Source organism: Nelumbo lutea, chromosome 4 (assembly GCF_056320005.1).
Source record: "Nelumbo lutea isolate HS-2025 chromosome 4, American lotus-T2T, whole genome shotgun sequence".
Lineage (NCBI taxonomy): Eukaryota > Viridiplantae > Streptophyta > Magnoliopsida > Proteales > Nelumbonaceae > Nelumbo > Nelumbo lutea.
Window position 1 is genome coordinate 44,179,048 of NC_142687.1, and position 58,316 is coordinate 44,237,363.

A 58,316-nucleotide genomic window follows, 5' to 3' on the forward strand; every position below is an offset into this window, starting at 1 on the left:
AGAATTCTATTACTTGTCCCACATCAAACCGGATGGAATTGAGGAAAATATGGTAGATTTCATGAATTGCTTTCCAAGGAGCAGCCAAAGACCTGTGAGGGGAAACTTTTGCACCCCAGCCATTTCCAACCACCCCATGAATGCTCTCAATCACTCTGTGCCACAATTTGTCACCCTCAAATGGAAACCTCCAAAGCCACTTACCTAGTAGAGTTGTGCTCCTTAAAAGGATGTTTCCAATTCCCAAGCATAGAGTGACTTCTTCAAACGACAAACAAGTTGTGGGTCTATACAATATCCAAGAGGGGACTTCATATAGATTCTCCTTCAACTCCCCATGAAAGAATGCATTCTTTACCTCCATCTGATAGATTGTCCACTGTTTGGCTATAGATATAGCCATTAGAAGTTGTACGGTCGTTATTTTTGCTACAAGAGCAAATGTCTCATCATAGTCTATCCCATATTCCTGTTTATAGCCTTGTGAAACCAACCTAGCCTTGTATCTGTCTAGGCTCCAATCAGATTTCAATTTCATAGAATAGACCCATTGGCTTCATATGAGAGGTCTCATGTGGAGCTTTGACCAAGTCCCAGGTGTCATTCTTAAGAAGGGCTCAGATCTCAAAATCTATGGCATCTTTCCAGTGTGGTTCTGCTACAGCCTACTAGTAAGATCTAGCAACTCTATGGTAGATAAAACAAAAAAAGAGCTATGGTTCAATGAAAAACCATAACAGTCAGGTGGACAAAAATTTCTAGAAGAACGACAAAGTGGGTCCAAGGGGAGGATCAAGTGCACTTAGTGGGGCAGTTGGAGTGACTAGATCAGTAGTTGATGGTGGAGCGAGGGGGCATTGAGACTAAAGAAGACTGTTGAAGTAGGTTTGAAGTTACTACGGAGGTGGCATTGGTATGCTTGAGGTACCCGTAGAGTCAAAATTGTGCAACAAAGAAGTGGAAGGAGCTGGGAATTTTACAATATGTTCAAAAAAAGACACTCTCAAGGAAAACTACATTATGGGAGACTCGAATACGTTAGGCCGAAGATCATAGCAAAGGAATCTTTTATGTTCAGAATTATACCCCATAAAGGCACACAAAGCCGCTTGTGCAGTTAACTTTGTACGTTCATGAGGTGGAAGGTGAACAAAACAAGCACAACCAAAAACCCTAAGCATAGATAAATTTACAGGTTTGTGGAATAAAGATTGGAAAGGAGAAGAATTATTTAAAATAGATAGAGGAAGACGATATATGAGATACACGACACTGTTGGCTGCCTCCACCTAAAACCAAGAGGGGTACATGGGAATCTTGTAGAAGTGTTCTGACTACACTCAAAATATGTCCATTCTTCCTTTCTACTACCCCATTTTGTTGTGGGGTGCCTAGATAAGATTTCTGGGACTGAATTCCATATTGTTTTAAGTTTGGAAATCCCTATCAAAATATTCTACCCCTGAATCCGTTCGCAAGACACATCCGAGCATCAAATTGGGTAGTAACATAAGCATAAAGTGCTTAAATACAGAGTAAACTTCATATTTCTTTCGAAGAAAATAAAGCCAAGTGAAACGGGTGCAGTCATCAATAAAGGCACACAAAGCCGCTTGTGCAACAAGGAAGTGGAAAGAGCTAGGAATTTTACAATTCAAAAAAAGACACAATCTCAAGGAAAACTATATTACGGGAGATTCGAATACATCAAACCGAAAGATCATAGCAAAGGAATCCTTTATGTTCATAATTATAGCCCATAAAGGCACACAAAGCCACTTGTGTAGTTAACTTTGTATGTTCATGAGGTGGAAGGTGAACAAAACAAGCACAACCAAAAACCCTGAGCATAAATAAATCTAGAGGTTTGTGGAATAAAGATTGAAAAGGAGAAGAATTATTTAAAATAGACAGAGGAAGATGATTTATGAAATACACTGCACTATTGACTGCCTCCACCCAAAACCAAGAGGGGTACATGGGAATCTTGTAGAAGTGTTCTGACTACACTCACTACACTCAAAATATGTCCATTCTTCCTTTCTGCTACCCCATTTTGTTGTGGGGTGCCTGGATAAGATTTCTATGACTGAATTCCATGTTTTAAGTTTGGAAATCCCCATCAAAATACTCTACCCCTGAATCCGTTCGCAGCACACATTCGAGCATCAAATTGGGTAGTAACATAAGCATAAAATGCTTAATACAGAGTAAACTTCAGATTCTTTCGAAGAAAATAAAGCCAAGTGAAACAGGTGCAGTCATTAATAAAGGTTACAAAATACTTATAACTAGGGGTGAGCAAAAAAAACCGAAAAACTGAACTGACCAAGAAAACTGACCGAAACCGAACCAAAAAATCGGCTAACTGAACCGACCGGTTCGGTTTCAGTTAACCTTATAAAATACTGGCAATTAACCGAACCGACCAGTATATATAAAATAATATATATAATTATATTATATATTATATTTTTATTTTTATTTTTTAAAATTGAATACACATGGGTGTGCGTGCCTATCGCCTGTCCCCCTTTTCAGGTTTCAACTTTCCTAGTTTCCCACTTTTCCACTTTTAAAGTTGATTTTAAATGGTCAAAATTTCCAGATTTTCCCTTTCCCAAGTCCCAATGCACACTCGCCGAGGCTAAGTGAATCTAGGTGCACACAACACACTCGCCTTTTCAGTTTTCCCCTTCTTTGCTTCTTTGAAAATCAAAACCTATTATTATCAGATATTCAGATGTAGTAGTCATTAAGCCCTCTCAATCTTCAAAAATCGAAGCTTGAAGGTCCTAAACCATTTTCCCAGTTTGGTAGTTTCCCCTTTCTCACTCTCTCGATCTTGCATCTTCATCTTCCCCAATCCGACAATCCCCAGTTATTCCTCCAACGCCGATCATCACCAGTAGTTTTTCCTTGTGTCTCTTTCTCTCTCTAAGTCTCTATTGTAGTGTTGCCTGTCATCTTCGTCTCCGCCGCACCAACATGCAACATCAGTCGCCGCCTCAACTCCGCCAGGACCGCCACCTCCCAGGCTCTATGCCTCTATCTCTGTCTCTCTCATCTCTCATCTTCGTGGCTCCACCACCTCTCAGGCTTTCACTTCAGGTGACAACAACCACCAACCAGTCCAGCACCAACAAATCATCAGCCACCACTTCGCCCTCGCCGACTCGCCCCTCTGCCATGATTTGCTTGTTCATTTTTTTTAACTATGAATGAAAAAAAACGAAAAAACAAATCGCAGTTAACCGGTCCACCAGTTAACCGATTACATCGATTCGATTTTGGTTCAAATTAAAAAAAAACGATCAAATCGGTTTGGTTCAAAAAAAAACCCATGGTTCAGTAATTGAACCGTGAGCACCCCTACTTATAACCCAGCTATGAAACAACATAAGACAACCAAACATCACTATGTATTAAATGAAAAGGACTTGTAACATGCTCAGAGTGAGAAGGAAAAGGTAAAATATGACTCTTACATAAACCATAAGCAATGCAATCTTTATTAACATTCTTAAAGGAAATAGTAGAAACAAGTAAACTACCAAAAACAAATAACTGATCAAGTTTTTTAGAAAACGGATGGCCAAGGCATTTATGCCACAAATGTCGATCATTAATACAATTAAAGGACTCAAAAACCAAAAGTAGTAGAAAGCAAACAAGAAGTAGAAACGGGTGCAACCTTATTCTTCTCAAACTCCAAAGCAAATAGTCGTCCTAGTCTATGCCCTTTCCCCTTCGCCTCCCCAGTTTGTCGGTCTTGTATCAAACAACCATCAAAAGTGAATGAGACAATGTTACCTTCCTCTACAACTTGTCCAACAGAAAGCAAATTGGTGGTGAGCTTGGGTACAAATAAAGTTTTGGATAAATGAAACGGAGATGACTTCGAAGTAGATAAATACAAATCATCACATCCAAGTATATCTAACTTTTCACCATTAGTAGTGATAATGTGTTTATTGGGAAGATGGGGTTTGGGATACTAACCGAGTGTAGCCCCTGTCATATGGTTAAAGGCTCCTGAGTCAATATACCAGAGGTGATTTGGTGAAGGACAATAGGTTGGTGAGTTACCAGACAAACCAATAGAAGAAAAGGATAAGGAGATGCCCGAGGACATGATCTGTCAAATCCGTTCTTCAGACATGTAACCAGAAGTGTCATTTTGGCCAACCACAGAAGTAATGGAGGATAAGGCATTTGATCCATCTACAGCAGTCTTATAGGCCTTGTAGCTTCATTTTCTCTGATTTGATCCATCGCTTTTCTAAGGCCGAATAAGGCATTCAATAATGATATGGCCGAACTACTTGTAATAAGTACATGTATTCTTTTTCTTGCAATGGGAGACAACATACCCAAACTCCTTACATTCATAGCACTGTACTTTAGACAAATCCTTCCCCTTTGGTTTTGTTGCCAAAAAGACTGTATCAATGTTGGAATTTTTTCTCCCATCCGGAGTAGTCTATGTAGCAAATCTGGTTTCAGCTCTCAAAATTTTCCCAAGAATAGTATCTAAGTCAGGAAGTGTCCCTCGGCCCAGGATACTAGATCTGACAACTTCAAACTCATGTCTAAGATGCATTAGAAAATGCATAATCTTCCTTCTATCAAAGTGTTCCTTCATATACTTCACACAACATTCTGATGGATCTTTTCCCATGTAAACTAACTCATACTCTGTCTAGAGGTTAATAAACCCTGCATAATATTCCTAGACCTTCCTTTTCCTTTGATAGTATGAGAAGATGTCAACATCTATCTGGTACTATCTAGAGGTGTTTGATTGCTGATATACTTTCTCAAGATACTCATACATCTCATAAGTAGTCTTGTATCCTCTCATAGGGATTGTAATGTCAGTTTCAATTGATCTTAGGATCCATGATGTGATTTTCACATTATCAATCTTCCACTGATCAAGACCCCTAATATTTAAATCATCAGGCTTAGGTATTGTTCCATCAAATATCCCCAAAGACCTTTTGCCTCAACATGAAATTGAAAATTAAACTTCCATAGTGCATAGTTCGTATGATTAAACTTAATAAGGAGAAATTCCATCTTTTCTGATGCCATTGAATCACAAGAGATAGAAAACCACACTTCCAAGCAAAAGATAGGGTTCAAATCAAAAGAAAGAGGTACCTTTCGGTCGATATCCAGAAAATGAAATTGTAAGAGTCTGGCAAACTCATAAGTGGCTCAAAACCCTTCTAAATCAAATCCAATCCAATCCAAACCAATTAGAATCAGTAGATCTGCTCTAGGTGACACTAGATCTAAAGTTTCAACCTGATGCAATGTCTCTACAAGAATATCCAATAAAAAAAAGAAATTTGATGGCACTACAGTCCAGAAATAATGTCTATAGAGTTCTGATCAAAAGCTTCCCTAGATGAGGGACTCAAGGGCACTCGAGAGCCTCCCAAATACTGTTAGGGAGTACTCTAGATAGCAGAAAAGAAAAGGGTTGAAAAGAGGTTATATGCAGATCAAATCATGACCTGCTTTGATACCATGCCAGAGTCACTTGGTGTGTCACTTGGGGACTGTCAACACCCTAAAAGAGATTTATATTAAAGAAAGTAAAAGCACAAATCTGCCCTTAGTGTACAAAAGAAAGAGTACATAAAATAAATGTACAACAAAAGAAGTAAAAGTGCAAAAATAGCCCTACAACTAGATCTTCTCACTGTCTCTGCACGATATCACATGTTTTAAACTCCCAATACTATTGATTGTAAAGTATTTCTTCATATAAACTATTAAAGTGTGCATTTCTTATGGGTTTGTACCTTAGGCTTAGTTTGGAAGGAGTACAAATACAAATCTGTATAGTGCAAATATATACAAAATAATACAAAATACAAGGTTTTGCACTCTACAAATTTGTATTTGTACTCCTTCCAAACTGAGCCTTACTCAGTAACCTCAACCTTAGGTTCAGTTTTGATGATGTATTTGTGGGATTTGCAAAAGTTTTCTCAACATATCTAAGCATATCCATACCTTTCCAAAAACATACCATGATACATATCCATGTCCAAGCTTGCCAATACAATACACAATACTAATATTTTGAACCTTGATGACCAATAAGCTAACAATTTGTTGATCAAAAAACCCATAAGAATTTAGCTCCTAACTTCCATGTAAACAGAGCCTGAACTTGTTAATTCATAATTAGTTTATGGGTGTGACTTTGAGATATAGATGTGAAGTGTATAATTTGTGCAAATCTCAACCATAAAAGTTATAAATGATTTTCATAACGCCTTAAATAAGCAATTCTCAAGTAAGAAAAAGCATTCATTTATCGAACCTATAAAACTTAGTTGAAACCTCAACTTCTAGTGGCCAGTTGTACAAGGGAGATTTTCATTGTGTTTTTGTTTGATCATTGCCCAAAAGCTCATCTACACAAAATTTATGAAGGTCTGCAAACATTTCCTTCCATTTTTGTACCATTTCCAATGATCTTTTGCAGTCAAGCTTCAATCTATCCACCTCCATTCCAGTGGCAGAAGAACTCTGTTGCTGAAGAATATACCAGGAAAGAAATGTTAGAGCCAGGATTTTATATCATCAGAGGATAAACACTAACCGTATTATAGAAAAATACCACTAGTTTATGCTAGTGATTATACAAATGAGACGATAACACAAACAATAAATGCTAGGCTTTTAGCCAAGGTATAAATTATTGGAAGAAACAGTAGATATCGGGGATAATAGAATAACAAAATATAATAAGAGTAGACAATGATCTTTGTTCAAACTTCTACAAGGCCAACTCGTGGTAGAATCAAGTGATCAGAAAAAAACGAGCATAGCATACATGATCACATTTTATGCTCATCATCAGAAACCTTTTAGTAATTCAGGATTGGTTAAACATTATTCTTGAGGGCAAAGGAAATATAGTGTAGAAAATTACATCCTTTTTTTCTGTCCTTTCTGATGTTTGGAAGAGACCAGAATAGAAGAACAATTAAAAACAAAATACAACCACTTCTACGAATATGTAGAAACATTCATACATCATTCAAAGAGTTTATAGAGATGTATAGGATGGATGTCAAAAATCACCGGGATGTGATTAATGTAATATTGATGTCACTTCATATATTTATTTGCTAGGTATCAGGGGCATCCCTCCCCAACCCGACCAACTAGATGATCTTTATGTAAGCATGCACTTCATGTACTTCTTTCCAGAACTTTTCCTGATAAAGCAGATCCCTCCTTTCATTTCTTTTGTAGTCACTTGTATTTACATAGGTTAATAAAATAACACTGTCACTTGAAGGTACCAATAAGTTTTCTGGCTGGTTCCAGTGAAGACTTGGATCAATTAATGCCCTCACCTGGATTGGGGGATTACTGGTATGGTGGTAAGCTCTATATGAGCCTCCCCTCCCCACAAGACACACAGACACACAAAGGGGAGAAAAAGCAGAAATGTTGCTACCACAAACTACTGCTTGAATTTCCAGGATAGAAGATTTTCTAAGCAGTAAGCACCATATGCTATAGTGGTCAAAGGCATCACCTAGGCAACAAGAGATCCTTGGTGTGGCACTTAGCCTGAATGCCAGAACTTGTTCCAAAAAAAGGTTTCCTTCTAGGTGACAGAGAACTTGCTTAAGCCAATAAGAAAATCACAAAGATGACATCTCATCACAATATTATTGATAGGGAAAGTCTATGATGCGGAAAAGATATGGTACGGAAAGAGTTTTGACCAATCAAAACCCACCCATGAATTTTGATAAATAACACCTGATTGGCTACCAAGTTTATAATTCCAGTTGATTGGTCAGACATTTTTTGGATATCATATCTTTTCCATATCACAGTCGACCCCTTATTGATATAATCACATCTTATTAATGTGTGTTAGTAATATCATATATTGCTCATGTTTTACTTTAGGGTTGTACCATTTAAACATATAAAATCTAGGGGTCTTCAGAAAGGAGAAAGAAAGAAAGCCTGAACTCCAATTATTATAAAACTACCTTGATCCTGACAAGATTTCTGTGTATCACTCTTGCTGTTAAAACATCGCCTAGGTGATTGACTCACCTGGATAGGATCCTAATCAGATGCATATGTACCAGTTCCTGGGTAGTCAGATTTACTAATCCCATGCATATGCTGTAAAAGTCCTTGTATGATGCAACACCAATTTATCATTATACAACAATTTTTTTTATCAATAACTCTGAAAATTATCATTAATTAAGAAGCTTTAATATACACAAGAAGTTACAAAGAAATCAGCATAGAAGCTGACCCAAGACAGAATTACTAAAGTGCCCAAAACATATCTGTTCTTTGAACCCCTTGCTTTGCTAAGCTATCAGCCAAGCTGTTGGCTGATCTCCTAACCCAACCCACCTGAATAGACATTTTTCTTGACATCCATTTGAACCTTCTGAAATCATTCTTCAGCTGCCAGGTCACTCCTTCCCCTTTTTGCAACCATTTTATCACAGTTTTTGAGTCTCCCTCGATGATCAGTTTATTAATCCCCAGCTCTTTGGCCTTCTCAACCCCATATACTGCAGCTAGAAACTCTGCCCTAGCTACATCACCCTCCTCCACAGGATCGGAGAACAAAGCAATAATGGAGCCATTTTCATTTCTAATGGCCCCCCAATACCTGAAGGGCCTGGGTTACCCACACAACTCCCATCAAAATTCAACTTCTTCCAACCCTCTGTTGGAGGGGACCAGGTTTCACAAACCTGTCGCCTCATAGTTGATGAAGCAGCAATAAGTCCCCAAACCCTAAAGAAGTCTTCAACTTTAAAATCTGAGAACTGCTTTAAACTTTTTACCCAATGTGCGCCCTCAATGTTATTGTTTCCACAAGAGCTTCCTTGCATTTTTCCTTACTTTCAAATATTCTATCATTTCTTTCCTCCCAAATGGTCCAAAAAATTGCTGCTCGTCTTACCACTGCAACCATTAGGGTTGAATAAACCTTCCAACCGGTTAGGAGAAGACACCTGCACCCAAAAAGAGAAACAAACCAATTCCAAATAAAGATGACAAAGAGGCAAGATCAAAAAAAGGTGGATAGCAGTCTCACCATTCAACTTACACAGGACACACCAGTTAGGGGACAAGCACCCATTTGGCCTTTTCCTTTGAAGTACATCAAAGGTATGAATACAACCATGAAAGACTTTCCAACAAAAAGTACTGATTTTAGGGGGAAAGGATGGCACCGAATTTCTTTGACTGGAAACTGAAGAGAAGACTGTGTGGCAACCATCGAATGAAAAAAGGATTTACAAGAAAAAAATCCATCAAGATTAGGACCCCAAATTCTAGAATTTGACCCACCTTCCCCCAAGAAAACCGAATTCAGCAAACCTAACAACTCAGAGACTGCAAGCAGTTCAGACACTCTAAGATTCCTATTAAAACCAAGGTTCCAATTCAATCTTGGCAAGTGAGAATGATGGTTTAGGAAATCAGAAATAGGCTTTCCTTTGAACCTAGACAGATCACAAAGAGAAGGAATTTCTCCCCTAAAGGAGTATCCCCAATCCACAAATCCTCCCAGAATCTGATTTTACTACCAGAATACAAATCATACCTAATAAGATTAAGGAACATAGGGAGGACATCATGAATAGCCTTCCAGAGAGCAGCCAAGTTAGCCCTACGTAGACAGCCAGCACCCCATCCGTTGCACGACCTGTCATGAATGCTTGCAACCACTTTGTGCCATGATTTCTCATTTTCATTTGAAAACCTCTAGAGCCATTTTCCCAACAAAGCCTGATTCTTCATTCTAACATTACCGATTCCCAAACCCCCTACCCTCTCAATTTACTCACCTTCTCCCATCTAACCAAATGATCCTTCTTTTTTTCCCCTGGCTCCCATAGAAAATCCCTCATGATTTTTTCAACTTTCCTCACTATCCTTTTTGGCATCCTAAACACCGACATATAGTACAATGGGAGATTTGCTAAAGTGGATTTAATTAGGGTTATTCTCCCCCCCCCAATGAAATATAATTTATTTTCCACGCCACCAATCTTTTCTCTATCCTTTCCACCACCGGAGACCAAAAAATAGCAGATCTAGGATTATCTCCAAGGGGTAAACCCAAGTATTTCATTGGCCACTCACCTTCCTCACAACCTAGAGAGCTTGCCAGAAATCTCACATCATCTTCTTCAATGTTGACTCCAACCATTAAGCTCTTTGACCAACTAATCTTCAAATTAGACATCTTCTCAAAGAGATTCACAACTACCCTCAAATTTTCCACTCCCTCCCTACTTCCTCCATCACAGAACATAAGAATATCATCTGCAAACTATAAATGACTTACTAAAACATTGTCCCTCCCCACTAACCATCCCCTGAATAACTACACCCCATTTTCTATTGAAATCAATTTACTTAATGCTTCAGCAATCAGGGTAAAATGAAAAGGAGAGAGGGGGTCACCTTGACGAAGCCCACGGAATCCTTCAAAAAAATCATACACTGCCCCATTAACTATAACTGAAAAATGACAAGTTCGTAGGCATCCCATGATCCATTTACACCACAAGTTTCCAAACCCACATCTCCTCATAATTTCAATCAAGAATTTCCAATCCATTAAGTCATAGGCCTTTTCCAGATCCAACTTAATTAAAAATCAAGAATTTCCAAACCCGCATTTTATGAGCCTCCACACATTCATTTGCAATTAATATTTGGTCAATAATCTGTCTATCCTGCACAAAAGCCCCTTGAGCTTGAAAAACTAAATGGGAGATCACCTTTTTAATCCTCAGAGACAGCACCTTTGCAATCACCTTGTAAATACTGGTGACCAAACTTATTGCTCTGAAATCCCCTGGTTGGTTGGCATTAGTCTTTTTTGGGATCAAAGCTAAAAAAGTAGAATTCACTCTTGACATATCACCCCTCTCCTATAGAACTCATTAAACACCCTGACCAAGTCTCCTTTAATTATCTCCCAACAATCTTGATAGAAAACCATTGTGTAACCGTCAGGTCCTAGAGATTTTGTTCTGTCCATAGAAAAAACTGCCTCCTTAATCTCTCCCTTTGCAAACCTTTTTTTCCAAAAATTAGACTTGATTCTCATTTAGAATCTCCCAATCAAAGCCTTCAATCCTCCACCTCTCACTTAGGGGTCTTCTATAAATTGACCTAAAATGCTCTGCAAAAGTTTTAGCAATCTCATCTTGATTTGTGATCTCATTTTCCCCCTCCATTAAAGAGTTAATCATGCACTTCCTTCTCCTTCCGTTTGCAATGGTATGGAAAAATTTTGCATTTCCATCACTTTCTTTGATCCATCTTTCTCTTGACTTCTGCTTCCAGCAAATTTCCTCTCTCAATAAGGTCTCCCCTAGTTCTTTCCTCAAATTCCACCTCAACTCCTTATCACCAACATCTAAAATTCCTTCCACCTCTTTGCTATCTATTGCCTCTATCTAACAAATCGGCTCCACCTTCTTCTCCTCAAATCTCCCAAACTTCACCCTATTCCATTCCTTGATCTCCTTTTTTAACAATTGAAGTTTCTTAAGGAACTTCTGGCCTTCCCACATTGCAGGTGTTACCAAACTATTCCACCAAACCTTAATTTTCTCTTTAAAATCTGGGTGAGTGAGCCACATATTCTCAAATCTGAAAGGGATTGGGCCACCATCACTAGTTCTCTCAAACAAATAGATGGGCCAATGGTCTGAGGTGACCCTAGGTAGATTTCTTCCGACTAAAACTAGCCAATGCCAAGCTTGGATAGGATAGGGGAACTATGAAGGTTTGACCAAGTAAAACAAGATTGCCCAAAAGTAATATCACTTAATAGAAATTGAGTATCTGCCGACCAGCTCTTCCAAACATTGAACTGTTTCTTCCCTCCACATTGTTATGATACCCCCTGAGGCACCCCAAGAGGGAGCAAAGCTCCAATTAATATTCCTCTCTCCCCACACACGTCTTATCCACTTCTTATCAACTTCTTGAATTTTAGATTCTTGTATTAGAACAAAATCAGGTCTCTCCTTCCTTAATACCCCTTTGACTACTCATTTTGTGGCACCGCCTAGCCCCCTTACATTCCAACTAATAATCTTCATGATCACAACTATTTTGAACTCAGCCCCCCTACATTCTATAGACCTCCTCTCTTCCTTCCTCCCCTAGCACTAAACTCCTTATCCCCTTCCACATCACTAATGAGTTTTTCAACTTCATTTAACTTCCTTCTCCTCTTACCCCCCTTTTCTTTTCTTGCCCCCATTTAAGATTCCTTTTCTTTGATTTGTTCCACTTTCAGCCCTATTTTTTCAGCCATAGCCACCACAGGATCCATAGCACTCTGATCACATTGACTTCTTTTACTTTCTCCTGCCTCCTTTTCTTTCTTCCCCTTAGTTAAGACTCTTCCAACCCTCCCTTCATTCTCAACATCTTGTGAATGAAACAGTTTGGCAGTTTCTTTGTCCCCCTCTGTACCCATTCCCCTATTAGTCCCTGCACCTTCCTTGTCCTTCTACCTCCTATCACCCCAATCCTCAAAAACACCCTCCCCTCCTTCCTCTCCTATTATCTCTCTCGCTTTCACTCCTAGTAGATTCATGGGCAGATCACGGCCTTGGATGGGATACGGATATACTATAGGATCAACATGACACAAGTTAGCATCAAAAATTAAACCAACAGTGTTATCGAAGTTACCAGAATGTTGAGAAGAAAGGACAAACATCTTAGACACAGGAGTTGCGGTGCCCTGTTCCTTTTGGAAATTCTCCAAACCACCGACTTCAATTCTAACTAGTTAGGAAGGCCTCGAAGGGTTATTTGACTTGGCCAAACCAGGGCTTGTACCCCCTCCCAGAGAGTCTTTTGTAGTCTCCTGGTTCTCCTGCCGTAACACCAATTTATCACCACGCCCCTGTCCCTCATCTGGGATTAATTCCTTACCCCCTTGGGCACCTCTAATCCCACCCTAAAAAATTGGACGATCCTTCACACCACTAATTGGTGACGGCCGTATGATAGTAGTCAAGAGAAGTACGTCTTCAACATGTGATTTCGCCTTATGTATTGCTACCACCTTTTCATCAAAGAGAACCTATTTGAAATTCATCCCCACTCTCTACGTCAACAGTGACCTGAACAGTATCTCCAACATCTGAGTTTCTACTACTGGAATCATCTTCAGAGGAGAAATCATCATCTAAGTTCTCACGACAAACCCAACGATCCTCTATACTGTTGTCGTCGTCCTTCTAGTCCACCTTCAACCTTTCATATCGAGGATTCGGCCTGTTGTGACATTTCAACAATAGCTGCGAGAGCTTCGAACCAGTTTGGCTGCCTTGGGACGAAGTGGACGATGATAGATCGAAAATGCCATCCCCCATTGTCCTATTAAAAGCTTCACATGTGCTCTTTAAGTTATCACGTGGCCCAAGCTTAACAGGCGGTTTGGTTTGTCGGTTAAACTGAGGTTCAGCGGGTGGACCAACTTTTTTACCCCGTCCCTCAAAATATCCACAAATGACGGTTTAGCCGTTGGCCTGACCAAACGGCGAAATTCAAAAGAATTTGAAGAGCCCATCTTTAATGACTTAAGGCCCGACGGTCCGCCTTCTATAGCAGAACCAACAAAACTCTACTGATTTTCCATAAACTCTTGTCTGCTTGGCATCACTCTGGACATGTCACCATCTTCTCCAACCTCCTTGCCTTTCTCCAAAGCATCGTTTCAACTTCCAAAGCTAGCCAGACTCTTCACCATTGTCCGCCAGAAGAAACCTCAACGAACCTCGGAACTCTCTGTGGATGAGAACCCTGAATCTTGATCTTAGCGGCTTGAAGGGATGAAAGGTTCACTGCAATGAGCGATCCTCCACAAAGATCTGCCACTCTGGAGAAGACCTCCTACTTCCAAAGATTGAACAGAAGCCCAATCAGTTTTACTTGTAAAACCTCCTCTTCCTCCATCACGAACTCATTGCAGGACGGAAACCAACTCTGTAGCAAGCCCCAACCTTCCCGTGTTTGTATCTTAGCCGCAGCCTCAAGAGGGCGATCAAGGTCCAAGATAGCAGCCTTCTTTTCAAATGGGAACAGGAAAGTGTGTTCAATCTCAGGAATTGTCTTCATGACATCGGCTAGGATTCCATTCCAGTCTATCACTTCCCCCTTGAGACTTATCACCATTTTCTTTTCCCAGTCTTCTACCGATCCTTCTAATACAAGCTTTGGGCACGCAATAGTTCCATTGATACCTCTTAGATTTTCTTTCTCCTTTTCTCCAACCTGTGAGACTGCTAGGCTCTTATCAGCAACTAATTTTTGGATAGCGAGGACCGATTTTCTTTCCAATCCCCACCTTCTTTGTACGAAGTCATTGAGAGCACCAGCATTCAAAATCCAATTTTGCTTCTTTTTTCCTTCCAGTATGCAAATCACTTGCCTCTTTCCATTTCCAAACGCTTCAGTTAGCTGAATATAGGTTCCCCTGTTATTGCTTTTCTTCTCCACCGAGAATTTCTTCCTACCTTTCACCAATTCTCCTTTCCATTCAGGCTCTGTGCCAGCAAAAATTGTTCAGGAAACCTTTAAACCAACAGACTGCTTCCCTCCCCAAGACTACAACAGATCTCTTATTTCTCTAATTTTAATTGCAGAACCTCCTCCGACTTCTTCCAGCAGAAACCTTTTCTTTTCCACAACCATTATCATCCTCCAATTTGTCACCGGCAGGAAGCTTTCCTTCGTCATCATATTCTCCCTCGTCCCCACACTAAATACATGTGTTGTTGTTAATCCATCACATACACAGACTCCTTTGTAAACAAAGAAAGTTCTTAAGTTATTAACATTACAACTTCCATCCTAGCAGGAATTGTGAATTTAAATAACCTTGCTTCGACAATACCTTCCATTTAAAATTCCTGCTTCATGCAGCATAGTTTGTTAACTCACTTCTATAAATAGGGAAGTCGTACTCTATGAAGGGGATCTGAATTCATTCCTTTCTGAGTTAAGTCCCATTTCCTTTCCTCTTGGTGACATCTTCCCAACATTAATGAATATTTTATTTCAGTATTATATCATCATCTGCAAAACTAAGAATATACTAACTACATTGTTACTAAAAATAGTTATACAAATAAAGAACTAATTAGGATTTTATAGCTAAAGGATTCCTCAAATGAGAATCCTTAACTATATGAGAGAGAGATGGAGGCTGCCACCATTAGAATTACTTGGGTTGATATAGTACTGTTTGGTATAGCTAATGTAATTAAATAGCTATTCTCACCAGGAAAAGGAAGTATTTGGTTCATCAACTTACCTAGATAGGATTCTAATCAGATGCATCATGTACAGGTGCCTGGATAGTCAGTCTTAAGAAATACAGTGCATCATATTGTGTACAAGTCCATATGACGTGCCACCAATTTATCTTTATATAACATTAGTAAATATTAAATCTCATTATCATTGGATATCATCATCATTATCATCATCTGCAAAACTAAGATAGAATATGATAAATATAATATTAGTAAAATGAAACTATTATCTTTCATGTTTATTTGTAAAATGTTACTTTTATAGCAAGGTAGTAGCAGAAGCATGATTCCATACCAGTCATCAATTTGATTGTATATGCAAAGGTATTCATAGCATGGGAATGGGCTGTGTGATGTTTGGAAAAAACAGAAACAAATAGTAACATACATACCACAACTAAATGAAATGTATAATCATTTTAGTATCTACAAATTGCATTAATGAAATGATTCAACATTTTTTTTTATGAATAACAAAGGATTCAAGAACATTATGATCAGAAAATAAAGAAAACCTGAAGTTCACTGATTTGCTTCGTCAGCACATGAGAACTGAGATATGGAGCATCCATTATGTCACTGCTGGGTGTCTGAGGTACAGTAATAGCCCCTGAATCAACAATTTCATCTGTCGAGTTTACATATTTACTCAGTGGTGGTGGCAACAGTGGAACATGCCTTCTAGATAAGGAAGCATGTGAATTTGCTGATGTCTGAAATTTTGAGTAGAGGGGTCGTCTAACAACAAGAACATTGTTGATGGGACCTGACAAATAGAGCAGACAGCATCACATATAAATTGAAATTTTGATAAATTTTTAAAATCTACAGACTAAACAAATTGATGATCACTTTGTTAGTCAACATATAATTATCAATTATGAGTACCATTGGAGAGATTCTTCAACTGAAAAACAGCATTATATCAGATGTGATTCAGACCAATAAAATTAGCAGAAATATTTAGATTAGGGCAGAAAAAATGAAGGAAAAAGAGGAAGACAGCAAGAAGAAGGAAAAATGGAGAAGAAAGGAGAAAGAAAGGAGGAGTTCGATAATCTCCTCTTTCCCCTACTCTAATCTTTTTATTAAACTTATACTGTGGATGCTTTTGTTGGAAAGGAATACAGCCGCAGACAGCAGCAGTAATGGGCGTTAGATTCAGTGTTCCTATCTTATCTTATCTCTTAGCTAGATTCAGTGTTCCTATCTTATCTCTTAGCTAGATTCAGTGTTCCTATCTTGTCTCTAAGCCAAATTCAGTGTTCCTATTAATTAGGCAGTAGCATTATTATTTCCTATGTCTTTTAGAAAGTTTCTTAATGCTGTTTTTAGAAAGTTTCCTTTTAGAAAGTTTCCTAATGTTTTTTTAGAAAGTTTCCTTAAGAAGGACTCTTGTAATTCCTATTTAAAGGAGCAGATGTTATTCAATAAAACTATCGATAATTTCAGTCAAGAAAGAGCAGAGGAGAGTTGATGATCTCTTTAACAAATCACCATAAAGACGCTAAAGATAGGTTCCTCGAGAAAATGGAGAAACAAGGGAAAACAATAAGTTTTCCCCATTAACCAACCTGTGACAAGATCCTATTCGCAGGCCCTTAACAACTTACTTAAGTTACATAATTTACAAGGAGGCCCTTAAGTAGGCATTCACATCAGTAATGCACTTAGAAAACAAAACAGAAGCTAAATGCCCATAAAGAAAGAAGGCCTAATTAGAAAACATAACAAGGAGGAACTAATAAGAATGCACTAAAGGACTAGGGCCCATTCGGCCTAGTCTCTCTACATTCCCCCTCAAGCTGAGCATAGATATCAATCATGCCCAGCTTGTTTATATAATGAACCAACTTTCCTTTAGGAACACCTTTTGTCAAAACATCAGCCAATTATTCTTCAAAAGCAACAAATGGTAGGCAAACTTCTTTGGAGGCAACTCTCTCTCGTATAAAATGCCTGTCAACTTTAATGTGCTTAGTTCTGTCATGTTGAACGGGATTATGTGCAATGTTGATAGCAACCTGGTTGTCACAATATAACATCATTGGCTTCTCAGAGTCTATACCCAGTTCTTCTAAAAGTGATCTCAACCACAAAAGCTCAGAAACTCCATGTGCCATTGCCCTGTACTCCGCTTCAGCTGAGGATCTTCCCACTATAGACTACTTCTTAATCCTCCATGATACAATGTTCCCTGCTATCATAGCACAATAACCTGAAGTGGACCTCCTATCATCAATACATCCGGCCGAGTCAGCATCAGTGTATGCTTCTAGATTCATGTGTCCATGCTTAGCAAACAAGATACCTTTCCCTAGAGTCCCTTTTAGGTAGCATAGAACCCTCTCAGTAGTTGCGGGTGAATACATAAACCGGCTAATTACATTAACTGCATAGGAAATATCTGGTCGAGTCATACAAAGGTATAATAACTTCCCAACCAGTCTCTGGAACACTCCCTTACCAGGCAACATTTGCATTCTTGGGCTTTCTAGACTGACCACCCTTTTTAAAATTGTTGTTGTTCTAAAACCTTTCTGGAAGAAGATCTAGATGAAGTTTCCAACAAGAATCCTTCGTATGTTTCGGCTTCTTGCAATATTCACATATCACCTCCTTATTTTCATTTACCCCCTTTGATTTTAATCCAACATGTTCAAAATGTTCTAGGGGAGGTGGGGTCTATAGTTGTACCTGTCTCCTACTCTCTTCACTGCTCACCATAGAATATGCCCGAGCAAGTGACACTTCATCCTTGGCCAGAATATTTTTCCTTGTAAAATCAAATTCAGGATTGAGTCCTGTAAGGAATTCAAACTCTGTTTCTTTCCACAAATTTTCTGAAAATTTCTGCATCTTTGGTGCTTTCCCTTACGAATGCTTCCATAACATCTATCTCTTGCCATAGTAACTTCAACATCAAATAGTAGACTGCCACACTCTTCTCCCCCTATTTTAAATTTTTCACATCATTCTTCAGTTTATAGGCCCTTGCAACATCAAATCTCCTTGGCTGAAGTCATTCATAGATAGTGTTGACTTATGTGGGGCTGTATAGAATTTACCAACCACCCAATAACTATGTAGTTATCCTGCATCCATTTCTCATATGTAGGATCAGTCTCTTCTAGCATCACCTTACTACCCGTGAGAAACCCTAGTTTACCTCTACTACAAACATGGATCTTAATACATTGTGTCCGAGCAAGGTAATTTGTTCCGTCAAGTTTAATTGTAGTCACTCCTGTCAAAATGAAATCTACAGGACCAACCCCCGGCACTGGGATCTGCTTCATCTCACTTCGAGATTGCTCCATTAGTTATATACCCTAAACCCAATTGTGTGAAACTATAGATGGGCATTCTTGTAATATTTACACTGTTTATTATTAGATGAGCAACTTATCATTCATATCTTTTCTATTTTGATTTACGCAAATAGTCCAAAGGATCTATATCAGGAAGATATATTCTTAAGTATGTCAAGAGCTTGAGATATGCTTCTCTTGGTACAAGATCCTTAAATAGTTCCTAGTTAGAGTATTATCAAGAGGGCTTTGATAATCCAAATAGACTAGTACATATTACACATGCATTATGGGGTGATGGATCTCAAATCACTTGTGTAGAGACATTAAAGCAAATATGTGGGTGTTTGTTAGAGAACAACTCGATTTTTTTTTTTTTTTGATCATCAAAGGAGACTTTTATGTGAAATTGGATTTAAAAGTTTAACAACTTTGTGTATAGGACTAGAAGTCCCACACTATTACATATTTCTGTCCCTTTCACAATGCAACCCAAAACAATCGTTGCCTCAAAGCCCCTTGTTTAGCAAGATAATCAACTAGCCCATTTTCACTCCTTCTAACCCATTTGAATTCTGCCTCTACCCCCCTTGCAACCTTTTCCACTTCCCTTATCACTTGTTTGAAAGTCAACGGAGTAGTTCTATTGTTGTTAGCCCAAGAAATGATCACCTTGGAATCCCCTTCAACCTTAATATGCCTCAACCCTAGTTGCTTGGCCATCTTCAATACTTGTACCATCTTCAATACTTGTAGCAATGCCATTACCTCAGCTTTTAGAGAGTTGCCCATGCCAACAGGTCCAGAGAATAATGCTAATATTTTCCTTTCAGAATTTCTGATTACTCCCCCGATACCTGATAATCCCGGATTTCCAAATGAACTTCCATCAAAATTCAGTTTAATTCTGTTACCATCTGGAGGTTTCCATTCCATCCTTACTCTCTCTTTCACTCTTGAAGATTGTGCCACTTTTGTCCAAGATCTTATAATGTCTATGACTGAGAACTCTTGGAAAATATGCAAAGAGCTTACCCAATGGGCTACTTTAACTTTGATTGTGTCAATTACCTCCTCCATGGTTCTACTCTTTTCTGAGAATATTCTGTTATTCCTTTCTTCTCATATCACCCAACAAATAGCTGCCTTTGTAGCTTTCCACATAGCATTCCCTCTTTTCTTTGATTGCCTCAAAAAGTCTCGGTTAAGAAGACCTGCCACATCTTGAGGGGAAACCCACCTGCAGCCAAAAAGAACACAAAAAGAATCCCAAACATGATGCACAAAAGAACAAGATAAAAATAGATGTGTCAAGGTCTCGTCACTTTCCTTACAAAGGGAGCACATGTGAGGAGAAAGGCAAGCAAAAGGCCTTCTTTTCTGCAGCATATCACACATATTAACCTTCCCAAGGTAAATTTCCCAACAGAAGGCTTGAATTTTTGGGGGGATAGGTTTACGCCAAATTTCTTTTACAGGGAAATCCCCACCCAAGATGCTAGGAAAAGCAAGAACGTTAATGAAAGAGGAACAAGAGAAGAGACCATTTGTAGAGCCTTTCCAAATTCTGGAATCTTCCAAGGACGAGTCCAAAAGAACTTGTCCTAGAAGATCCAGCAAGTGAATTAAAGAAGCACATTCATTTTCCCTAAGGCCCCCTTCTAAAACCCAGATTCCAATTAACCCCACTTGGGCCAGGATTACTCAAAAGACTTATTGTTTTCCCTTTGAAGTTTGACAAAGTGTATAGGTCAGGGAAGAGATCTTTGAGTGGACTATCTCCCACCCAAAGATCTTCACAGAAACGAACTTTATTGCCCTAGCACACATCAAACCAAATGGAATTGAGGAAAGTTTGGTAGATTTCATAAACTGCTTTCCAAGGAGAACAAGAGGATACATGAGGGGCGACTTTTGCATCCCAACCATTTCCATCCAAACCATGAATACTCGCAATGACTTTGTGCCACAGCCTATCTCTCTCAAAAGGAAACCTCCACAACCATTTCCCTAACAGAGCTAAGTTCCTAAGTGAAATATTTCCTATTCCCAAACCCCTTTTATCCTTGGGCTTTCTAACTTGATCCCAATTAATCAGGTGATCCTTCCTCTCCTTTCCTAGGTCACAAAGGAAATCTCTCATGTATTTTTCTAACCTCCTTGCCAGTCTACAGGGTATTCTAAAGGTTGAGAGGAAGTAAACAGAGAGGTTAGCCAACGTGGCTCTGATCAGTGTTATCCTTCCACCAAGGGAGATGTAATTCCTCCTCCACAGAGCTAGCTTCCTAGCAAATCTTTCGATGACTGGCTTCCAAAAATCTTCTGACCTAGGATTACCACCTAAAGATAACCCCAAATAGCTAGTTGGCCAACTTCTAATCTCACACCCCAAAATCTCTACAAATCTATTAAGTTCCCCTTCCTCCAAATTGATCCCTACAATGCTTGTTTTGGTCCAATTAATCCTTAAACCCGTTATCCCCACAAAGTTATCCAATAGCCTCTTTAGATTAACCACACCTTCCTCGTTACCACCCTCACAAAAGAAGATTGTGTCATTTGCAAATTGAATGTGGGTAACAACCTCTTGATTTCTGGCTATCCTCCACCCCTAAACAAACCTTGGGAGTCAGCTTTCGCCACCATTCTACTTAACACCTCAGCCACTACAGTGAAGAGAAAGGGGGATAAGGGGTCTCCTTGCCTAATTCCTTTCTCAACCAGAAAGAAATCCCTCACTACTCCGTTAATAAGAATTGAATAATGGGCAGAATTTAGACATCCTCTAATCCAAGATCTCCACTTGGTTCCAAAGCCCAACCTATCTAACATTTGAAGTAGCACTTCCAAATTAACCATATCATAATCTTTCTCTAGGTCCACCTTACACACCAACCCTTTTCCTCTACCCTTTCTTTTTTCTGCAACACACTCATTGGCTACTAAGATTTGATCCACAATCTGCCTACCTTCCACAAAGGCACCTTGGAATGGTGAGATGATCGATGGAAGCACTTTCTTGATCCTTTCTGAGAGAACCTTTGCAATAATTTTATATATGCTCCCAACAAGACTAATTGGCCTATAGTCTTTAGGGGTTCTGGCCTCCCTCCTCTTCGAGATTAAAGTGATAAAAGTGGCATTCACCCCTCGAGGCACCTCTCCTTTGAGAAAGAACTCATTGAAAACTTCCAGAATATCATTTTTCAACCAATCCCAACATTCTTGATAAAAGGCCATTGAAAATCCATCCAGTTCGGGGGCTTTTGATCTGTCCATGGAGAAGATTGCATTCTTAATTTCTTCCAAAGTGAAGTTCCTCTGCAAAGACAAAGACTGTTCTTCTGAGAGCCTATCCCCTTCCATTTCTAGTAGTTCTATTGTCACCCCACTTGAACTTCTGAAGATTTCTTTGAAGTAGTTCACAAAGATCCTTGTGATCTCCTGGCTCTCTCTTACTCGTGGGTCACTAGTTCGACCATCTGGTTTGAACGGGTCAGACCATGCCACATCAGCAATATGTAAATTCATGCATATACATGTATGTATATGTGTGTATAAGTATGCATAAACATGTATTTTATCAATAAATAGTGTATAATTATGTTCTACATGTAATAAATGTATTATTTTATATTTAATTTATGTTTTTTAATTCAGTTTTAAATTTTTTATTTGTAAAAATTTATTAAAAATTATGATTTGGGGCAAAAAAAAGGTTTTTTTGGAGAAAATAGCGGGGCAAGGCACCTATGGCCCCTTGGGATGCATAGGTCTCAAAAAGTTACCCAAAATCAAAAAATAAAAGTCACCTCAATTAGATATCGGAGTGCAAAGTTATGGCCTCCCAAAGTTTGCATACACATTTACTGTGCAACCTGTGACCCGGTCACTGGGTCGAACGGGTTAACAGTCCAACCATCCGGGTCGGATGGTTTTTGATCATCCTTTGGGTTTTACTAAAACCGGACCCAGAATCTTGATTGGGTGACAGTTCGAATGGTCAACCAATCAGGTCAGTGGCATGCTGAAAACACTAATTAATAGAACAGTTCATGGAATCTTTTGTCAATAACTGCTTTGCCATCATAGTTGTGTAAATGATCCTTAGACCTGAGGCAACATGGATGCTTTGTGTATGAGTCTCTATATTTTAATTTTGTAGTCACTTGTGCCCTAATCAAGGGATTTAAGCATGCACGCATTGGCTACGGTGACTTGTACATGGAGGCATGTGAATGCACAAAATGGAATCTATCACTCTCCATGAAAAAGGAGAATGTCCTATGCAACTAAGATTGATGTGACTCAGGAAGTCCTTGGCCAAGGTAGTATGGTTTATGGAAGGAGTTTTAAATTTATCAAAAAAAAAAAAAGAGTTCCAAGTGTCATCATATGAGTCACCATCAATTCAATATGGTTTATGACAAATTCACCATGACCCTTTGCTCTCTTTGGACATTGTGTGGTAAAAGGATCTAACTACATGGTAACTATGGGTGGAAAGGTTCAATCAATCAATTCAAATTTTTAGGGTGGTCTTGATATATTGCTAGGCGCCACTCATGATTAACAAAACCCTTGAGAGTAATGGTCGATTATTCACAAACAAGGGAGAATTAAAAGAGTTTTAATTCAACTCACCTGGAAAGGGTTCCATTTTGAATGCTGAATCAGTTTGGCATTAATTTCTACCACCTAATAGTGTTGAACCTAAGAGGCCACGCACAAAAAGGGGCAAAAGGTAATCAAAAGTAAAAGGAAGGGTGTCTTCACTAAAAGGAGTTTTAGTGGAGGGACTTAATTGCAATTATGGCCAATCTCTATATAACCTATGCATGTGGCTAAGGTTATCGCAAAAAAAAAAGAAAGTGAGACTCTAAAACCCTAAAGAGAGAAAAACTTAGGAGGAGCCACCCCATCTTTTTCTATTCTTCTTTTTTCTTTCTTCCATTTAAGAGCTTTGTCTGCTTCTTGCTTTGTGTTGACCATCTTCGAGGCCAAACACATGCGAGGCTAGAGGGAAGAAGCTCCAAGAATCAATTTACAACATTCTTCAAACCGCTCCAAAAGGTATGTTTAGTGTTTTATTTATTTTGAATTTTTGCACAACACCATGGGTGTGATCTTGGAAAATTCAAGATTCTATTATTTTATTTTTCTGTTGCAAATTATTAAAGAAACCACTAGAATTTTTCAGACCCACCCTCTGAAGCCCCATATATGCACTAATATATAAGCAGCATTTAGCAGGACTGCCACCAACTAGTTACAACTCCAAATATGCACAATAATGAACACCAAAAAATATAAATAATGCTGATAACAGAAACTTTGTGGAATAAGACAATATTCTGATGGCCTGGGTAATACCTTTGGCAAGTCTAAAAATTCGAACAATGTTACGGGTTTTAGCATCCCAAACTCGAATTGTGCCATCCTCTGATCCAGAAACTAATAGGATTCCATCCATGCTGAACGCTAAGCAAGTAACACCCTTACTGTTGCACACAACCACATGAAAAACCCATACAAATTACAAAAAAAAAAAGTTGGACCAAATTGCAGAAAAATGGCATTTTTACAATAAAAACACAATGACTTGGTGAATCTAAGCATTCCACATTTCCACTCAATAGATGTTGTAATATAACCTAATAGTCATCAGTTTACTTTCAAACTCTCTCCTGATCTGCCATAACTCATTTCATCATACCCATGCTGACTGCTGACCAAACAAGAAATAAGTGTGGTTGCTGCATTTAGGATATATGTCTAGGTATGAAACCCTTTTTGTGCACATATTCGGCATAAATTATTAGATAAATATTGCTAAAATAGAGGTTGCAAATGGTTACAATGTGCACCCAGGTCAGTCTCTTTAATTTTGTATACCACAACTAGTAGTAATTGTCTGAAAATTGCTAGAATTTGGGCTTTCTTGAAGAGGCAGAATTGGCAAACCACTTATTTTCGCATTTTAAATTTGCAAAGGATCTTCACAGGCGCTGAGTCCATTTCAGGTGCAGAGATTTTCCCTGCAGCTCTTGAGGATCTGTTATGGGGTTGCCAGGTGAAGGGTTTGAGCAGGAGAGGAAAAGTAATATAGACGGTAATTCCACAAGCAGTGGTTTGGTCAATCTGGGCTGAAAGAAAAAGCAGAATGTTTAAAAATAAAGAAAGCATAGAAGATGCTCTTGAGGATCTGTTATGGAGTTGCCAGATTAAGGGTTTGAACAGGAGAGGAAAAGTAATATATGCAGTAATTCCAGAGGCAGTGGTTTGGTCAATCTGGGCTGAAAGAAAGAGTAGAATGTTTGAAAATAAAGAAAGCATAGAAGATGCTGTAATGAAAGATAATAGGTGCACCTTGGGATGAACAATGGTTGGCTTTAATCCAGAATTTGAGTTAGGGTCTTGGGCCAGGCTGACTGGCATCCAGCAAGGATTGAGGGTACAAATTGGATGTCTGATTTAAATATTTTCAACTGAATGCTCAACCCGGGCCTAACCAATTTGCAAACCTAGCAAGGACTAGACCAATGGTTATCCCTAGCTGCAGTCTCCCTAATCCATTTCTGGCCAATGAATCGGCTAAGGCATTAACCAAACTGAGTATGCACCTTAACGAGCAGTTCAAGTGGTGGACTAAAGTCTTAGCTTCTCTAAGAGCAATCTTAGAGACAAAGGACCATATTCTGCTTAAGTCATAATCAATCACCACATGGCGGCCTCCTTCAATTGTTAAATCATTCCATACTAAAGAGTATGCAAGCTTTAGTTAGACCTGAGATGCTTAATTATATGATATCTTCACCTATGAACCTGAGAAGCTTTAGTTAAACCACCTAGCTGAGTTATCTTCACCAATGGACCTGAGAAGCTTAATTATATGATACTGTTATAGCTTCTAAAAGCTTCCCCTAACCCTGAAGCCCCTGGAGTTCCAAAATGGTTCTGCTAATTAGAATAGCACATTCTTGGGCAGTATACCTTCTATGATGTGCATATCCTACAATTACCTACCCCCTTAGTTTGCATCCATGGTTACTCCCTTTAATAAATCCACTGTGGAAAGCCATTGAGAAACTCACACTGATTCCAGAAGCTTCAAAGAAAGTATAAAAAGTAATTAGTTTCTTCTTTCTTCTTAGTATTTGATGATGAGCATGCATGCCTTGCAGGTCGACCACACCAAAGGTAAATGATAAAACAAGGGGTACATGTCATATTAATTTACACACTGTTCCACAGCATTAGGCATTAGACCATGGCGAAGGCTGAACATTAAATGAATATGCTTGCTACAAATCAAAGTAACTGTACATGAAAAAGAAAACCAACAAACCTGTTATCAGATAATGAGCCAATGATATGTTTTCCATAAATGTTGCTGGGAGTGCTTTCAGCATTAAGAGCAGCAATATATATCTTCCCATCCCTAGCACCAGCGTAGAATACATGTTCACCAGGGTCTAGTGCAACTGCATCAATTATAGAAGGGAAATCAATCGATCTCAATAATTTCCCCCTAGATAGGCTCCAAACCTGTGACATTTACACCATGGTGTTTTATAAGCAACACACTAAGGAATACTAAAAAACTCTAAAGCTTAGATAATTCCAAAAAAATGAACAATCATATAACAATATGGAGTATAAATGATGCATACAATAGAACTCATATTTCTATTAACAAGGTCAAATACAAGGGAAGAAATGTGTACAGCTCCTACACCATCCCTTAGAACATTAAGAACCAGAATTCTTATTGATACTATAACTCATAGGGAAGAAAATGAATATATGAATCGAACATTGGAACTAACTATGCAATATTTACAGACAAAATATTTGATTATTGGGGAACAATCAACCTGATGTCAAATCAGGATAAACTAAGACAGAAATAAAGCACTGGGTAGAACTCTTCTATTGATCAAAAAAAAAAAACAAACTCTTCTATCACTTAAAGGTAATAGCTATGAACAGTCATCAACTCCTGTGATAGGGGCAAGAGAGCCATCAGCTAGGGTGATTTTGTCACGTCCAGGAAGTAAATCATATGAAACAAACAAAGTAGAAAGGTTGGTCATATGATCAGAAGCACCAAAATCAATAATCCAAAGGATCCTAATGATTACTTGAAATGGTTGCATGATTGGCAGAATCCCGTATACCTGAATGAGCAAATGCAGAAGAGGTTGAATTTTCTAAAGGGTTGGAAGTAAGAAGTCACACCCTCTAGGTGACTGATCATCCTCCCAAACTTCTCATATTCTGCCTTCATACCTGCTAACTGCACACTAGTCGTCATCTCTTCAGTTTGGTATCTGTCACTATTTGGACTAGCAGCAACATTAGCACTCCCTGCCTTTTTATTATCAGACTTCTTCTGAAACCGAAGTGGTAGGAGCTCAGGCTGCAATTTCCAGCACGATTCTTTAGTGTGTTTTGGCCTCTTATAGTACTCATAGATAATCTCTTTCTTCCCTGATCTACTTAGAGTCCCTGCAACCCCCTTGGGTCTCACTCCCTTATTAGCAAAGTGATCATTTAGACCAGCCCCTTGGACCTGGACAAGTCTTCTGTTTTCTTCACTACTTACCAAGGCATATGCTTGAGATAGTGAGACACTATCCTTGGATAAAATATTTTGCTTTGTAATGTCATACTCTGGATTTAGCCCTATCAAGAACTCAAACACCCTATTTCTCTCAACTAGTTTTCTGTAGGTCTCAGCATCATTAGTGGTGTCCCAAGTTACAGCTTCTATCAAATCTATTTCTTATCATAAAGACTTCAGTGTTGAGAAGTATACAGCTAATGGTTTCTCCCCCTGTCTCAAATTCTTCACATCACTTCTCAACTTGTAAACCCTGGCCACATTTAATTTTTGGGAATAGGTTTCAGCAACACTATCCCAAATTTCCTTTGCTGAATTCATCCACAAATGGTATTGACTAATCTGTGGTTGCATTGAGTTCACAAGCCACCCAATAATAGTATAATTTTCTTGCATCCACTTTTCATATGATGGATCGTCTTTCGGAGGAGCCTTTTTGCTCCTAGAAATAAAACCCCACCTGCCTCTACTACAAATATGAGTCTTTATTGATTGTGACCAAGCCAGATAATTAGTTCCATCCAGCTTAACTGTGGGCACAGCCAGTAGAGAGTCTACAGAGGCTCCCGAAACCGATTCGGATTCAACAACATGCTTGTTTTCAAAGTCTAAGGAGTTCATCTTCTTAAACACTTCAAAAATGACTTCAAACAATTTCGAAAAACACCAAATGAAGATAGAACAAAAATTGTGTTGTGATCCAACCTCTATGTAGCCATTACCAATAATCTGCATCACACCTGGAAGTTGGGAGAAATGGAGAAAATTCAGCCGCTCCTTGTAGACTTCACGGAACACCAATCCACTTGATTCGATCTTCAAGAAGGAGAATGAGAAAGCCTTCAGTCACTGAACACCCAGGTCAAACTCCCTGTGGGGCCCGCAATCAGATTTCTCAAAAAAATTAGGGTTTTGGGCAATACACTTGAATCTGTCAAGGGGACGACAAAACCAGTCCTCTTCTCTCCAGAAACCACTAACAACTGGGCTGAAATAGGTGTCTTTAACTATTCATACGATTCAGTCCTCCATACACACTATGTATGGAAAAAAAAAGGGGAAAAACGAGTATGCTCTGATACCAAGAAGAAAAGCAGCCTTTTGAGAAAAAATGACGGTTTAGAAAGATGCAAAAGTTCAAAAGAAAGTAGCAAAAATCAAAGTTCAAGAGGAGAGAAGAAGAAGAAGAAGGTGGCGGCAACTTGGGCTCAAAGAGAGAGATTTTCGAACATAATCTCTTCTCTTACACCCTTAATTCTATTTTATTAAGTTAAGCTTTGGTAATTTACAGAGAAGCCCCTAGTTGAGCAGAAAATTAAAAAAGGCAAGAATAAGCCCAGATTAATGCCCATTACAACAAAGAACATAAAAGATAAAAAAGGATAAACAGTCTATGGGCCATGTGGCCCATCTTTTCTACAAAAGGATTCAAAATCTGTAATATGGTGCTATAGGGATGAGATAAAAAAAAAATCTTATGAATCACTAAGAATATGACCTTGAGGATATAATGGGTGAGGAAATCCGCTAATGGGTTAGTCATTAGTGCATGCTTTGCAAAGCAAGGGATGAATAGACAATCTTTGTTTTGGGCTCACTTGTAATTTTTCTGTTATGTTTACAGAGAGGTAGCAGCTTGTGTCTCTCTAAGGGATACTTGTAATGCTTATACTTTCAGATTTAATAAAATTTAAAATCAAATATCAAAAAAAAAGGCATTATGCCAAAATCTACTAGTTGCAAGATGAATTCTTAACTTAAAACTACATAAAAGCATGACCATAGAAAAAACCTCCGGAACTGAAATCCCTAATTGTACAGAGGATATCACATGCAAGTATGCAACCATTTTAGTTGTGCTGCATGACTATAGAAATTAGCACCAAAAAAACTCACAACAACTAAGAACCTACGAACCTTACACGTTCGATCCTCAGAAGCAGATACAATAATTGCATTGCATCCTCCATAACCAGAAACCACATCAGTCACACGCAGAGTGTGCTCAGAGAAACTATATTCATATAGATGTTTTGCCATTTCCATTCCGATATCATCAAAAACCCTGCATGTTAATTGAAAAGAGAAAAACATATTAAGAAAAAATAAGGGTGTACAACCCAGTAACAGGAATAAATAAACTTCGGGAATAGAAACACGAGAAAAAAGCAGGAACTAAGTACATGAAAAGGGACCACACTCTAATACACCCATCCTCTGCCCCAGAAACCAAAAGGGATTCATCATCGGACAAAAACAAGCAAGTAACAGCCCTGTAATGAGCATGCCACCTCTTAAGTAGTCTGCCACTTGCAACCTGCTTCATAGAATAATTAATAGAATAAACAAATTAAGAAAAACTCCAAGTATATCTCTACGCAATATGTTTCACAAATCCGTAAATTTTGCGTGCATAACAATAAAAGACAAAGTATGTGAGAAAATTTGACCTCCCAAAAGTAAATGGCCCCGGATGAACCTCCTCCAATGATATATGTCCCATCACTATTGGAAATAAGTGGGTGGATTGGCTCAGCAGGAAAACTTTTAACTTCAACTTGAGGCTGAAACAGAAAGGCAATAATATATTTAGATAAATAAAACCTGTTCATTTCACCCTTGCTGACAAGCAATATACATTCACTTGCATTTACATTTAAAATTTGTTCTAGTGCCCATTTCCAGAACAAAAATGAGCCAAATTACCCTTTTTCTATTAGAATTTGAATTTACATATATCGAGTCAACAAGGTATTTCACCATAACGAGCCAATTTGCAACTAAAAATAGGATTGACTGACCAATTTGGTACTCAAATCGCTCATGTTGGCTCCATTTTTTGTTTCTCTCTTCAGAGAAAGAACAAAATAAAATGATTAAATACATATCATTTGAGATGATAATGAAAGGTTAAAGAATCCCAGAAAGTAAGAACAAAGGATAGAAATAAAAACAGCTACAGACGAGGAAATAGAATTGAGAGAGAGACCTTGTTCCAGGACCAGTAAAGAATGGTGCCCGATGACGAAGAGGAGTCTCGAAGCTGGGAAGAGACAAGAAAGCGTTGGCCAACGCAAGCTAAGCCGTGAGGAGTAGAAGTGCATGATCGGTAACGCAGTTGTTCTGCGCCCGAATGCAAGTCCCAGCAACCAATCCCAGCATCAACGGGAGACGACGCTATCACCACCTCCATTTTTAATACTGACTAATAAAACAAATTAGTAGAAACCCACCTCCTTAAATGTGACGATGCCTGTTTTACAAATCGCAGCCTCGCAAGAGACCAAATCCTCCTCTTTTGTTTCTGTTGCTCTCGTCTACGACTATATACGAGCAAAAACTGAGGTCTTCTGGTACAAAATGAACAAGTGTGAGAAGCGAGGACAGAATTTTTCTACTAAGATTTAGGGGAGAATAATGTCTTATAAATTAATGAATTTCGTCCAAATACAAAGGTGCCCAGGCCCTAATGGAAAAAGGCCTCTAATTTCTAATCAGACGATTGAGGCTTCAAATTTTGCCTCTGTTTTGTCTCTTTCGTATGGACCAGCAGAGACATTTCTTTTATTTTTCGTTTAATTTTTAAAAAGTGCTTGTGACCTAATGTATAAGGGGTATGACTTCTAATCAGACCTGTTCATGGGCCGGCCCGGGCTGGGTTCGCGCCGGGTTTTTTATATGCATCAACATAATACATTCAGGCCCAAGCCCAAGCCCGGCCCGACCATCAGGCCTAAGTCTTGAGTCTGAGCCCAAGCCCAGTCAGAAATTTGAAAACAATTTTTTTTTCTTTTTCTATTCAATAAAAAAGTGTTTTATTTGTATTAAAAAACTTCAAAACTCAAAAATAATAAACATATCACTATTATTTGGAAAAAATAGAGAAGAAGAACAAAGAAAAATATTGTATATATTTTTTATTAAATAGAATACATTTTTATTATGTAATATATTGTATCAAGTCGGGCCCGAGCCCAAGCCCGTGAGTCTAAAATTATGACCAAGCCAAACTTAATAACAGGTCAGGTTGGACCAGCCTGTCAGGCTACCCGGCCTATGAACAGGTCTACTTCTATTTATGCAGTTGTGGGTTTGAGTCCCACCACGCTAATTTTTTAGTTTGTCCATGTCAACAGCCCTCTCCTTGCACAAAAGGTATTTATCTATTTTCTCCTTTTTTTATTTCCCTTATTTTCTTTTAATTTTTTTAATTCCACATCATATTCTAAATCTAACCAATCAAATGCAAGAGACGTTTAGTGGTCAAATGGTTTAGTTGTTCGAAGCCCAATCTATACACAAAATGTCTTATTTTTGTATACTTTTATAAACTAATATTATATTAATTTAGTAATAATTTAATAAAATAATAAACTAATTTATATTTCCTAATAGTAAATTGATATTTATTAATAATTTAATAAGCATATATATTATTTATTATATATAACATAAGTACTTTTTTATATATGTAATAGTATCAGGCCGAGCTTATTTGAAAAAGCCTGAGCTCGAGCCAATGAGCCTGAAATTTTGTCCAAGTCTAAAAAATAACAAGTCAAGCCGAGCCGTCAGACTACCTGGCACATGAATAGGTCTAATCGTATATATAAACAATTGTATACATAAAATGGACCTCTCATAGCATGGCCCAATCCACAGCCTGGCCTGACCCAAGACTCGATGCAAACACGACCTGATTTACACATTTACTTGAACTCGCCCAATATTGAGGACGGGACGGGGAAATTTGAGGGTTCCTTATCCTTGATGAGGAGTGGGGTGCCTTGCCCTTGAACTCGCCCAACATTGAGGAGTGGTTGCTTTGCCTTGAACTCGCCCAACACTGGGGACGGGGTGGAGATGGTGTAGAATATCTTGACTATGGGGTAGGGACAGGGATGGGGTGCCCCGCCCTAATCCCACCCCATTGGCATTCCTATATAATTGTTAATTATTAGTAAAATTAATAAAAATGTTAGCTTTTGTAATTATTTTTATTTATTTAAAGTTAATCAAAAATTCATTTAAAAATAATAAAAATAATAGCAATTATCAAAATTACTATAAATTATTAATAAAACTAAATTTATTAAAAAATATTTGTTCATATTAAATTAACAATAATTATTTTCTATAAAACAACATTAAATAAAAATACAATTATTAAAAGTTTAGATATTAACAATAACTTTGAATACTTTTAGTTAATTAACAATAAATTTTGATTATTAATTTAATATTAATTAATAATAAAAATTATTAAATCTTTCAAAATTTCCCATGCATTGCACGGATCCCCGCTAGTCTTTTTCTTATGAACTGGCAGAAGCAAGAAATCTATGAGCATTGAAAAATGGTTCACTTGGGCTGATTTGAAATCACCACCTATCAATCAAGTGAAATAGAGGTGATGGGACCTCCAAGAATCGCATCAAAAATTGTTTTGCATTTATAGTGATTCCTAGGCATCACATCAAAAATCATTTTACATTTATGGGCCTCATTTTCTTGGGTAAATAGATGGGCCTCAAACTTTGCTTCTATCTTTTTCTTATGGGCTCGCAGAAGGCAAAGAAGCTATAAGCATTGAGAAATGACTCACTTAGGCTGATTTGGAGTCACCACTTTTGGAGTTCCCACCCATCAATCAATTAAAATGGAGGTGATGGGACCTCCAAGAATTTCATAAAAAATCATATTGCATTTATAGTGACTTTTAAGCTTGAGGCACCAGCTAAGTAGTCCAAGTAAGACTCGAATGAGAGAGAGAAGTGGTTAGGAACCCCTCTCCCAAGTCCAATAGGTGGAGCCCACATGGTACATCTCAAACAAAACATGATCACAATTACATAATCAATCAAAAACATAGTAATGATAGAGAAAATAACAAGTTTAGGATAACCAATAAAGAATCTACTTTATTGTAACCTCTTTAATTTTTTTCCTTTGTTATTCACTTATTTATGTATTTATCTATTTTGACTTTATTTGATTACTTTTTTTTATTCTTTTATTTTTCTCTTTCCCTTCTTTTTACTTATTTATCTATTATTAACATTTTTTATATTTCCATTTATTTTAGCTCCATTGGGTGCATCTTTCCTCACAATCTATCGACTATTTACAAATTCGATAGACCACAATTCGATCTATTCCTATTTGATTTGCAGTAGATCTAGCTATCAAAAGCTGATGCACCAAAAAGACACAAAAAGCCCAAATGGGTGATTTTCGAGAAGCTCCAAATGGAGCTTTTGCATTTTTTTTCTATTTGTTCGCACGGAAAGGCATGCCTCAACCAAATGGGCTTCAAGCTGCTTAGATCTTAATGCAAAAGCTCAATGCATCTTTGACCGTCAGAGCAAAAGATCTTCTCAAAAACGCTTGCTAAACGGCCCCTTTATTTTCCTATTTCTTAAAATTTTCTAGTTTTTTATTTTTGTTTCATCATTGCATATATATATATATATATATATATATATATATATATATATTTTTTTTTTTAATTTCTTATTCTCTTTTTTTATTATTTATTTATTTATGTTATTTTATTATGGAACCCTAATTATTTTAATTATTATCGTTATTGTTTTTTTTATTCTTTACATATATATTTGTTCACTTCATTTTTTATTATTAGTCAATTCTCCCCCGTTTTGCTAATTCATACAGAAAAAAGATCAATTCCACTCCCTCACCTTTTTTTATCATCAATCCTTCCCCCTTTTATCATTATCTATATATACTTTTATTATAACTATTTTTTTTTATGATCGAATAGGTTTCTGGAACCGAGGGTGTTTGCCATTAACGGTCTTTCTCGGACTCGGGTATCATTGATGCCGAATAATCAAAATAAACAAAAGTTTCAAGAGGCAGAACCCAGCCAACCATTCAGTCCAATATGACAAGACAGGTAAGAAATTGACGCATTCAATCCGAAACTCATCAATTTTCCATTCCAGCATAACTAAGCTAATTGTCAGAAGAAAAAGATCAGCTAAAAACTAAGCGGTGATCATCTTTCAAAACATATTACTAACAGAATTTTTCAAATTATTAACAGAAATTTTCCATTCAAAACGAATCAATGCGATTATCCTATTTCGAAACAGACCATTACGATGATTCAGAATGCTAAGAGAAGATTACGGCGAGACGGATTAACGTTGAGGATTCGACAGAGGGCCGGTTCGGCGAAGCTTCATCACCAGCTCTGTCTACTTTCTCCCATTAGATCCCAACCGCTTCATGGCAGAGATATAGGGGAAATAAAACGAGGAAAAATATTAAAAAGATCTAAATACAGGGGAAGAGAAAACAGAGTTTACCTGGTTGGGTTTTGGCCGGAAACCACCGCTGCAACAGGGGACACGAGCTTTTTGGTTTCGGAGTGTCTTCTCAAACGACAGTGATGATGGACAGTAAGTAAAGTCCCTGAAAACGGTGAGAAATAACCGAAAATAGGAGTTGAAACCTTGTGGATTCCGTTGGTGAGAGGTGTCTTTTGTGATAGGATAATGGCGGTCCGTGAACGACGCCGACGAGAAGGAGGAGAGGAAGAAGAGAAGAAAGATGGAGGTTTCTGTTTCTACCTACGACTACACGAGCGAAAGTGCGAAATTGAGAAGCGAGGACTACTAAAGTTTTATGAATATAATTATTAATATTCTTTGCACGGAGGGGGCGCCCGTGGCCTAATGGATAAGGCGTCTGACTTCTAATCAGGCGATTGTGGGTTCGAGTCCCACCGGGCGTGTGATTCTTTTATAACTTTTTCTTTATATAGGCCAAAGTGTTTTGATTAATGACTACTTATTGTTTTTGAAAGTATAATACGGGCGCCCGTGGCCTAATGACTACTTAACCGGAGTAAAGTTTTACATCGATCATATGATTACATATTCCCTCCAAATGTTAACAAAATCGAATCGGTGTAAATGTTTTATATCATTCTTGATTTACACCAATTCCAAATGCAGCCTAAGGGAGCTGTGAACGTTGGGAAACAACTCACTTGGGCTGATTTGCATTCACCACCCATCAATCAAGTGAAATGTAGGTGATGGGACCTCCGAAAATTCACATTAGAAATCAATTTTTCATTTAATAGTGACTCTAAACCCAAAGCATTAGCTGAATCGATCTAGTTAAGATTCAAATGGGAGGGGAAGGGGTTAGGAACCCCTCTCCTGGTCCTATAGGTGTGACCTTATAGGAAAAATCCAAGTCACAAGAACAAATCCAACACAAAAGAAAAGACTCTCCAAATTATTATTATTGGTGGAGGGTGATTTGGTTGGCCAACCACGAAGAGACACGTGGCAAGCCCGAACTGTCTGGTGACACCTTGGTGCCGCATGGTGCATGTCAGTTAGATCCGAGATGACCTAAGCTGACCTGTCGGCTTACATCTCGACCTGGAGAGGACAGTAGATCGCTACTTGACAGGGCGACACACACCACCTCAGGAGTGCTTGCCGAGGACCTCGAAGGTCGACTTCACTCCTTTAGTAGCCAAGGACTTGATTAGCCAACTAACATCTAGAGTACTGATTTACTAGCCTACGTGATGCATCACCTTTATCTAGGGTAGTCCGCCCTACGATCCCAAGTTAAGCGGCGACAAGGGGTGAGCATTATTCAGTTAAAATCGGAATAGCGAACCGAATGCTCATCCCTAGCGGCGACACACTATCTACTTGGCATGAACGACCCTAGCTCCTGCATGACTTAGAGAGACTAGATGAGGATCACCACCCATGTGGTGTGAACGTGCCCTGGAAATAGCAAACTAATAAGGCTCAATGTGCCTAGATATTCGAGTCCAGGTCTTAAGCCCAAATTTTAGGATTGGGCTTGGATTGACCATATACCTAGCCCAACCCGCCCGACTTACACCCCTAATGAAAATACTAGTATAGAAAGATCAAGATAGGAGGAGCCACCCAACAATTCTATAATATAAGAGGCTCCTAACATTAAATAAGCATGTTTTTCCTCTTGGGGAGAAAGGGTAGTATTGCAAAATCCAATCTTTTGATACATAATAGAGGTATAAAGTTGAATCACATTTATTTTACTCTAAGGATAAAAATATTGATATGCCTCAAGTGTATGAATCTGATAGAGGGTGATTTGGCCTGACCTTGCAGCACGGGTACACACGGACATGACCTTGCTCAAATAGTGACTCAGCATGACATCGTAATGGACATGACCACAACTTGGAGGGAAGGTCCCACCGAATTCAGCTCGGCAACTGGGCGAATGAACTACTCGCCGAGAGCCGCCTTACTCGCACCTCCTCCCTAGGGTTAAAGCACTTAGGGGCGCCCCGAGTTTGGGGCACCCTGACCTCTCTTGATGCTCGAGCTCCTCCCAATGGACTTCGGGCCACTCTCAGACAGGAACACACCGATCCATCTCTGGACACCCCGAGGCATAGACACCTCGGGTCAGCCAACTCGGCATAACTTGTTACAGGTAGCTCGTCACTCAAGAGACATCCTGGCGCAAGGTAATTCGTAGAAGGGTAGTTCGGTACACCACAGGAAGGCCTCCTGCTTGACTGCCGTACCCGACAAATCTGGGAACAACAGCCACGTCCCTCGTCAGATAGCGTCGCGCCTATCACCTTTATAATGTGTCTCGCACCTGACAGGCACGTACCCTACAACGACAGCCCTGCGCGTGCCACCTTAGCCTTGCCTATAACGGCTGTGGAAGACTGACAGTGGCGGTTATACCTGCCCTGTCAGAAGCTAGAGGGCCTGAAGCAACGAAATTTTGTTATAAGAAGTTGACTCTCAAGGAACAAGGTACCTTCGAACCACCTGCGCAATCTGCACTCCTAGCCTTCGTTTTCCCTTTGCTTCTCACACAGAATACTGACTTAATCATCGGAGTGTTCCCGTCGGGCAAACCCCCCAGGAGTTCTTCTTCTCCCTTCTCATCTTAGGTACCCCTCAGGAGCCGCGTGAGTGCCAATTAGGAGTGACCGGATCACACTACATCAGTATCCATAATTATCAGTATCCATAATTAAGGGTATGGAGATTTATGAATACAAAAATACATATAGAAGGGATTTGAGATATTTTAAGGTTGGGATGATGGAAGGCATCCCTCTCAAGTTGCTAAAAGTATCGATCTGTATTGATACACAAGGTGTTGGTATCCATTACATCAATATTTTGATGCTTGTTTAATTTCCTCTAATTTTTCTTTGATTAGAAATGAAGGAGAGGTATTGGCTATCATTGCTGCCATAGAGGATCAAACTGCCATTAGAAAACATTTGTTTAAAAAGCCATGTTAAAAGCTTCACCAAGGCTTAATTAGTTGAAGGAGGACCGTGTTAACATGGGCTACAATTTACGTCGTTTGGACACCAAATCGAAATTGAATTTGGTTTAAACTCTCTTTCCCTCTCATTCGTCCCTCTTTTTCTTCCATCAAGTTGTCAATGAGGTTTTGTAACTTTTGTTATTTTCACAGCCCAAGAGAGAATGAGTGCATCATCTAACTTTGGGTTGTCTTTGAAAACGATGCAAATAAGTGTGAATGCAAATATGTAGAATGTGAAATGGTTTATATAAATTGTAGAGTTGGGTTCATTTTGCACCGACAAATTTACCTTTTTACTAAACAGGCTTTTAGCTGTAATAGATGGAAACATGAATTTCAATAAAGCATATACGTTTTTTTTTAATCAAAAGCCCACTTGAATGCAAATTTACTTCTTTTTTATTATCAATATAAATATGCATTGGTCTGTCATTTGTTAATGCATAAATGTAATGTTGCCAAATATGGGCATAAGTGTACCAGAGTACAAATTTACCCTAAACTGGGATTTACACTCCATTTAATTTGCACCATTTGCAAATGCAACTTTAGGCAACCACCAACCTGACAAAATTTCCGGCATAAATCATCGATGTGGTCTAAATGCCTTTTTTTTTCCCCTCCTCCCACTCTCTTTAGTCAAAGGGTTAAAGTTGGATGAATTTGAATACAGAGAATTAGCAAAAGAAGAAAATTAGTTCTTCACCCACTAAATCGATCTAGACTAGATTCTTCATGTAGCATCCCATTCTTGTGAGCTAATAAGGCATGGGTGTTCTTCATTGAAAAGTTGAGCATCTTTGAGGAAAGGATAGTAAGATCATATAACATGTCACAATTTCTAACATTCTAAACTTGAACTAGATTTGTCTTCAACCTAAAATTTTTAGATACTTGTATGAGATGCTTGGAGAAATCATGTGTATGGAATAGAATGCCTTTATATAAGCACAACTTGCTATAGGCTTACTGTAGCATGCCCGAGATCACTGGCCTGTTTGGTTTGGAGGTGGTTTCATGCCTAGAGGCAAATTCCGCATAAAGTGATAGAGTTTATCCAGTTGCCACCGAAGTGAGCGGGATGAGTGCCAGTTCCGTTGGTGTTGCGATGTGAGCCAGAAGAGTCGAAGATGATAGCTTGCTCATGAAGTTAGCTGCCTACCACGTCGTGCAGGTCGCTAAGGGCCTCAATTAGTTCGATGGAGGCAGGGCACCTCTTACGCCAATCTAACACTTTTTGGGGCATCCGCAGGATGGCCTGCCGAGGTGAAGTTGAAGAGGTTGAGATGGGTGTGACGTATCTGAAGTACTCCCGATGTCGATACTTACATGGCATTGAGGTGTCATATAACGATTCTACGATACCACGTGTCACGGTATCATTGGAGGGCCAAATCATCCCTCATCATACACGAATTCATTTCTTACAACCACCAGCTTAAGAGAAAGGGGGTTATCAGTAATAAATATCACCAAATACCAGAAAAAAAAAAAAGAAAACAGTCCTTTAAAAATAATTACAAGTTTGTTAATTTATGCACGCCTCAACCAATGAACATTGGTGTGCAGATAAGTGCACCTTGTGGTATCTCAAGTACACTATTGATTATGGTCTTTTCATTCAGCATTTCTCTATGGACCACACCTCTCTACCAACTCGAATGCTGATTATACTAATTGCCTAGCTAGATGACATCTAAATGCTCACAGGATGATTATATATTGCATTTTTTGTGGCACTAATTTGGCTTCTCATGTGAATATTAAAGTCTTATTGCTAGAACTACTTTTGAATTTCTTTGGATTCAACTTCAACCAAAAGTGTTGCAGGCCTCTTTCTCAACCCCATCTATTTTTTGATATGACTACATTAGTGCAACCTACTTGTTGGCTAACCTTATTTCATATATTCTCACCAAATATATTGAAATTGATTTTCATTTAATTTTAATTAATATTTGAACTAATTGCCAATAACATGTTCTCCCAATTTGCTACATTTCCACTAATGATCAATTGGCTTACATCACGACCAGATTCTCCATTGCTCATTTTGGTTTTTCTTGTGGCAACTTGAATGTGGTTTCCTCACTCTATTTAAATGTGCTGCATGAGTGGTTTGTAAGCCTTTGGCCATTTGAATACCTTCTGAGAAGGCGCAAGCCTCTGAGATATCCCGATCAGATAGGAAAACTAACCGCCCTACCAAATAATAACTCACCTTTGTATTCTTTTCTTCTTTATCAAATTACTTCAATTTTAATACCGCAGGAGTGCTTGGATAGAAATGAATGGTACTCCATCTTAACATTTTACTCCAAAAGATGCCATTAATACAAATAAGCATTAATTATATATTATGAAATATTAATTATAAGTGCTAAACATAATAAGTTTAACGTAGTCAATCCCATTGATAAGGATAAACAAAGAAGTCTCTAGTTTCAAATCTCAAACAGAGAATGCAGCATGAAGTGGTGGTATAAATTAAGTTTAATTGCAAGTTCCATTATTAGTTGCTTTCAGCAATTTGATGAACGACTTCCACTTCTGCAACATCCTTGAGTCCCTCCAAGACATGGACAATCTGTTAGGTTAATTTTAAGAGAATCAGTGCCAATAGGATGAACATAAAATCTCAACATAGGTCATCAGTATCCACAGATATATCCAATATTGATTTTCAAACCAATCAGAAAGGAACTGTCTTTCCATTCAGGTGGCACCTCAATGGTTCAGTCATGGATAAAACGGATGAATCCATAATGTCATAAATTCAATAATATAACTATACAAATAGATAAAAATATTAAATTATAAAAATTGCAGAAAAATTAAATATATTTCTAATATTAAATAAAAATATTAATGATAAATGCTGATCAACATTATTAATGATTAAAATGACTGGAAGCTTAAAAGAAAACAGAAAAAGAAATTAATATTAAATATCTAACTCGTAACCCACTACCAGGTCAAAAATACAACAGTTCGATGGCCGGCCCAGTTAGGGTGTTCAAAACCAATTTGAACAGACCAACAAGACCTATTGGATTGGACTATTCCGATACAAAATTAAATATTTATTAGATTGCATTTGACTTGGTCCATCCGTAATAAATTTATATTGAATTGGATTGGATTAAGTTAATATTGGGTCCATTGATATAAGATAAGAATATAGACGTCAATGAATCAGGTTTGGATTGAAACGAATATAAATTAAAACGAATTTGAACAGATTATATGATCCATACATTGAATTGGACCGGCCCAAAATATTCATTGGATTGAATTGGACCTGGTGGTCAGCTTGACCAAGGTCGGAATTAACATTGTATCCTAAACACTTACAGTGCTCATGAGTGGTCGATCATTGGGCTCACCACGCAGACAAGCATCTGCACAAGCAACCATGCGCAAAGGCCTCACCTACGATTTCAAAATAGTGAGATCGATCCTGTAAATTTAGCTAGTCTTGTACAAATTGTACGAAATAAGAGACAGCTTGTTGAAACAATTAATCTTAACATGATAGTAAAGACCCAACTGAACTTAAATTCTATTAAATTGATGAGATAAATTGTTGTAGGGATTGGAGGACAAAACGTTTGCTCAGATGAAGGACATGCATACTCACCGATCGAGCCTACTTGACGTGGGGAGCATCCTTTAATTAACTCTACCAATGTGACCCCAAATGAATAAACATCAGATTTTGTTGTTAATTCCTTAGATGATACACACTCTGGAGCAATATACCTATGGAATGTAGAAATTAAGTTATTAATTTAATGAGAAAAAAATGAAAAGAATTAGAGCAGAATAATAATCACAGCAAATACACTTGTTTGTTCAATTGCATAGAATTACTAAGCTGATATGAATCACTAGGACTGTCAAACCTTAAGAGCTAAAACCATTTAATGACTTTTTCTTTTATTTTGCATTGGCAAATTATCAATACAAAGTTATAGTAAATAAAAAATCATACCCATAATCACAACCAAAATTTGAGATTTTGTAATAAGTCAATAACTAAGGCCACGTTTATGCCCTTAAAAAATGACAACCTGCGAACATGAAGGAATATGGTCGCCAGTCGGTGTCGGTAGCCTTTCGATTAGGAAACAACTTCGACAAAGAGAAAGAGGAAGGTGGAGAGTCCCTTGACGACAAGGGCCTAAAGGCAGTCGGTGTTCTTAGCCTTTCGAGCATAAAGGAATATAGTTTTAAATAAAAGGAGTATTTTCGTACAAAATTATGTGATGTATATACGGGTGGACTTAAAAATAGTTGAAAATAAATACTGATTTATTAACTGGATTTGACATAGACTTCAGTTTTCGTACAAGGCTAATGGAAATTTTGATTTTTGCGATGGAGAGATCGATAAAAGCCCCTATATTATAATATTTATTATATATATATATATAAATTTATATAATTATATTTAAAATTATAAATATATATTTTATATATTATATTATATATGAATTTATATATAATAAATTCAGTATGTTATATTTACATTAATTTATAATATATAAGTCAAAAAGTATTTAAAATTTTTTGACATTAAAACGAAGTTAAAGTGGAATCAGATTAAATCCAAATCCGATCCAAACCCATTAGGATTTGAATTTGAACCCAAGGTCTTAAATTCTGATAAGAGTTTAGATCGGATTCTGATGCACACTTTTACTAATCAAATTGAATTCACATTTTGATGAACCCGAATTACATCCCTAATTTTGAATCGATATCTATCAAATATGCACGTAGAAATTTAAATTCCGCTACCCATGAACTAGCATATAAAACATGTAAATATATATTAGTAGATGGCAGATGGTGGCAGCCATTTTGAGCTATGATATCTAATTCCTCTCTTTTTTTCCAAAAAAAATATATTCTTTTAGATGGGTCAAGAAGTTATAACCAGTATTCAAAAACACCAATTATTGGGTTATTTCATCTAAGCATTGAATAAAAGCTGAATTTTCTTTCGGCAACAGGAATTTATAGATTATCTTTAATTTACAAGTTGTTCTAAAAAAATAATTTACAAGCAAAAAAATACCAAGTTGTAAGCCTCTGAATTATGTATAAAGAGTTTTTCATAATTGGTGTTTAGATCACTGGGTTTTGTATAAGCATTATGATCAAAGAATTAGGAAATGGCTGACATATATCACGTCTACGGAATAGAGGGGAATTGGTATTTTGGTTTTAGTTCAGGGTTTCAGCGGTTGGATATTCTACATTCACGTGTTAGGAGGTTTTCTTTTTGTGAAGGGGATTTGATGAAGGAAAATTTGGCCCGACGTCACAGTTATGCGACACGTGGCAAAGGCAACCGCTCAACACAAAAGCAAGCCTAAGGCGTGGGCACCAATGGGAGAAACCAGCGGTCCGAACTCCCTACTAGGGGCCCGAACTCACCCTTAGCCCCAAACCAGAAAGAATCCGAACTGGCCTGCATGCAACAGTTCGGGACATACTTCGCCGAACTGGCCTGCCTTGTAACACCTCGGGACATACTTCGTCGAACTGGCCTGCCTTGTAATAGTTTGGGATATACTTCGCCGAGCTGGCCTACCGTGTAACAGTTCGGGATACACCTCGCCGAACTGACCTGCCCTATACATACCTCCCAACTCAAGACTTCGCCTCGCTCACCACTCCACCACATCGCCCTCAGAGCACCAAAACCAAATAAACCGTACTATGACTGACTTGGGATCTGACGCTTGACGGCCGCACTCCAAACGGCCACCTGCCGCCGCCTCCTGACACCGCCATCTCCAGTTAGAGAGACGGTTCCGACAAAAGGCAGTGACGGTTCTGTCTCAGCAGAAAGGACGACAGCCGAACTGACAGATGTGAGGGTAATCATACCCGACCTGACAAGGGCTTCGGGGCGAGTGCGCGAAGTGATTATAAAAGGCCCCCTACCCACAACAACAAGGTATGCGAACTTTGCGCCATCTGGTCTATACTTTTCCCTTGAGAGATTACTAACTTGAGTTTCGGAAGTTATCTCACCGGGTTCCCCCCAGAGTTCCCTCATCTTTCCCGTTTCAGGCTCCCCATCGCTCCAGCTCAGAGGCGAAATCATTGACAGCTAAGACCGGCCAGATTGCGCTCCATCAATTGGCACCGTCTGTGGGAACGCTTCTAAAAGCCTCCCTCTAAATCTCTCTTACCTACCCTTCTTTCAAAAACTCCAACACCCACTCCAACACCAAAATGGCTTCTTCCAACAATGTCGGACGTGGAACAGAAACAACCACTACCGGAGAGCAACTCCATGTTCCAACGGTGTGCACTGGGCAGTTCACCATCCCCCTTTCGGTGGATGCTATCCCCAGTTTGAATGTGCCACAGGCGGTGGCACCTCTGAACACTCCTTCATTGGACATTCCTCTTCCACTCCCCATTGAAACAAACTTCGCGGAACCAATTGCTGTCCCACTGGCAGCCCGCCAAAACCAGCTAGATGATCTAATGCAATGCATGCGGGTAATGCAGGCCAAAATGCAACAATTCCAGCAGCACCAACTCCAGCAACACCAGGTGTTGCACCACCTCTCCCAACACCATTATCAGCAATAGTTCCCTCAGCTACCCTTGAACCAGCCACTGCTCCCCCCCGACACCCTGTTTCAAAGCTGGTCAAGGCCTCCCCTCAAGGTGGACAACCTCACCAAGGAGAGGCTTCCCGACCACAGAACCCCCTAATAGTCCGGCCTCATCCCCGGGCCGAAAGCAAAGAAAGATCACCCCCGCCTCGTAGCTCGTGGGTGGGTCAGGAACCTCGCCCACGAAGTCACCCCGGTGCTCCAAGCCCGAGTTCCCACTCATAGAGAACCGGTTCAACGCCTTAGCAGTAGGCCAGCATTCCGGGCCCATCGAGGTCGGCAACACGGAGGCCAGCAGCGCCAACACCAGGCCCACTCAAAGAAGGCGTCGGCGAAGTCGTCGAACTGCTACTGGTGTGCTACCCGAGCTTAGAGGCAAGGAAGAAACGAGCTCGAGCGAGGTAAAAACCGTCCCTATTCTCTCAGTTCCTTCCCCCCTTTCAATAGAACTTCTGGCAGTCCCCTTGCCTAGAGATTTCAAACTACCATCTCTGGACAAGTATGATGGGTCCTTTGACCCCAACGACCACGTCGACGCATTCCAGTCGTAAATGTACCTCGCTAGGGCCAGCGAGTCATGCATGTGCGTGGCCTTCACCACCACCTTCAGAAGGGTGGTCCGCACTTGGTACCGGAACCTTGGTTCCAGGTCAATAAGAAGCTAGGCCCAGTTCGTGCAAATCTTCACCGCGCACTTTGTTACCAACAAGAGGTGCCCCAGAACAGAGGAAAGTATCTTCGGGGTAATCCAAAGAGAGGGAGAACCCAGCCGAAGCTACATCAAGCGGTTCAATGAAGCATGCTTGCAGATCCCTTGGTTAGACCCCGCGGTACAGTTTCCCGCGGCCAAAAGAGGGGTGACGCACAAAGAATTCAAATGGCACATGGTGGCCAGCCAACCCGCAACCGTAGCCGACTTCCTCAAGCTTGCGGACAATTTTATGAGAACAGAGGAAGAGATCAACCAGAGAGCTGAAGGCGGGGTTGAAAAAGAAAAAGAGAAGGCGAGCCCTCCAACCCCGACGATAGAAGAAGCCAGAACCGAGAGGCGAAGCCAAGCCAACCATCCCGAGCTCCCTTAGCAGTTCAGATGGATTACACGCCGTTGAACACAAGGCAGACCGAGATCCTGATGACGATCAAGGACGCCCCCTACATAAAGTGGCCACCTCGCCTGAAGAGCAACCCCAACGAGAGGAACAAAAACCTATATTGTAGTTTTCATAAAGATCACGATCATAGCATTGAGCAATGTAATAATCTCCGCGATGAGATAGAGGGACTCATCTCTCGCGGGTACTTGAGAAATTTTGTACATTATGACAATAGAAATAAAGCAGGTCGGCAAGGGGAACACGGGAAGGCTTTTAATCTAGAAGCTTTGCAAATTGACCGTTTGCCATTTTCTGATAAAATAGCAAAATCATTAGTCCACAACCTTAGTTTGATTCATGTTACCTACATAGATATGGCTTTTAATCTATGTTCCATTCCCATTTGTTCATCTCTGAGATTTCCCTCCTTTCTCAGTGACGGAGACGACAAAATGTCTCTGGAAATGTGGGAAATCACATGGGGTGCGTGAAGCCAACTGTTTCAGCTGCATAACCTCACCACCTTTCTATGACGGATCATATCCACTCATCAAATGAGTTTCCCTTTGGCCTCTGTCAGACAAGGTTCAGAGCCGTTTTCAGGTAAACCTTTCTGTCCAGTGAGTGCTTACCCAACATATTCAGGTTACGCCAAGGTACCGTGAGAGAGTTCCCATTTTCTGGTGAAGCCCCTCCCACATCGGTCTATGACGCCCCTATCATCTTATGAAACACTCTAATAGATCCAACAGCAAATGGATAGCCCAATTTTATGGTGCGTTTCCTCATTACTGAAGGACCCATCATTGTGCTAATGACGGAAGGCCTTTAGAGAGTCCATCACATGGGTCTCCCTATCACAAGCATTCATATTTGCTGGAGGGAACAAAAAACGCCCTAGTTTTAATTTAGGTCAAACCAGAGTGGCTCCCACTGACTTTCATAAATTCAGATTTCTGTTGGGCCTCAATCGGCTAGGGGTTCCGTATGCATCCCTTTTCAGGGTTGTGGGGCCCACCAAGCAAAGAGGGGTCATCCAATGACCTTGAAGGACACCATGGCAATGATGTGCATTCAGCCATGGTGTGCGCAAGAGCCACTAACGAGTCTTCATGGGCCAAGTACTTATGGCCCATGGTCGCAGCACATCAAACATCCAAACATCACATGTAAAGGAAGAATTGATCCAATCAATTAACTGCTGTAAAGCCCATTGAATAGCCCATTTAAAAATCTAAGTCATTAACAATTAATGACTACTAGGTGTATGGGCTGAATCGCAGATAGCAGTTCGGCCCATACAGCTTATCTCACAGTAATGGGCCTTTTGCAGTTTTAACCCTTTAAAACTGGGCTTTACAGGTGGGCCGATTTAATCCCTATAATTGAACATCAGATTTGGAACAGCAAGTGTGAGAAATACAGACTAAAAATAGTCCCTATCAAACCCCAGATTCGGTCCAAACAGTTTTGGTCCAATCTAGTCCGAGAGGATCCAAAACTGATTTTCAATTCAAGAATTAATTCATGAAAGATCTGAAATTAATAATTTTGATTTCAAACAATTACAAATCAAACTATGGACTGTTCGCACCACCTGCAAAACAGAGGTTAATCACAAGGGTTGCAGTTTCACAAACTGCAAATCGCAGAAAGCGATTTCTCCAACTGCAAATCTCCAGCGCTGCCTTCTTCTTCCTTCTTCTTTAATCAAGAAAAAAAAAATTAACAGAAATCCTATTTCTATTAATTACATTCTTGATCAAATCCTATACATTCAGTCTAAAAATAAAAAAAAATTATTTACAAACCGAATATAAATAAATAGAAAGAAAAAGGGTGCGCAGACTATCTGCGCCAAATCTGCACTGTGATCTCCAGGTTCGAACAGTCCATTAAATCAAAATAAATAAAGAACATTTCTAAATAAATTTTGGATTTAATAAAATTAATTTCAGATCAATCGCCCTTAACAAGAAACAGTTTCTTGAAATAAAAAAAAATCTGCGCAAATCCTGAAAGAACACCTTCTATCCATCTGCGCAGGGTCAGATCTGATTTTCTTTTGGTTCAAGATTCGAACCTGGCTCTGATTCCACTGAAAGAATGGTAGGATCCATCTAATGGACGCCATAAAGGTTGCGGAATGGGTGGGCGAATTTCAAAAATTTCCTACCTTCTCTCAACTGGGAATCATATTCCCTAAATTTAGAATACAATATTCAAGGATCCTACTTGAACCATAATCAAACCAGATCTGTACCAAAAGATAAATGGGAGGAATATACCTGATCCGGAGAAGCAGTATCTCCCAAAGTTGGTGTTCACGCCCAAAGAATGCTCCAAGATCCGTTCCTGCTGAAGATGACACAACTGTGAATGGAACAGAACCAGTAGGGTGCGTCCTACACACTGGATCCTTCACAAGATTCCTTTGGAAGTACTAAACACTGAATCCTTTTCAGTCTTTCTTGCAAGACTGATGTCAAGAACAGATTTCTTGACTTTCTTCTCTGCAAAGATCTAATCTTGCAATGGCAGATGGCGGCGGCAGGAGGAGATCTCCAAAACGAAAAAGGCTGAACTGCTTTTTCTGTTTTTCTGGAGAGTATGAAATGAATTTTGATATGAATTCACAGGAAATATCCTATACCTCTTCAAGGTGGTTCGAAATCTCCTCCTTTCTTCTTGATTAAGAAACCTCCTTTTTAGGAGTTATCCCAATCCAAATCAGTATTTGGATAGGGGATAATCTTAATCCTTTCTGCAGATAGAGTTAGCTTACTCCTGATCTTATCAGGAGGTTACCAGATTCAAATCTAATTTGAATTTGGTCTCTAAGAGTGGATAAGGCTAAAGGCCCAATCCTTTTACTAACTTTAATCTCAAATTCGCCCCATGGATGGGTGATCATATCATCCCACCTCGAAATGGGCTTTTGGCCCATTGAGTGTTCAGTGTCTAATTACTTTCCAATCTGCTGCCTAGTTGGGCTTCTGGGACCCAAGCATTGATCTACACACCAGCCACATGGGTTCGGCCCAGCCTCTAAAACAAGTCCCAGCCGAATTCACTGAAAAACTCAATGAACCCCTTGAGTCCATCATATGGACCCTATGGGCCCAACACTTACATTAAGTGGTCCCTGGGCCAAGCCATCTTATAAAATCCCAGGGACTGTGGGCAGGTGCAAGATTAGCCCATCAGGTATTATCCTCAATGGTCTTACACTTAACCTCTCAGCCCTTAATGATCAAGCACTGCTCGACAAGAGAGGACCTCTCCCTCGACTGCAAGGAACAGTGCCGCACTCTCCTCTCACATGGATCCTGGGAATTAAAACCATTTGCAAACAATTCAAAACCGTACATATATATATAAATATATTAATTTTGCAAAACAAAATTCCAACGATTGAAATCAACTGCCGGCAGTTTGGTTTCCATCAGAGAGAGTGCATTCCCGATCATTACCCTTTGTCCGACAAAGTGGCTGATTCTGTCACTATGATCACCCACTCAGATGAATTTTCAAACTGCCCCAACATACCCAGGTTTTGATCCCCGCTAAGGATCTCACTGAATGGCATATCAAAGACAGCCTGATCCAACACCTAGTGAAATGTCATAATCGAGTCTAGGGGTCAGGTGTAACTTTCCAGTTTTGCCCATCTATCTCCAAGGTCCAGGGCAATACTGGAAATCTGGTCCGGTTCAAGGATTCAAGTAATCCCATACTGCATGTGCCTCGGGTCTTACCCTGATGGCTGAGACAGGCCATCCCAACACTTGGTGGCACACCAGTATCAGCCTTGGCAGGATAAATCTCCCCAGACTTATCCAACGGCTGTGAACATTTAAAACTAACATGAGTCTCTATAAATGTCCAGTTTTAGGGTTTTACACAGAATTAAACCAAACAATATGAATCAAACATGCACTTTATTTATTTCCACTAAATAACAAAAGTACATCAAATCAGATTGAAGCTAAGGGCATACAAAACTGTCTAACTATGGAAGTCGGCACATGGCCGTGCGCGGTAAGACTCAACCACGATTTCTTGGTGGTCGCGACCCCCTCCCCATACAATGCCATAATAGGGCGACCAATTACGCATATTCTGCGTGTAGTGGGCTCCACCTATTATTTGGCAATGAAGTTCCCCACGGACTTCGGTGTGGGGGTAGCGTGGGGCGACCAACTTGGGTCTCGCAAATGCTATGTTGCCGCCCTAAAGGGAAAAACCAAGGCAGCCGACGACCTCGAACTAGAGCGAACTGCGGAGCAGGGCGAGGAACGAGCTTCACCCATTGAGGAAGCAGTCGCAGTCCCGACCTCGGCTACAGATCCGACGCGAACACTACAGATCAGTGCTTCCGTCAAGGAGCCTTTGCGAACTGAACTGGTGAGTTTCTTACTTCAAAATTTAGATATTTTTGCATGGTCCACGATAGATATGCCCGGTATTGACCCCGACCTTATTACTCACAAACTTAACACTGACCCTGTAGTCAGACCCATTAGACAGAAGAAACACAACTTAGCCCCGGAACGCTGGAGGGCGGTCGACGAAGAAGTCGAAAAGATCCTCGCAGCGGACTTCATAAGGGATGTTCATTACCCGAGCTGGGTAGCCAACCCAGTGCTGGTGAAAAAAGCAAACGACAAGTGGCGAATGTGCGTCAACTACACTGACCTGAACCGAGCTTGCCCAAAAGACTGCTTCCCCCTGCCCCGAATTGACCACCTAGTGGACGCGACCTCGGGACATGAGCTGCTAAGCTTTCTGGATGCCTACTCAGGCTACAACCAGGTCGAGATGGACCAGTCCGACGAGGAAAAAACCAACTTCATAACCGAGTTCGGCTTGTACTGTTACAAGGTCATGCCCTTCGGACTAAAGAATGCTGGTGCGACCTTCCAAAGACTTGTAAATAAACTTTTTTGGCCTTTAATTGGCACGAAAATCAAATGTTATGTAGACGACATAGTCGTCAAAACACAGTTCTCTCAGGAATTAATAAAATACTTGGATTCTGTTTTCCAAATTCTGCGTCAGTATAAAATCAGACTAAACCCAAACAAGTGTGTTTTCGGTGTCACTTCGAGTAAGTTTCTAAGGTACATTGTCAACCGGCACGGTATTGAGGCCAACCCGGACAAAATAAAGGCCATCATTGATATGAGACCACCTCAGAAAGTAAAAGAAATTCAAAGGCTAAACGGCCGCATAGCCACTATGAGCCGCTTCATTTCCAAGTCGGCAGACCGCTGCCTGCCTTTCTTTAAGGCAATCAAAGGCAAAGGGTTCGAATGGACCCGAGATTGCCAGCTCACGTTCAACGAGCTAAAGACCTACCTCACCACAGTGCCAACCTTAGCCAGACCCGAGGAGGGCGAGGTCTTAGAACTGTACCTCTCGGCGAGCGACGAGGTGGTCAGTTCGGTACTAGTAAAGGAAGTAGATCGGGTCCAACGACCCATCTATTATGTTAGTAAAATTCTGCAGGGAGCAGAAATGAGGTACCCGTAGATAGAAAAAATAGCCTATGCACTGGTGATATCAGCTCGGAAACTCCGCCCGTACTTCCAAGCTCACACCGTCGTCGTCTTAACCGACAAACCCCTAAGACAAGTCTTGCTGAAGCCCGAGGTCTCCGATAGGCTGACGAAGTGGGCCATTGAACTCAGCGAGTATGATCTCCAGTACAAACCACGGACCGCAATTAAAGCCCAAGCTTTTGCAGATTTTATCATCGAGTGCACTTTCAGCCTTGAATCCCCTCAACAGGTTGAGCCCGAGGTCCCCAGTTCAAGCAAACCCGGAGCTCCCAAGCCAATAGAGTCTGAACCCCGTGAAGTAGTAGCTAGTGTGGCATCTCTCCTGGTTAGGCGAAACGCAAACTAGGATGAGGAGCCCTGGATCCTTCATGTAGATGGTTTCTCGAACCAGCAAGGCAGTGGGGCTGGAATAGTCTTATGCTGCCCGGGCGGCACAAGATTGGAATACGCACTATGCTTTGAGTTCGCGGCATCCAACAACAAGGCAGAGTACGAAGCACTGATAGCCGGGTTGAACCTAGCACAAAAGGTAAGAGCAAAGCACTTAGTCATCTGCAGCGATTCCCAGCTCGTGGTCAACCAAGTTACGAGCGAGTACAAAGCGCGCAAGCTCTCTATGATCGCGTACTTGGCGAAAGTAAAAGAGGCCCTGCTCAACTTTCATTCACACTTCATCAGGCAAATCCCGAGGTCAGAGAACACTGAGGCCGACGCTCTGTCCCGATTAGCCAACACAAGACACAACAACATGAGAACCGTGTACATAGAGAACTTACCTCGGCCTAGTATTCTCGGTGGGGCAGAGGAGGTCGCTCCCGTCTTCAGAGCAGAGCCGAGATGGATCGACCCACTCGCGAGCTTCTTGCTAGACGGAACCCTCCCTGCAGAATGCAAAGCGACCAAGAGGGTGCAGCGCCAGGCAGCCAAATACGTCATAATTGATGAACGATTGTACCTACGGTCCTACACGCTCCCCTACTTGCGTTGCCTGCGACCTGCCGAAGCCGAGTTCGTACTCCGCGACACTCATGAAGGTCTATGCGGCAGACACCTGGGTGGCAGAGCACTAGCCCAAAAAGCACTTTGACAAGGATACTACTGGCCAACGATGAAGCAAAAGTAGTTGAGCTCGTCAGAAAATGCGACAAGTGTCAGAAGCACGCCAATATCCAACATCAGCCTGCTTCCGACCTCAAATACCTCGCCAGCCTGTGGCCCTTTGCACAATGGGGCATCGACCTCCTAAGGCCATTCCCGCCAGCAACAGATGGGAGAAAATTCCTAGTTGTGGCAGTGGATTACTTCACGAAGTGGATAGAAGCCGAACCTCTGGCAACAGTTACGGCCCGAAACATACAAAACTTCTTTTGGAAGAACATAGTATGTCGCTTCGGATTACCTCAGGTACTAGTCTCCGATAATGGCAAGCAGTTCGAGGATATCAAGTTCCAAGAGTGGTGCCAGAACATGGGGATTCAGCAGAACTTTACATCAGTTGTGCACTCGCAGGCAAACAGTTAGACATAAGTAATGAATAGAGCCATCCTGCGCGGATTAAAAGCACGTCTAGATCGAGCTAAGGGATTGTGGGCGGAGGAGCTACCAAGTGTTTTATAGGCTCATAGAAAAAACCACCACGGGAGAAACCCCCTTCAACCTCACCTATGACACTAAAGCAATGATCCCGGCGGAAATTGAAGTACTAACATTGCGACTAGAAACATACGACGATCGGGCAAATGGAGATGAGTTACGTACCAACCTTGACCTATTGGACGAAGTAAGGGACCTCGCGCACATCCGGATAGTGGCCTACCAGCAGTAGGTAGCTTGCTACTACAATGCCAGAGTAAAGCAATGAAGCTTCCGAGTCGGCGACCTGGTCCTTCGTAAGACTATGGTGCTCGAACCTGGCATGGGCAAACTTGGACCAAACTAGGAAGGGCCCTATAAAGTAAAGAGAGCACTCGGGGGGGGCATACGAGCTCAAAACCTTAGAAGGCAAACAAGTACCCCGAGCGTGGAACATTGTGAACTTAAGGCGATACTACTTATAAACTGCCAAGCGAAGTGGACGAAACCGCTACAAGGACCTTAGGGCCATGACGCAGAGACAAGAGAAACCTTGGTGTAAGCAAGCAAAGAAAAGTTAGGCATATTATCAGCTCGGCAAAAAAAAAATCAGTTCGCTACAAGAGCCTTGAGGCTGAAATAGGTCGCGTAAGTACAATAACCCGGACAAGAAACAGTGGCATATTATCAGTTCGACAAAGAATCAGTTCGGGAAAAAGAACACTTAGGCAAAAAGATTGTCTATTCCTTTGCAAGAAACAATAGTACATTGGTCATCAGAAGGTACTTCCAAAAAAAAAAATCTTTACATGTCCGGAGCTACTTCTTCGCCATCAGAAGGCTCTTCAACAACACCCGAAGGCCCTGCCTCTCCTTCAGAATCCGGCTCGCCATCGGCAGCATTGGTCATCTCCTGAGTTATACGCGAAGTGGATATGGCACTAACATCGAGGTCGGGGTACGTGTTCCGGATCATCCACCAGCTCAACTTGAATCCCCTTCTGTAAGAATCCACCATCAGGTCGTCAAAACGCGGAGAGGCAATATAGTCTTCAACAGCCTTCTTCTTGGCGTCTTCAATACTTTGGGAAAAATCTGCATTTTCTCCCTGATGTCCTCCTGAAGATATTCGACTTGATGCTGTAGGTCCAATTTCAAGTCCGCCATGTGCTTGACGACTACCCCTATGGCCTCGGCATCCCGCTGAGACATTGCCTGCTTGGCCATGGCAACGCGAGTAGCCTCTTCAACAGCATAAGCGGCCGCCTCAGCAGCTCGGGTATTCGCCTCGGTGGCACAGAAAGCCTCTTCGGCAACATGAGCAGCCGCCTTAGCAGCTCACGCCTGTCTCGAGCTCCTCTCTACCTGGGCTGCTAAGGCATAAATAGAAGAATTCACCTACCAAAAGAAACAAGTAAGCGACAACAGCAAGAAGGATAGAAAATGAAGGCAGTCGCAACCCCGCAGCGAGCTGCTCTCGAAAGAAAAGAGGTGGATTCGGGAATGTACTCACCGGAAGAAAATTTTGAAGGCTCCGGATACGGGAACAAGCCAAAAAACTTGAAGGCTAAGTAACCAGCTTAGACGTGAGTTGAAACCTGGATGCGAGCTGAAAAGTTGGACGCGAGCTCAAGAGGCAAACCGCCTCTTTATGAGCAGTAGGCACGTTTCTCGCCTTATCGGACGCTCCAGAAAACCGAACCCTGGCAAAAGCACCTCGCATAGTCAAGATTTGAAGAACGGGACAAATCCACCTACCACCTTGCAAAACTCCCTGCGCCAGGGCAAGACCCTTGGCGCGAGGAGTGGGGGGCAATTGATGAAGGAAGATTTGGCCCGACCTCACAGTTATGCGACACGTGGCAAAGGCAACTGCTCAGCACAAAAACAAGCCTAAGGTGCGGGCACCAAGGGGAGAAACCAGCGATCCGAACTCCCTACTAGGGGCCCGAACTCACCCTTGGCCCCAAACCAGAAAGAATCCGAACTGGCCTGCATGCAACAGTTTGGGACATACTTCGCCAAACTGGCTTGCCTTGTAACAATTTGGGATATACTTCGCCTAGTTGGCCTGCCGTGTAACAGTTCGGGATACACCTCGCCGAACTGACCTGCCCTATACATACCTCCGAACTCAAGACTTCGCCTCGCTCACCACTCCACCACATCGCCCTCAGGGCACCAAAACCAAATAAACCGTACTATGCCTGATACTAAGGAAATCCGTACCCAAGGGCGGCACACTTGAATGAATTGGGATCTGACGCTTGACGACCGCACTCCAAATGGCCACCTGCCGCCACCTCCTGACACCGCCATCTCCAGTTAGAGAGACGGTTTCGACAAAAGGCAGTGACAGTTCTGTCTCAGCAGAAAGGACGACAGCCGAACTGACAGATGCGAGGGTAATCATACCCGACCTGACAAGGGCTTCGGGGCGAGTGCGCGAAGTGATTATAAAAGGCCCCCTACCCCCAACAATAAGGTATGCGAACTTTGCGCCATCTGGTCTATACTTTGCCCTTGAGAGATTACTAACTTGAGCTTCGGAGTTATCTCACCGGGTTCTCCTCGGAGTTCCCTCATCTTTCCCATTTCAGGCTCCCCATCGCTCCAGCTCAGAGGCGAAATCATTGACAGCTAAGACCGGCCGGATTGCGCTCCATCAGGATTCAAAGTCATTTCCCCAATTCTTTAATGACTAGCGTGGAATATTATTATCCGATCTCGGATTAAAACAAAACAAAACCTAACTAATTAATTTCATATATAAACTCTTTCGTGGATGTATCTAAAATTCTAAATTGTAAAATTGTCTCTCTCTCTCTCGCTTTACCTCCCAACGAAGTCATAGATACGTGGTCCATTGCTGAATCGATATCACAGCTAAAATGATCCAGTGTTAAGACATAGTCTTAGTCAAACTATTAAGCAGATGAATATATAGGTTGTATTTAGTTGCAATGCAAATAAATTTATACTGATATAAAATTATGACAATGCAAATAATTTAAATCTAAATTCTACTTATTTTTATTTTAAATTTTAACTTATTTTGTTGATTGCAGTAAAAATAAAGTAAATTAAAGCATAAGACATAATAAAATAAACTCCAAAACAAAATTAAACAAAAATTTACAATTTTTTATGTAAACTCGCATGCATTTATATTAGTATAAATAAAATTGCACTGCAACCAATAACGAGGGTACATACCCTACTTGAACGAACAGTCCCATCAACTGCAATGTGAAATAACATATAAAGAAGGTCCAAAGTATTCATATGCCCCTGTGTATCGACGTATCGGTAGAAAAAATTAACCACCTAATTAATGTATTTTTGGGTCTTTTTATCAAAACATGATTTTTTGAAATATTTTTTGTCTTTTTTATTAAAATTAATGGGTCATGAAACACCTGTATATATCGATACCAAAAAGTATTATACGACAGAGCCATACTTTGAACCTTGCATAGCCATTATTCTATACATAAGATAGAGGGAGACATTGAGATTTGACCTTGGGTCTCTGCAACGAGTCAATAAAGAACACTACCAATTGAGCACCATCAACTTAAGACAAATAGCTGACTGTGGGGTCACCATAAATTGCCATATGTTCTATATTTATATACCGGGCCCACCATTTGATCGGCCCTACCTTAGAACAGCTAGGTCAAAGGCACTTTTAATTAAAGGATAACCCTCAAACTTTTTTGCAATTAACTGCATTGTTTAAAACACGTAGTTCTGCAAATAATGACAATATCAGGTTGTTAAAATTCATCTAATTGTCTTGAATGATAGTATCAATGCTTTTGATAGGACCCTGTTGAGTAAGGGTGCAATTGAACCTACCCAAGTTGATCTTCAGCGACATGTCTTGCCTTAATTAGTTCAATTAAAATACTCTAATATATATATATATATATATATATTTGATTTAAATTCTATTTTTTTATTCAAGTTCCATTTGACTATGCATTTAATAAGTTTAAGTTCAGCTCAAAAAACTCAACAAACTAATATACTTTTATAGTTAGGATTATAAGGGCAATTTTTGGGCCCTAGTATTAATATAAGTAATATATTTAATAAAGTTTCAAAAATAAGTTAATTTTTTCAAAATAATATCGAAAAGGGATAAAATTATTGTTCATCATCTTCTTCTTGTAAATTATTCATTAGAACAGCCCGCCACCACCTCCAGCACACCTCCGCCTCCGGAAGTGGGCAGCAGCGGCACTATTCTATTATCCGCCAGCACCGTTGCCTCTGCCTTCACCTCTGCCCAACATCATCACCTCCGCCGACGGAGCCAGAAGCGGCAGTGGTGCTGGTCTACCATCCACCAACGCCGTGGCCTCTGCCCAGGGTAGAGGTAAAGACAATAGCGGTGGCATTGGGAACTGGTCATTCTTTTTTATCCTAGAAACATATAAGTAAATTTTATCGAAAAATTGGGAACTGGTCATTCCATTTCATCCTAGAAACATCTTTTGACCAAAAACTATTGATTTGATAAATAAACTCTTGACTTGGATGGTTGAATCATTTGAATCGTTCAGCATTTTTTGATTATTTTTTATTTCTTTTATCAAAACAGGCCATCCTATCAAGTCGAATGATCGGACTGTTCAACCCAAGAACCGGACTCTGAACGGCTTTTTGTCTTTTATCTACTGATTTCAATGGTATTTGTGGTTAGACGTCGACCAAGTCAACAACCATTGAGTCTCATGAGCGTATAGCAGATCTAATTGATTTCAATGGACCCAATCTTCAATGCACAATATTATGTTAGATGCATGTACGCAATGCATTAATTTCTAGCTAAGATGTTGACTGTGGTTTGTAAGGTGAATTCGCACCGACCTCAGTCATGGGGAGAATTGTCAATGCAAGGTTGTAAAAAGGGTGTTAGAAGGGAGTGGGCACAGGTTTGTTTCGATGGAAGCTGATCGAAATTGATTCGATAGAAAATATTGAGGACGGATCCAATTGGGTTTACAATTTTTAGACCTAGAACTGAATCAATCAACCAGTTTTTGAGATAATGAGGTCTCAAATTGTATTTAATTATAATAAATAATAAATAGATACATTTAATATATATTAATTATTACATATTATACATTATATATATATGTATATATATATATATATATTATATTTATTATATGAATATAGCTTGGGTCGGGTCTAAACCAGTTCAGGACTAAGTGGAATCAGTTCCAAACAGATAATAATTGGAAAATTATATCAGGATCCCAGAACTGACTGTCAGTTTTAGTTTCTAGAACTAGAATCGGGCCGATTGGTTTGGGTCCATCAAGTCGGACCTGACCCATTGACAGCCCTAGTCCCAATAGCCATTACAGATGTACATTAGGAACATCTTGCTAGAAAGACAAGGAAGATGTTCTGAATGTATGGCTGCAATGATTGTTGGGACTTGTGTTGAATGGTCCGAATAGGGAACCACTCTGGAGTCCTATTCTCAAATTGAATGGTCCGACCATTTGAACCGAATGAATGACCTGTTCTAACAAAAAATAAAAATAAATAAATAAAGTAAAAAATGGCCAAAATCGCTTTTGGCCAAAAGCGGTTCTAGGATGAAACAGAACCAATCAGGCAATTGGTTCTCGGTTTTTTTTCGATTCAACCATTTGATTCGGTTCGATTTTGAAAACATTGGACGGGACTAAGTCCAAAAATAAAAATTCTATAATCCTAAAAAAACTTTGACCAATCAAA

General features: G+C 39.9%; 1 protein-coding gene and 1 non-coding gene across 5 annotated transcripts; one reads left to right on the forward strand and one right to left on the reverse strand.

Moving 5' to 3' along the window:
* Positions 1-6,249: 6,249 nt before the first annotated feature.
* RID3 (Transducin/WD40 repeat-like superfamily protein) lies at positions 6,250-34,964 on the reverse strand. 4 transcript variants are annotated; one of them, XM_088984379.1, is made up of 9 exons: positions 34,661-34,964; positions 30,316-30,673; positions 29,777-29,890; positions 29,510-29,643; positions 29,244-29,391; positions 26,049-26,248; positions 24,074-24,201; positions 15,905-16,155; positions 6,250-6,558 (listed from the first exon to the last, which is right to left on the reverse strand). In XM_088984379.1, the coding sequence occupies exons 2-9, from the start codon at positions 30,517-30,519 to the stop codon at positions 6,400-6,402; spliced, it is 1,338 nt and encodes a 445-aa protein (XP_088840505.1). In that variant the 5' UTR covers positions 30,520-30,673; positions 34,661-34,964; the 3' UTR covers positions 6,250-6,399. The 4 variants fall into 4 exon arrangements, with proteins under 4 accessions (XP_088840505.1, XP_088840504.1, XP_088840503.1 ...); XM_088984378.1 differs by having other exon boundaries at positions 30,316-30,676; positions 34,661-34,948; XM_088984377.1 differs by lacking the exon at positions 34,661-34,964 and having other exon boundaries at positions 30,316-30,903.
* A 51-nt stretch (positions 34,965-35,015) lies between these two features.
* On the forward strand, positions 35,016-35,088 carry TRNAR-UCU (transfer RNA arginine (anticodon UCU)). Its single transcript has one exon. It is a non-coding gene; the product is annotated as a tRNA-Arg (tRNA).
* The last annotated feature ends 23,228 nt before the right edge of the window (positions 35,089-58,316 follow it).

Excerpts from the sequence above, each read along its gene's own strand:
- RID3 (XM_088984379.1), bottom strand. The coding sequence starts at position 30,519 with ATGGAGGTGGTGATAGCGTCGTCTCCCGTTGATGCTGGGATTGGTTGC. Across the intron at positions 16,156-24,073 it reads AATTTTTAGACTTGCCAAAG|GTCCCATCAACAATGTTCTT; the intron begins GTATTACCCAGG and ends TCTATTTGTCAG. Across the intron at positions 6,559-15,904 it reads AGCAAATCAGTGAACTTCAG|CAACAGAGTTCTTCTGCCAC; the intron begins GTTTTCTTTATT and ends TATATTCTTCAG.